The following is a 61,262-nucleotide window of genomic DNA, read 5'->3' as shown; positions in this document are numbered from 1 at the left end:
ACATCAGAGTCCATTTACCTCAAGTCTTACACAACAGAGAAGAGCGTGCTTTGTCCGTGTCGGGTCAGCAGAAAAAGATGCGTCATCCACCCACTCAGCGCTGTGAGCTGATTTCCCACGGACTGGAACAGAATCCGCCCCGTATGAAAGGGTCCCAATACTTAAAGCCCAATTTAGGTCTTTTAATTTATAAGCATCAGTTCAGGATACACAAAATGAACTGCTTTCTTAATGTCTTGCCTGACGTCAGTACAAGAACGCCCCACTGCCACCAAAACCGCTGGTCTCCCACCACTAACCTGCAATTAAGGACAGCTACACTCTTTTGGAACAGTACGGCTTAGCCTCCCTGCCGATTGCAGAACTATTGTTCCCAGTGTGTAAGGCCACTGAAGCAACACTCAGCAGTCCTTAGCTTCAGGATAGAGGTGGGGGAGACAGATTGAATTAGTGGCTGTGGGGCATTCTTACCCAGATTTGACAGGTAAAATACGGTTTGATCTTCAGTTGCCATGGTGCTCTGAATGTGATCAGCTATGAAATCAGCAATTTGAAGGCTTGACAGTTCCATAGAGACCATAACCATACTAGTAACAGTTCTCATTCAAGACATGCCTTGAAAGTAACAATTTTAGGAAACTGTTAAACCACAATAGCAAAAGGCAGTCTTAAATATTTTCTCAGTACATGTTTTCTTACATAAGACATTTTAACTTTCAATTAGAAGCATGTGAGATAAAAAAATAAAAAAAGCCAGAAATCTTTACATTAGAAAACAATTTTATTTACATGAACAGTAAAATATGAGTAACAGTGCCACTATTGTACAATATACAGTTCACTCTCTGGCCAGTCACAGACACATTTGAGCAATACATGGACCATCAGCTTTTAGATTTTGCAATTGCATTCAAGCCTCTATAGCCTTGCAACTGATCAGTGTATCAAATGCAATGCTCAGGCTCCTGCAAGAGATCTCATCAGGATTAGGCCCATACATACGTACAGAACTGGCTGGTGGAAAAGCCAGGCAATTACAGCGTTGGGGGGGGGGGGTGATCACCAGCATGTTAGTTTTGATGAGATTTAGTATGGTTTACAAACTTTGGATTACAGTGTGCTTCTGCAGGGAGAAACAGTCCACTATTCAGAAAAAGTTGTGGGGCGGGGGTCAGGGTGGTATGTGGCCAGGGTTCATGTTACACCCCAAATATGGGAACAACATTAACAGTCTAAAATGTGGACTAAGCCCTTTACAGTTGGAAAACAGATGATGAAATCACAGCAATCTAGTCACTGAGCTCAGTAAAAAAAAAAAAAAAAAAAAGTCCACATTCATACAACAAAAAGATCTTAAATTGTATTATGTTTATTTTACACTGGCCACTACATTACATAGGTGGCCTCCTTAATTAAAAACCCACTACAACCACATTCGTCAGTTTATAGCACATTAGAAAAGCAAGAGAACCTAAAAAGTTTAGTAAACACAAACTTTGAGGACAAAGTTTATTGGAGCACACAGCAGACATCTGGAGTATCAACCATGCTCATAGGAGAATATGCACTAAGGGCCCATTCACAATTTCCACCTGAGTGGGATCAGTTGTGTGTTTGTTGAAGTTGCATCGGCCTATAGCTTCTTGTGGGTCCTTCCCATTATTTGCAACACAGCACATGTGTTTTAATGTTTGTGCGGTGGGATGCATTTAAAGGATAAGTTCACCTCTGGGAACATGTAACATGTTTCCATAGCTGCAGCGGTGCCCGCCACCCCCCTTCCTCTGACAGATAGTACGGGGAGACGTTTCCCTGTACGATCTTCAGATTTGAAAACAGTGCAGCCTGCGGGACTGAATGAACTGCAAGTCCTGACAGCCTTAGCAGCTGTTGGCTTGTAGTTTTCAATGAACTACCATGGCACTGTGGAGCACCGTTGTAGCTCATTGAAGCTTCCTGTCAGAATATCTGCTTGATTGTATATCCCATAAGGCAAACAGATATTCTGACAGGTTGCAGAAGACCTGTCAGAATATCTGCTCGACCATACATCCCATACGGCAAGCAGATCTTTTGACAGGTCTGCAGGAGACCTGCATGGCATCAACGAACTACTGATCGCTGGTGCAATGCTTTCCAGGCTCCTTTAGACAAATATAATAAATGCACATTTTTTTACCGGCAAAAAAAAGGTGCATTTTTTTATTTTTGTCCAAAAGGTAAACTTATCCTTTAAGCAGTGGTTCTCAAATGTCTTCAAGTACTCTCAAACAGGTTATATTTTCAGGACTCCTTCACCTTGCAGAGGTCCTTTAAAATAAGGTTAATGGCATGACGTGACAGTTAATTTATTTAAGGAAAATGCAAAAGATATGGCCTGTTGGGGGTATTTTAGAAACAAGGTGAAACCACTGCATTAAAAGGTGTTTCACGTACTGAGTAGCTGTGTGAGGAAGACCCTTTACTAATGAATGTGCTCCCAAACAGTGCAATGGTTCAACACGTCAGTGAGCATTAGCAGATGAACGTGTACACAAAGCTGTGTAGCCGCCCTAGAGATTATGAAAACAAAAACGCCCAGACGGGTCACAGTCTCTGCCAGAAGATTAATGAGCATCTAACAATGGCTCCTTCTGGACCGGCTACCCATAGTGTCTTTCTTCTATGGTTCCTTGGAAGTGTCACAATGGACCTCCAGATTGAAAGATTCCCCGTTACCAGATACACCTTTGCAGGTTGTATGCTGGCTGCCTACTGTTGTGATGAGTGGCTTACACTCCCTCTAGGCAGTTGTTCCTGAGGTCTACAGCACCAACTTTCTCTCTCTCATGCTTCTGGTAAATTAGCTGCCTTTATACATAGAGAGCATGTGCATAATCAGTATTTCCTTACCAGCACAACACAAGCAGGTCCCTTACCTGTGTTAAGGGCAGCTCTAATTGTTCAACATCATGCTACCTACAAAATCTGGTTTGCCTTCAAATGCCCCTTTGCTTCATGGCCAGCCTAGAAGACCTGCGCCCTTGAAGAAGCTAACAACTACACACGTGTAGTTTATTTGGTTCACCTGTGGCAAACCCACATGGGCCTTGTGGTAGTCATTGTTTGTTACAAACCAATGAAACTAACCACTGTGAAGGCTTTTCTGTGTAGACATCGGCAATGGATTGCTTGACAACTAGCCTGATTTTCAAAGGCAAAAGGATATGTCCTAAAAAGGTCTTACAATGGTTTAGTTATTTAGCTCCAGAGCTAGCTCAAAATTCAAGCTCAATCAGAAGGCTGGCAGTATAGACCACAGTTTGCTATTTAAGTACAGCAGTCTGTCTATAGCAGTCCAACATGCCCCTTGCAGAAATCCTAAATTTTAGACTGGTGTGTAACAAAAAAACCAAGCAGAATTAAGACATTTCAAATGTATGGTTTTTTTGCATCATCAGCTTGACTAATTTCATGAATATTAAGCTACAATTGGGCCTTAATGCTGAACTTCAGGCCAATATAATAAAGGCGTATGTGTTGACCAGGAACTTGTTGAATAGTGACCAGAACAAACAAGGTGAGGACTTATCACTGTACTGCCGCTACTTCACCGTTCAATCAGCAGACTGGGGGGGGGGGGGGTGTATTCTTGATTAAGTTTTGCTGTTGCAATGGATGTCAACCATCTAGCTAAGCTTTGTGGCAGGGGTGACCTTATCCCAAAAAACAAAAAGACCTGGCAAGAGAGTCGCATTGCAACTGTGCATAACATAATAAAAAAAAAAAAACACTGTCTTGAAAGCATATTAAATTAGGCCCCTTATGCTTTTTCTTGAAATCTTTCAAGATTTTCAAAAATGTCAAATAGTGACTATTTACCTACACTTCGGGTGATTATAACAGCAGGATATTTTGCAACTGACTTTATCTGGCAATGAAATACTACCAACTGACAAAAACAAGAGACTGTATGAAGATTAAATGTGTTTGTATGTATACACTGTACAATGCTGATGATGGGCTTGAGCACCAAAACAGCCAATCTTTAAGATTGGGCCACAAGCAAAGGCAAAAATTCACTTGCCCAACTTTTGACTTCGTGATCAGGTCTACAGGCAGATGAACATCTTAGATTGCACCCATTTTGTACGCTGCTGGATCATACCTGAACAACATCACTGAAAGAGTTAAAAGGAAAAGTGATCTGTGCAGTTATTAGTAACTAATAACTTCCTCTGTCATTTCATTTATGCTTCAAAAACATAGAAAGAAGGAGGGTGGTTGCTATGAACACAGTCAGTTATTTTATAAGAATACCCACTGGAACTTCAAAAAGGAAGACAATTTATTCCAACAATTGTAATTTCAACATAGATTCACCAAGTTGGATTAACCTTGCTATAACATTTCTCCAGCCATTAAGCCTCCAAAAAAGGAAGCAGCAATTTTATTGGCCTTATTGATGCAAGCAGTATTGGTGAAGTGTTTCTGATCAACATCAATGGTTCATTTCCCCAAACTAAAAGGCTTCCACCTTGTGTGGGCAAATTATGGTGGCTTCCATACCTTCTGCCCCAATGGAATGTACCAACATGATCAACAGGTCACATTTACCGTATGTGACAATATAGTACAAAAAAAAAAGTCACCAAAACAGAGGCTCAATGACGATGATGAGGGCTCCTGGATCTCGAACGGGACCTCCTGTTATAGAAAACAGTTTTTCATTTTTAGGGGAAAAAAAAAAAAAATCTACGCATTTAACATACATACACTTTTTCAGCAAGGAACAATACTAAAGTAACTTGCTCCTTAAGAGCCTGTACACAATCACTGCATCCTTGCCCTAACTGGGCTGTTTCTAAAAGCCTTGGTCACAGGCTGTTGGGTGCCAAATAGATCTGCTCCCTGTTGGCAATTTCCATCCCATTAGTTTTGTTTTAAAGATCTGTAAACCTTTATTCTTTACTTTCAAGAAATGGCTACTTATTGCATACACATTCTAAAGAGTTTGCATTATATGAAAGACTCCTGTTATAAAAAGGGTACAGTTGATTACCTGCAGATCCATTAAGTTAACATATTTACAGTATGGCCCCTAGCTGTGAAGAAAGGAGTGGCAAGGGGCTGATGTGAAGGATAATTTACTAGGTTATAAAATTGGATGTAAGGAGAGCCTGTCATTTTCCCTAATGGGCAAGGGTTCTCTGCAGGTATTACATTAAAAAAAGAAAAATAATCACAACCTAATAAAAGTTTTTAAATCTCAAGACTGCCAAGCACTTTCTCTCACCTTTTTGAAGAGCTGTGCTCCCGACCTACAAAAAGAAAGAGGACAACTGTGACATGGTAACTAAACAATGTAGGACAAAATTTATCAAAAAACACACCATAAGAGTAGGATATTGTTTAAAAGAAAAGGCCCTAAAAATAACAAACATAATTCATTTTCTTGTAGATGGGAACTAACTGGCATACAAACCTAGAAACTGACACCTTTGAAGTGGAAGCTCCACTCCACTCCACCATTGCCTCATCTCAACTTAAGTAATGTGGCATCTGACTGTGACCTTGCTTGGCTGGCATGTTCTCGATAGCCTCTTCAACATTTGGAATCTTTGACCATATAATTCAGATACAGTAGCATAGAAATCTGCTTTAGACAGATATGCGTCATTATGTGTGCCTGAGAGGGATAAGTCATCAATGCAGGGAATGATGTGATAAGACATCGCTCTTAGACAAGGAAAAAGCCATCACCCTGAGCGGTGTTTTGCGTTTCGTGTAGGCCGTCAGCAGAACGTGTGTTATACAGTCATTTCATTCCAGCTCCATTTCCTCTGTGATCTGGCATTGATCAGTGAGGGGCTTGCCAGTGGGGTACTCACAGAATGGATGTGGAGGAACGGGTTTTGTGTGTTCGGAATACAAGAGCCTCTATAAACCCAGGCACAGACCTAGCTCCTTGGCTGTGTCTTTGTAGCGGAAGGAAGTGCAGCATGTGTAAATACTTATAGCACGAAAGGTAGATTCCAGTGTCCAAAGCAAAAATTACAGGCCAGCCCAACTACAATGAAATCACCAAAGGTTACCATTCCAGAAACTGCTAGACAGCCCAGAGCAATAAGCAGTAAAATAACAAAAGGAATTGTTTATAATAGAAAAAAAAAAAAAAAAAAAAACCCTTCTCCAAAAAAGAAGAGGTCTATCATTTACGGAGACTAGGAATTTTTTAAGAATGCGGTCTCACGGAGTGGGTGGAGTTATACAAGCACGCAAAAGGGCAGCCCTATCAAATGCTTTGCCAGTTTCCAATGAGCATAGCCTGCATATAATCTATGGCCTAGGACCACAGCCCTGTTTCCTGTACAGTACGATTAGAGTGGTTGTAAAAGCTCAAGGTTATTTTTTTTACCTTCATGAATTCTTTGCATGAAGGTTAAAAAAAACACAAAACACACACACACACACACACACACACACACACACACACACACACACACACACACACACACACACACACACACACACACACACACACACACACACACACACACACACACACCTTGTGTGCAGCAATCCCCCTCAGCCCTCCCTAATAGTTACCTAAGCCCCCTCTCGATCTAGCGACATGCACTGGAGTCTCAGCTAGCCTGGGACTCCCTCTCCTCATTGGCTGAGACAGAAGCGGGAGCCATTGGCTCCCACTGCTATCAATCACAGCCTGGGAACCAATAAGAGGGGCGGGGCTGAGCCAAGGCTCCATGTGTGAATGGACACATGGAGCAGAGGGTGCCCCCATAAAAAGTTTCTTGCTCTGGGGGCTCCAAACAGGAAGGAGAGGCTGGGAGAGCCTGCGGGGGACACGAGAAGAAAATCGGGGCTGCTCTGTGCAAAACCACTGCACAGAGCAGGCAAGTATAGAAATGTGTTTTTTTATTTTTTTTTAGAAAAATTAACAAGGCCTTTAGAATCCATTTTTTTATTTTCTTTGTACTTAACAGAGTATTTAATGTGAACAAAGGCTTACCTTATTCATTAAAATCATCTACTCCATTCATAAATGAAACCTAAGGTCCCTCTATGACCATCTTCTCCTTGAGTAATACTAATGGCTTTAGCGCACTGAAAGTTTTTTTTCCAGTATGGGGCCTAAAACTTTTTTTCCCCTCCTTTCACTTCCAATCAGCTCTAAGATACTTAAAAGGAGCTAAATCAAACACAGATATAATTCAGATCTCACTCCACTTCATAGCAAAGTCTAAGGATTGGTATGCCTCTCTTATGCACTTGGAAACACATGCAATAGTTGCTTAGTATCTTGCCAAGGTTTGCCCGTTTGAGGTGAAGGTTGAGAAGGAAGAAGTGTCGTGATTTTTATTCTATAAATACATTCCACTGGAAAACTACTGCTTTCAATAGCTATTCCCACAGTACACTTACTGTGTCTTGGTGAAGGCGATCTGCTTCTGGTATAGTGTCTCTCCCACTCGTCACGCTCCCTCTCGCGGCGCTCGCGCTCTCTGTAGAGACGCAATGAATGCAGACCACTTACTATGTTTCTAAAGTTGCAACATACATTTAATTAAAAAAAAAAAAAAGAAAAAGAAGAGATCCTGAATCTATATTCAATATGCAGGGAGTGATGAAGTGATGAAGGGAAATACAGAATCAGGCTCTTACAAGAGTATCCATTTCCTGATCCTCCCTATGCCCTGTTGGAAAATAGGGGCCGGCGAGGTTGACACATGAATAATTGACACTACCTGAAGTATAGAATTCTAAAGTGTCTTTAAATGGCGGCATCTCTTCAATGTAAAAAATACTAGGGTGTGTGCAGCAGGAGGAGGGGCGAGTATTTTGCAGGGAAGTTTTTATTTTGGCAACAAAGATGCTTGGTAAAAAAAAACCCTAGTAATTTTTTAAATGCCGCTTTGGCTTCAACAAGCAGCCATTTTGTCAACTGTACAAGGGTATTCTTATTGTTCAAAACAGTTTATCCAAAAGCAAAAATATGCAAAAAAATATTTTAAGCAACAGACAGCATGGATTCATGAAAGACATAAGTGATCAAACAAATATGATTTCTTTATATGAGGAGGTGAGCAAAACCTTAGACAGAGGGGGTGGCGGTGGACGTGGTATACTTGGATTTTGCAAAAGCGTTTGACACAGTTTCCCACACACGGCTAATGTGTAAGGTAAAGTCTACGGGCTTGGAAAAATCTGTATGTAAATGGATAGAAAACTGGCTAAAAGAATGTATTTAAAGAGTAGCGATTAATGATGCATACTCTGAATGTTCTTAGTGGTGTACCCCAAGGTTCCGTGTTGGACCCTTACTTTTGGAGAAGGATCTGGGAGTTCTGGTAGATCACAAGCTTAATAATGGCATGCAATGCCAAAGCTGCGGCTTCTAAAGCGCGCAAAGTCCTCTCTTGTATTAAGAGGTATAGACTCCAGAGAGAGATATCATTTTATCTTACAAATCATTAGTAAGATCTCATCTGGAATATGCAGTTCAGTTTTTGGGCACCAATTCACAAAAAGAACATTTGGGAACTGGAGAAAGTACAGAGAAGGGCAACCAAACTGATAAGAGGCATGGAGGAGCTCAGCTATGAGGAAACATTCGAGGAATTGAATGTATTCCCTTTTGAGAAGAGGAGATTAAGGGGGGATATGATAAACATGTATAAATACATCAGTGGTTCATACAGGGAACTCTGTGTAGAGTTATTCACCCTGAGGTCATCACAGAGGACAAGGGGGCACCCTTTACTTCTGGAGGAAAAGAAATGTAAATCTCCAAACACGGAAAAGGCTTTTTCACAGTGAGAGCTGTGAAAAACGTGGAGTAGACTCCCTCAAGAGTTGGTTCTGGCCAGCTCTGGATTGCTTTAAAAAAGGCCTGGATTCTTTCTTAGATACACAGAATATAACTGGATACTAACATTTATAGGTAAAGTTGATCCAGGGAAAATTGTCTTTTTTCCGCCAGACTATGTAAAAATGAAGTTGTAGGTTAAAGTGTTTTTGTAAAAAATTGTTATGGTCTCTTTAATGCAACATAATGTGCTTTGTAAGGCTGCAAGGTTATTTCTTGTTTCTGGGTAGCTCTATACCTGGTTGATCCTGCCAGTGCTTCCGTTCCTGTGTGTAACCTGATCATGCTAATCATGGCTGCTGATCCATGATAGCGTGGTCAGTTTATGCCTTTCCACATTTAGCTCTGTATATAGCAGGTCTGTGCATTTTCTGAGTTCTGTAGTAAAGCTGTGCGCTTAATTTCCCCCCCCCCCCCCCCTCCTGCTATGATTGACAATCAAGATCAGAGGTAAGTCTTCACTGAGGTATGCAAGATACATCAGGAGAGGAATAACAGCCCCCCACCCCCACCCAGGACTCCCTGTGCTCGGAAATGAAAGAAAAGAAAACCACATGACTGCACACAAGCACTACTGTATAATAAAAAAAAAAAAAAAAAAAAAAGATATTTAGCAATGTAAAAATGGGGGAAAAAAACAAAAATAAAAACCCACACTGCAATTACTGAGGCACTAAATGAGTGAGGATAACGGTTTATTGTGGAGACTACAACTACACTGAAAAACAGCAGTGATTATTATTGGATAAAAGCCTTGTGATCTTGAGAATTGACTAACACTCTCATACCATCTGACGCAAAAAGTACAGAGAACAAGAATACCGAAAAAATTTAAGTGGTCAGTAAAAGAGACCACATAGGTTGTGTTTTCAGTGCATGGGACACCAAGGTAGTAAATTGTAGGAATGAGATGTTAAAAGGTCTGTAGTTGGTTTGTATGGGGGAAGGCTGTAGGTCTACAAAAAAGGACATAAAAACAGGTTATTTTTCATTGCAATGAAAATAAGAATTATGGGTATTTGGATACTAGTTTGTACACGAGATGAAAACAGAGGGCTGTTATTCTCAGAATATAGTAGTAATAGCTGAAATGAGTGAAATGGTAGTACTAAGCTAAGGTGGTTCCTAGGACAGTATGCGATTAATGTAAGGATACAGTGGTGGATAAAGGATCTGTATGTGGCATGCTTAAGTTTAGCTGTTCTGTAGAAAGAATTTCATCTGGCGTTCCAATTTACAGGTGGGAGAAATGAACTGGCATATCCCCCCTATTACTGTTCGCACATTTGCATATAACACACTTCACTCACTTCATGCGGATCTTGCGGGCCATGGCTCGTAGCTCATCTTCCCGCTCCTGTGAGAAAGGGATATATGTTGCTGGAATCTCTTAAATTTATTCTGTATTGAGCTCATAAAATAGGTTACCCCAACATTTAATTTTCCTGATATGCATCTGTTGTATCATGTAGTTGTGGTAAAAATATCCGTTTTTTTTGTATTCCTTCCTTTGTGTGAAATACCTGGTGATCCTGCCAAACCCCTGCTCTTCTATTTCAAATTGACAACACAAGGCATAGGAGCACATCAATTTTAGTGTGGTCAGTTTTAAATGGCAGAACATCTTGCCTGTCCTCCAGTGGGAAAACTTGTGCTGATGTCGTCCGTCCCCCCCCAGCACAGCCATTTGCTGGAAAGAACAGTGTGCTGCCGTTTCTCCACCCCCACCTCATTGAGTTCCTTTTGCAACTCAAAAAAAAAAAAAAAAAAAAAGATTTAAACTAAAAAACGGGTTGTTTTACAAGGTAAGGGTTCACATATACTGTAAAAGGTCAGTCCATCCACAGATGTAAGAAATTGTTACTGTATAATACCTGTTTACTACCCATTTTGTTTTCTGTAACAATTGAAGTTAAAAATTCTGAAACCAAAAGTTCCCTGAACTGTTAACCTGCCATAGCAACAAAAACCGGAGTTAGAGACTTACCGGTAATGGTTTCCAGGAATCTTCCATGGTAGCCCATGAGATATAGGCACCTCCAATAGGAACAGGAAACCACCAGGTGCACTTTAAAAAGGAAGTCCCTCTGCTGAACTGGTCAGTTTTAATCAAAAACCGAAAGGACGAAAACCTAAACAAAAACACCACAAGGGCTGGAATCCGGCTGTCCTGGAAGACTCCTGGAAACAGTTACTGGTAAGTCTAACTCGGGTTTTCCCAAATCGTCTTCCAGGACAGTCTGAGATGATGAGCAAGAGAAAAACCAAGGTAGGGGATGTAGCTGCAGGGAAAACAGTCATATCAGGAAAGCTCAGTTATGCAGGGGTGTGGAAATTTTTGAAAAAACTACTTGTCCAGGGACTAAATCAGTGTCCTAATCTACTTGTCCCTCATGACAATCTACTTGTCCTGATAAAAAAAATAATCAAATTTTAACCAAAACAGTTTTAAATATGAGGTGCTGTTAGGAATATCTGAGACTTTTAAAAACAAAAAAGGGGCTCTATGGTGATTAAAAAGGCTTTTTTTTTTTTTTTTTTTTTTTAACATTGCACAGTTTATCTCCTCCTCCCCTCCCTGCCTATCTGCAACACCGCACCCAGGGACTAGTAGGGAGGAGAGACCTTGCAGTGTAATTAGCATTGATTGGGTGCTCGTCAGGAAAGGGGAGTGTCTGGATTATCCTTTATCCCTTTTGCTTCCAGAGCAGTTTTTGCATTTTTTTTGCCCACGTTTAAAAAAAATCATTTTAGGTTTGAAGATTACACAAAACCCCCAAATATTATATATTTAAATCAGAGACCCTAGAGAATAAAATAGCAGTAGTTCCAATTTTTTCGGTCGCATGATATTAGCGCAAAGGTTTTCAGTTAAAAAATATACAAAACCAATTGTAGGGCACAGAAGAAAAAAAAAAAAAAAGCAATCAATCAATGACCATATTTTTTGGTAAAATGGAAAAGATGAGGTTCCACAGAGCAAATAGATATCCAACATGTCAATCCTTAAAATTTGCATGCACTCACGAAATGGCGACAAACTTCAGTACCCAAGATTTTTTTTTTTATAAGCGACCCTTTTAAAAGGCCCTTATAGGTCATCAGTTTAGCGTTACGGAGGAGGTCTGGTGCTAGAATTATTGTTCTCATTCTGGCGTGCGCAACGATATGCAACGTGTATCGCAATAGTTGTTTTCATGCGTAGGCGCTCCAGCGTGTGCTTTTACTTTTGCACGTGCGTATATGTGGGGGGCCCCCATTTTTTCTTTTTTGAGGGGATGTTATGTGCTTGGGTGCAACTTTGATTTTTTTTACTTAAAAAAAAAAAAAAGACGTTCTACTTGGATGTTTTTTGGTGACAGGTTCTCTTTAATGAGACATTCAGGGTCTAAAAGACCCTGCATGTCTCCCTTGTGCTCCCCTGAATGTAGTGCACGGGGGAGGTTCACACGGCACACTTCCACCACAGCAGAGCTAAAAGTTGAATAAAGCTACCTGCCCGACGCCCAGAACAACATGTCTCGGGCGTCACAAATTCAACATCCCTGCACTGAACGGATTCCAAAAAATCAATATCCAAAAGGAAAAAGCCAGTTCTAGTGAAGCCCTGGTCAACTAAGGACTAATGAATGCCCCAAAGTCGGTGTGGTCAAAGAAACAGGGTAACTGAGGAACACTGTAGGTAAAGACTTGACAGTAAAGTGGAAAAAAAAAAAAAAAAAAAAAAAAAAAAAAAAAAAAAAAAAAAGGACTGGCCCCAACAGACCCCTACATGGAATGACTAGGTCTGAACTACGGTGGACATATAGAAACACCACCCTGTATAGAACATAAGGATCTGCTACAAAAACAAATGTTAACAACTTTCCAAACACCTACCTCCTTATATATGAATGTGAGAAAGCCCAGTGCCTTCAGATATACATTATTCAGATATCCATGTTAATCTCCCCTGTCCAAGAACAGTAAGCTGTGCACCTCCTGTCACCTGAAAAGACTAAGCAGTAGGACGTTGGCCTAAAATGCCAACATAACTACAGTAATTCAGGAAGGTTGACACCAAACGTCCACTGGAAAAAAGCCTCCAAATGCAACATCTCTCTGTTGTCATCAAAGTAACTGACAACCATAAACTAATAGTAGAAGAATATTTAAACTAGCAGTTACCGTAGGTAAAAAACTGAGAATGAAGTCTGAAATGACACAAAGTACAGAATTGCAACATATCCAAAGCATGCACAAGGATTACCATATAAAACTGGACAACCTGCAACATGTTATATCCCTGTACCAAACATCTGTTGTAGCACAAGGAGACACTACAGAAGTGCAGCAATATCAACTATCACACCATATACACATGAAGAGATATAACACTGGGGTGCAGGATAGACACCCCCCCCCCCCCAAAATGCATAAGTACATTGTATGGCATGCAAAATGGATTTAGGGTTGTAAATGGATATTTGTTTCAACACTCCACACGAAGTTAAGCAATGCAAAAGACAAGACATTCCAAAAAATGCTTTAAAACTTTGGAGAAACTGAATTTCTACCCATGTGTAAGGGAAGCTATGAAGGAGGGAACCACTGTGGTGCAAGATAGATACCACCAGTGCTCAGAAGTAAAGCATATGTAAAGTTTTACAGCATTACCCCAGTTCTGTAGAGCAAGCCCAAAAACATTTTCTATTTGTTCTATGTTGTAAATAGATGACACATTCACTACAAGAAAGTCATGAAGGCCATGGTATACCAGCAAACAAGAGCAATCTGAAAGGCTAAGATGATTTAGAATTCAGCCCATCCAGCTCTGTAGTGGAAATAGAAGGCTCTGTGAAACAGGCGGATGTGAAATTTCTGCCAGCTAAGTTAACAGCCTACTGTGTGTAGGAAGGCAAGCCAAAACACCCGTGAGGCAGCAACACCCAGGTAACAACTAATAGAAACGATTAGGATTAATTAGTATGATTTGTGAACAAGCAGAGGACTGCAAATACTTTCTCCACTCTTAAAGGATAAGTTCATCTTTGGGAACATGTTCCATCCGGTTTTAGGGTAGAATATGTAACATGTTCCCATAGCCACAGCCACGCACACCCACCCCCCCTCCCTCTCTCTGACCGATAGATAATACGGGGAGAGGTTTCCCTTTACTGTCAGATTTGAAAACAGTGCACCACCAGTGCTCCGCTCGCAAGGCCATATTACTCATTCACAAAGTTTTGGAATGAGTGCCTACAAGTCCCAGCAGCCTTAGCGGCTGTCAGGATGTAGTTTTCAATGAACTACCACGGTGCTGTGGAGCACCGTGGTAGCTAATTGAAGCTTCCTGTCAGAATATCTGCTTAGCCGTACATCCCTGTACAGCAAGCAGATATTCTGACAGGTCTGCAGGAGACCTGCATGGCATTAGTGATCTACTGATTGCTGTGCAATGCTTTCCAGGCTCCTGCAGAAAAAAAAAAATGTGCATTTATTATTTTTGCCAAAAAGGTGAACTTATCCTTTAACGCCTTGGCGCCGGTGCCTCTCGGCCCTTTAATGGTTTCAGAAGCCAGGAGGCGGTGCAGGGTTTTGGGTCATGTGACCGCCGTGACACGTCGTCACATGATCGGGAAAGGTCCCGATCGAAAGAGGAGATTGGGACCTTTCTGTGAGTACCGGACAAGTGTGCTGGGAGTGTGCAGGGCGTGCGCGCTCAGCACGGTTTTTTCTTTAATAGAACGCAAATGTGCGGCCGCTTGGCGTCTAGTCCCAGACGCCAGGAGGCCGCACATTTGCGGTCGACCGGCGCCAAGAGGTTAAGCTAAAATACATGCTTGTATGGAAAAAACAAAACACTTTTCCCTTTAATATCAAGTGCCTACCATATCCTCTAAGGACATTTAACCCCTGAAAATTATATGTACTGCGTTCCCCTACCACTGGGGAATTGTCAGGATACTCACCGCACAAAATAACATTCCTCTCCCTTTCAGGTAGAGGAATTTTCATTTTTGCAGGACATAATAGATGAATCCAGCTAGGAAGGAAAAGTGGAGCCAATAAATCCCCAACCAGAATCACCTTCTGAAGAACCCCTACAGCTGAAGTAGGGGGATCTTGGCAGTGGTCAGGTTGGGCAGGGAACGACTATCTACCAAAAAACACTTGAAGAAGGTGGAGGACAACTCCCTTTTCATAATAAAGGAGACTGCTACAAGCACTGGCAGATTCCTCCTCTCTCAGGAGCCACTACCTACAGTCAATCAACCAAGAGAGGAATTCAGTCAGCACCCTCAAACTCACTCTAAGAAATCCTAGATAGGGAGAGCCCAAACAGTGCCCTGCTACAATAAGCCCAAATTCAAGGGGCCCCAGGTGACAGATTACAGGCTAGGTTAAAACCTAGGGAAAAACAAAAGTAAAAGCAAGTAGGTACAGCAACCTCCAGCATACCTGTGTCCTGCTGGTTCAAAGAGTGCCTGAGCTGCAGTCTGCATTCAAGGATCCAACATGCAGCACTAGCTCTATAACATCCTGACAGCCCATGCTTGAAGGAAACGCTATTAAAAAGGCAGTCAGCCCTTCCCCTAGGCCAAAAATGAGTCTTGGAAAGAGAGCCTCCGGCGTCTGGAAATAAAACTATCCCTACCAGAATCAATGCCCCTGCATCATCCGGTCAAACAGGAACACAGACAGGCCACAAACCAAAAAACGCAGCTACCACATGAGCCCCTGCTGAAAAGTGCCCTACAGTGCATGTACCCAGACAGGGAACCCACGCTGCCTGTGCGGATCCCTCTCAAGGGGGTATGACACTTCCAGACATGGCCTTCGCTCGGCACAGAAGGTGAAAGGGAACCAAGCGAACCTCTTTTCATACTGAAGAGTGGTTTTGAAGGTCAATTTAGCAGAAAACCCTACCAGCTGCCAGGTAGGTAAAGTTGCAGGTGGAAGAAAAGTTTAGCCAGAAAAACATAGGCTTCTCTCTCTCATCCAGGTTCCAGATGATAAATTTGCTCCACCCGGAGGAAACACAAAAACTGACCAGCTCAGCAGAGGGACTTCCTTGTAAAGTGTACTTGGCGATGTGTTTCCTGTTCCTGTTGAAGGAGGTACCTATATCTCATGGACTGTCCTGCAAGACGACTTGGGGAAAAAGGAGTTCCACTGTCCCTGCTGGATTTTCTATTTTGTGTTATACAACAGAAGGAACTCTAATAACACCATTCTTAGCAGGGATGATACTCCAAGGGAAACAAAAATAGAGCCAGGAAATCTAATGGAATATCATCTATCACTAGTTTAACAATTATAATAAAGTTATAACTGAAGTAGTGCTTCAAAAGGGCAGATATAGTATTTGGCAGATCAAGTTGGCTGCTATATAAAAAAAAAAAAAAAAAAAAAAAGTTGTAGTGTCGACATACTTGGCGGTCATGCTCCTGTTGAATGATCTTCTCTTGAGCTGCCTTTTTATCCGCTTTGTCTGATCAAAAAAAAATATAATCTAAAATTATTAACTATACACAATTATTTAGTTTTACTAACACAGAGTTGGACTGAAAGTGGTACTTCTGACACACTGCAGCCTTGTAAGGTCACATCTAAAATGTATGGTATGGCTAAATGGAAAAAGAGGCGCATGAAGAGGGTCTGTCATATTATAATAATTTGGGCAGTGAGGAAGGTTTCTATATTTCTGATGCTGAAATGCGGTGTGATTCCTGTCCAAATCACATGCGGTTTCCCTGTGGGTGCGGTGCAATTTGCAATGCGATTTGAGCCATTTTGTATGGCTCAAATCGCACCAAACCTGAAAGGAAACCATGTCATTCAGAAAGGAATCGCAACACTTTCCTGTTCAAATCACGTGATTCTTTGCAGTGCGATTTGAACCCATTCATTTTGCACCACAAAAAGGTATCGATATCGGCAATTGCTTGAGCACACGTTTCGGTAGTCGTACGCACCAATAAAAAAAACAAAAACAAAAACAAAAACACACACACACACACAATATACCCTACTTTAAACCATCCTCACCATATATTTTGTTTACATGCAAGTACTTACACTGTTTATTAAGTGCTTTCTGCATACGGAGTTTTAGCTTCTCCTGTGGTGTTAACTTGGCCTATTAATAAAAAAGTAAAGGCATGAATAAAAAAAGACCAACTCTTACAACAGAGAGTATTGTGGAAATTTAGTCCAAGGAAATGAAGATTGGCTGCAGAGAAAACATTTGTTAGATATATAGGGGAACTAGGGATTGGAGTTAATATTTAAAAAAAAAAAAAAAAAAAAAAAAAAAAAACTTAGAATAGTATTGTTTTATTAAGAAAGCAAATTTAATACATAATGATTGTGCATATTAAATAATGCGAATAAGTTTCACATTACAATAATTTTCAGATCCCACAGATTTAAATGGTACAGTTAGACAGTACATTTTGCATTTGCATGCGTGCCTGTCAAATGAATTTCTAGGGATCTGTCAAAACTAGATTTACAGAGACACATATTTTAAAAAAAAAAAAAAAAAAAAAAAAAAAAGAAAGAAAGGGGGGGGGGGGGGGGAATGGCAAGTTAAACACCCATAAAGGTAATGGTAAAAGGCACTCTTGAGACGCCCCACATGTGAATAGGCTCCAGTCTACCATTTTCAATGTCAATAAACACCTCAACTAGACATTATTTTCACCAAACACCACTGCTGTGAGTTATAATGCAAAGTATGCATAGACTGCATTGCTCTAAGTTCTCAGTACATTCTTCAAAAATCTCAACAAGCCACTCTGCAAAGGGGTGCAGCATAACGTAGCCTGTGCAATACATGCTCTGCGTGCTATACACAAAACTGCATCCTGCGTCAATTAACAAGGTGGTAAAATTCTTACTGACTTTGGCTGTTCCGCTCTCTTTGCTAACAGCAAGCTCAGGTCTGGGAAAACAGAGACAATGACATTTTAGTTTACTGCATAGTACAAACCATTCCAATCCAAGTTGCAAGATAAAGTGTTTTTCGTGCTATGATTCAAAAAAGGAAACTCACCTTTTCAAGCGCTCCACCACAGCTGGGGATACCTTCTTTCCAGACACTTTTTCTCGATTTGGAGAAGGACTCCTAGAGATACTACTTTGGTTACTTCCATGTTGGCGCCCACTGCTCCTTCCACCACGCCCATGACGGTCAGTTGACCGAGAGCGACTTCTAAAACCCAATATGAGTTCCAGTCAGACATTACAGTACACACAAACCAAAGATTAACAGTGTATCTAATCCAAAAGAACAAAATTTTCATTTTTTTTAAATGTATCAGTCTTTTGATGTGGTGTCTGCATTCATTTCTTTTTTGGGTCTCCCCCTCTCACCCATTATTTTTACTTGGTGATGCAGCAAGGAACACACTTACTGTTCTAGGGTAACAATACTTACTTTATGGAGGAGCAGTGGTGTCACTCTAGGCCAGGATGTGTATAAGCAAAAGAGAACACCTACCCCTCCCCATTACGTTGGGGGTGGTTCTGTAGTTCATAGGGAGAATGGATAACACTGCTCATTACTAACAGACAGCACAGGCAGAAAGCAAGGAAACTTATAAGTTCAACAGATGTCTGGGAGGATAAATAGTTTTTTCTTAATTTAACCGATACAAAATATACAGAAATATTTAACAGACCAAAAAGGGAGCCAATAAGAATAGGCTTACATTTACTTAACTGTTTTATGTATAAAACACAATGGACAAGGCTACAAACAAAATAACTGCATAATTATAACTAATCTGCCATTCACCGGGAGCGACGCCTTCCTCCATAATGTCTATCGCGGTCAGGTGACCTTGATCTGGAATATCTTCTGCTGTCTCTTGCCCCTCCTCCGCTGGAGTATCGTCTTACAGGACTGCGAGAATACCGCCTTGAGCGGGAACGTGAATTTGACCTACGCCTCCGATTGTCTCTTCTAGATTTAGAGCTGGACCGAGACCTGGAAGATGTTCTGGATCTTGAGGAGGAAGAAGAAGATGATGAAGATGAAGAAGGCCTCCGTCTGAAAATGGAAGAAAATGGGAAAAAAACAAAAATGTGTTAAAAACACAGAACAGCAAAACAAAGCCCAGAACAGAAGCAATACCAGTCTAGGTCAAGAGCTTCCAGACTCAGGCACAGAGACTACACATAATTACATTATGATTACTTAAAAAGTAACCCTTTTCTTTGCCAGCGATTATAGCAAGAACTGCCAAATATGAACTATTCAGCTTCTACACAACTCACCAGCATAACCTATGAACAAAATGCTGCTCCAGCTTGTGCTCCGAGACCCAGTTATTCCTCCATTGGGCACTACCATCCAGCCTCTCAAAGAATAGAGAAGGTAAATCCAGGCTGTCAATCACAGCCTGCACTATGCTGCCCTGTCAAACTCACTGTTTATGTATATCAAAAACCTGGCTTACAGGAGACTAAAATGATAAACTTCTGAGAAAAGGCAAGAGCCTAACTTTACAAATCAGTAATGATGTTTAATTAGACTGCACAAATTTAGGTAAGGGAGAGTAAGTTTTTTTTTTAACAGCTTAAAGAGCAGTTTATGAGGTTACCATGATAATTACATAACAGAATAGAAATGTTCACTTTAGGAAATAAAATTACATATATGCTATGTCACATTTATTACCCATGATGTAAAATGCCTAATAAATGTAATACCTGCTGAAAAACATACTGTATGTCACAACTATAACAGTTTAGAACTTTTAAAATTATAGAAACACCACATGTCATCTATACTTAAGGCAACAGGTGTCTAGCATGCAGTCACACAACGGAAGATTTTTCTATATCGTTAAAAAACAGGTGGAGGTGGTCGGGGTCTATAAAGTGAGCAGAATCTCACTGGGACACAAACAAGTAAAAAAATAAAACTATTTCTTGTCCCACTATCAAACAGAAAGGGAGAAAGTTTAGCTAAAGTTGAGCTTTAAAAAAAAAACATTCCAGATGTCTATACATGGCATAGAGTGGCCCAATCTGCATAATTTGGACATCCATAGGTAATCATATTGCATTAAATTATATCACGCAGGACACAAAAGTTATGAGTGCCGCAATGGAGCATTTAAAATAGCCATCGATCTTTCATACCCACCTTCACATAATCATATTTAGAACCCTTGAAAGACATCAATAGAATGTATCACACATTACAATATCAATATGTGACCCACCTATAGGCATCATTACAGTGAGCCTGACATAGGGCCTACTACTGGAGTCATCAGCTTAAAAGGACACTGGAGCATGAAGCTTTTTAACCACTTGCCCTCCTGAGGATTTACCCCCCTTCCTGACCAGGCCATTTTTGCAATACCGCGCTGTGTTACTTTAACTGAGAATTGCATGGTCATGCAATGCTGCACCCAAATGTACAACCTTTTTTCCCCCCACAAATAGAGCTTTCTTTTGGTGGTATTTGATCGCCTGTGCGGTTATTTTTTGCACTATAAAACAAAAAAAGACTGACAGGTTTGAGAGAAAAAAATAAAAATAAAATATATATAAATATTTGTTTTTTTACTTTTTGCCATTAAACATGTCAAAAAAAAAAAAAATAAATCAAATTTTGTCATTAATTTAGGCCAAAATGTATTCTACTACATGTATTTGATAATAATAATAAAAAAAAAAAAAATCCCAATATATGTATATTAATTGGCTTACGTGAAAGTTATAGTGTTTACAAATGGCGGTATATACACACACACTGGAATTATTTTTTTCTTACTAGTAATGGTGCAGATCAGCAACTTATAGCGAGACAGCGGTGAGCATTATGACACGGGGGGGAACTGACTTGGTGTCGCTGACATCCCCAGTGCTAATAAAAAAGCACTGACACTGTACTAATGGCACTGGGCAGGAAAGGGTCAACATGTGGGTCGATCAAAGGGTTAACTGTGTGCTGTTTCACAGTATACTGTGTGCGTGCTTTCTACTGTAAGCACACTACCTGGAAATGCAATACATATATATATATATATATACATACATACACACACACACACACGTGATTTTGCACAATCCTGTATTTATGCTATAGGGTGGAGGGAAAGCGGTTAAGGGAAGGAGATCGGGTAATAAAATTTATTTTTCTAAACAAAAAAAAAAAAAAAAAAAAAAGGATTCCTGAATAGCAAAAATTTAGTTTTAGTGATAATTACAGCTTAGGTAAAAAATGTACTAAGAAAAATAGACTTCAGGGAAGAAAAATAAAGGGACAATAAGATATCTCTGTACCTATATCAATAGTATAAAATACTGTAGACAGCAGAATGTTATTGCTGCTAAGCACTTCTAACAATCACTACAGAAGCAAAAGTTTAGCCAACGATGACACATTCCATGATCATTCCCTGACACTTACTGGCTGTGCACCTCACACATACATCATCCCACAATGCCTGCTGTGTCTGAACCATAACATCTAGGTTATGAAGTTCATTTGTGCCAAAATGTATGTTATTATTTAAATATGATTTTACTTACCATTTTCGCAAATACAAAATTAAACAAAAAAAATTTCACAAATTCCACAATCATTTTTGGAATTTAGTACATACATTACACAATATTACAACGGTAACAGTACTGAATGAAATAAAAAAATAAGAAGGGCCAGATCAAAGGTCACTAACAGAAAAGCTTTTATATCAACAACCTCTCCTGTGGACGGTGTCCTCTGGCATTTGACACTTTTGGTTTTATATGATTACTGTGCCCCTTTCCGAATGTTGCCTCTCCTTTCGCTGGCTCCCAGTGTCATTACAGGACAGCAATGACGTACGGTTTGAAGCATGAAGTTCAAAACGCACAGCAGGAGACACAGGCATCCAAAACTCTCTAAAGTGTCACATGCCAAGGAGTCTTACAGAGGGCTACAACTCTGGAACAAACAGAAGGTAGCAGACACAGGCCACCAGAGAGAATATAAAAGTTCTGTAGGAGCCTTTGATTTGGCTTTTTTTCTTTTTAAACCTGACAGGGATGCTCTCAGTAGTAGTTCTTCGATGAGTTAATCGAATTTTGAAGGACATAGCATTATCCAGCTATGTTTTAAATTGTGTCGCAAGAATTTATATTGATAAATACTTTTCAAAAAACTTTGGCAAGACTGAGAATGATTGAAACAACAGGGCCGCATACAAGAAGTACTGCCCCATTCCAATTACCGGTTGGGGAGTTCCGGCCCTTCTAAGGCAGAAGATTCTGGGCCTCCCGCCCTCCCCCGTAAAGTCCGACCCACACGACATACGGCTGGGGAGAATCTAAAGTTACCGACCGGGAGGCCTCTTTACGACCTGAAGAAGTCCCAGAGGCCTGTGAATGTGGGGCCCTTTTGCTGCCAGTTCCTGCAGAACTTTGGTTTGCATGACCAGATGCCGACTCATCTTCACTGCCTCCAAAGCTGGTTATGAAAGTGATGGCTTCCTCTCGTCCGGGGCTTGGTGTATGAGAACGTGAACCAGAGGAAGACTCTGACTGGGACCTGAGGAAATAAAGGGGAATGTTCAAACACACAATCACCAAATCCAAATGTGCAAAATAATGTGTATGCCATAATGTAGTTCACTCAGTTTACCTTCTATAAGGATCATATGTTGGACTGTCTCGCCGGGCGTAACTAGTGTAGGCAATAGAAAGATATAGAAATAGTTGTTTTAAACACATTAAGCTGAAAATATGTTGACTGTTTTAATACCTAGGAGGAATGCTATCAAAGAACAAAATAAACTCTCCCCAAAACAAAATTGTTAGAATGCATTCTGGGTGTCAACACTCTCACTAAAAATTTTGCTGATCTGGGAAGATCTTTCATCATTTCCTTCGCAAGGCCTCAGTTCGCCAGGGTTTTGTAGGATTCAACAATAAATATAAAATGAGAGGTACACAAGCATGTGCATGTGGAGAGGAGCAACATCACAATGTAAGGCTGTGAAGAAACCATCCTGGAACAAGGAGGTGGTCAACATCACCCATTCAAAATGAAGATTTGTGTAAAAAGGTACATGTATTTATCTTACATAATGAATTCTTAATACGTAAACACTACAAACCTGCTCAAGTTTTCAATTTGTATTTTATCTAGGTACTGCTGTAGTGAGTTCCACTCCCTTTTGCCAGTGTTCTGTTGCTCTGGAAACCATTTTTGATTTACACCTTTGCAATGTATTAGAAGCGTTTACAAACATTTCAACTGTAGACTTTTTGGATATCAAATTGCCAGTACTATGTCACATGTCAGCTGAGCTGCCACCACCTTGCCTAGAAAGGGTTGATTGATTGCCAATGCATGAAGCATATAAAAAGTTAATTGCGATGCCTCCTGTCAGCCACGTTACAGATACCACCTATTCTAAAACAGCCCTTAAAAAGGATAAATGTACTGTCAGACAGTTATCGAATTGGCCTACTTTCGGAGTTAGAGGAACCTTCCCTTACATAGTTCTAAATGTATGCATGAAGAAGACAACAGGCCTGCAGGAATTCTCAGAACCTCCAGAAAAAGGAGAAGTAGTGACATCATCAATCTCCTGAAACTAGCAGTTAGAAATGCATGAGATCTTACGCTGTAAATATTCAGCCACGAAGTACACTGCTATTTTTCAGAAGGCAATCCAGACAAAGATTAGATATTCAGGGTAATGCTTAGTCATAAGCAGCACCTCTAGATTTTCCCTATAACATATCAAATCTTCACGTTTGGGAGTGCAGGACCACTACTTTTTGCTACAGCACAGTTTTCTAATTTTTACTGAATCAGTAGAAACTGTCACGGTAGCTTGACACATCACCCAATGAATTACAAGTTATGTCTTTGGTGAGTTCATGTTGATCATCCATACCTTGGTGGACTAATCTTTCTTCCTTTTAGTCGTTTTTCTCTGAACTCTCTCCTCTGGCGACGGGAACGGCGTCCCTGTAAGTATATATATATATATATAAAACTTTACGGCTGTATGAGAACAAGGAGTTTAATCCTAATAAAAACAAAAGATCTGTAGACAGTAAACAATCTGATGGGGAAACCCCAAGGCAGGGATAAGCAAGTTACTAGCTGAGGATATCAGTCTGCTGTAATGAACCATGTCACGTCGAGCTGCTGTATGGTGCAATCCTTACAGAATACATGGCCTTCTCTTCTTCCAGTGCCTTAGCATGTTTTATTGCTTCAGATTCCTCTTTGTCTTTACGTAGCATTCTACAAAAAAAAAAAAAAAAAAAAACACAGATTTCAATTACACCTTCTTAACAGACCTTACCATCCTGTTTGGAACTAGAGAGGTCTAGAAAGCCCTTGAAAATCAGCAATATTCAAGAGAAATATGGAAGCAGGCTATAGGGATAACATCCTAATGTTTGCTTCACTGCATGAAATCAACTTGGACTGGTCAGATATTGTAATTTAACTACATTATTTTTTCAGGCCATTGACTCACTATACAGTAAAACAGAGATGACCAACCCCAAGCCTACACTTTTAAAAAAAAGTTACGGCTGTATTGTTTACTCCCCTCCCCGTCAGTTTGGGCACACTGATCAGGATGAATGAGCACAGCCACCCCAATCTGTGTGCTTACAGTGACGCACACCCCCCCGCCCCCTAGTAAACCACTCCCATCACACAGTTAACCCTTTGTTTGCCTCCAAATGTTAACCCCTTCCTCCCCAGTGCCATTAGTACAGTGTCAGTGCTTTTTCTTTTAGCACTGATCTCTGTATTGGTGTCACCGGGGATGTCAGTTCCCCCCAAGTGTCAGAATGTCTGCTGCAGTCCCGCCATAAGTCGCTGACCACCGCCATTATTCGTATTGAAAAAAAAAAAAAATACAGTATCTATACCATTTGTAAATGCTATAGCTTTCACGTAAACCAATTAATTTACACGTATTGGTATTTTTTTTTAGCAAAGTCATGTCGCAGAATACATTTTGGCCTGAATTTATGACAAAATTATTATTTTTACATTTTTTTACTTGACATGTTTTATAGCAAAAAGTCAAAAATCTTGTTTTCTCAAAATTGTTGGCAGTTTTTATTTTTATAGCGCAAAAAAAAAACAAAAAAAAAAAAAAAACGCACAGGTGACCAAATACCACCGAAAGAAAGCTGTATTTGTGGGGGAAAAAAAAAAAATAGGAAGTAAATTTAATTTATGTGCAGCGTATCAATGTATGCATTGACTGCGGATCAAAGCAATAAATATGCACAACAATTTATCACCACCAACCCAAATTCAAACTTTGCCAGACCATTCGCATGGAAACCCATTACGGTTTCCAAATTTAAATTTTTTGGGGCCTAACCCCCAACATTGGCATAAATAAATAGAAAAAAAAAAAATTGCAGTTGTATTGGTCCACAGACCCGATTCATCATATGCCCGTGTTCTCTGCTGCCATGGCCAGGCATAGATATGAGAGAATGTGTTTTATGCATTTCAACGACAATACACTGTCGTCCTCGGGGTGACCCTGAATTTGAACGGCTACACAAAATTCAGCCCCTCGTAAATCAACTTAACCAAAAAAGTTTACACATGTCTATACTCCCCAGCAAAAAATCTGCCTTGATGAATCCCTCGTTAATTTTTCTGGCCACCTTGCAGTCACACAATTTCTCCCCAGCAAGCGTGCCAGATATGGGGTCAAGATGTATAAGACCTATGATAGGGCAACAGGCTATACATATAAGTTTCGGATTTACAGGGGAAAAGATAGTTACGTGGAGCCCCCCGGATGCCAAGACTACTAGAACGTTCACACAAAGCAGTCAATATACACTTATTGGGGATTTTTTTTAACATAAAACATGTAGCAGAATACATTTTGGCCTAAATTTATGACTAACTTTGGAGTTTACTATATATTTTTTTTTTTTAGAGTCGAAAGTAAAAAATATTATTTTTCTTCAAAATTTTCTGGCTTTTTTTTGTTTATAGCGCCAAAAATGAAAAGCACACAGGTGATCAAATACCATCGAAAGAAAGCTCTATTTGTGTTAAAGAAAAAAAAAAAGAAAAAAAAAACCCCACCTATGTGCAAACTGTTTACCTAACAAGGGATTTTTTTTTATACTGTGTTCAGTGAGTTTTGTGATTCAGGCACACTTTAAAAAAAAAAAAAAAATTTGCATTGTTACTTACCGGACAAAATCCCCTTCAGCCATTCCATAAGTTGTTGCTTGCCTGTTCAGATCAGCAACCTGTTCTTCGGTGACCTCATCCACATCCACCTCCACATCTGAAAAATATTCATAAAGTTAATCCTGCAACATAGGTCAAGAGAAAGCCTTAATTTCACTAAGAGCAAATATGAACAGATAGGAAACCACAAGACAGCAATATGGAATTGCAGCCAAAGCCTTTACTCAGAGAATGGACAGGGGGAAATTACAATCTCTGTCACATTTACTGCCACTTGTGGTTCTGTTGGGAACACAAACAGTAATACACATTTTTCTTCAATTTGCATGGGAGAAGAAAAAAAACAAAAAAACCAAAAAAAACAAACACATTTTCTTTATTGCCATGTGTCCCTGCTGGGCATTCTCCATCACGGTCTGTACCAGTGACAATATAAAAACAGAAATCTTTCCTGCAGGCCACAAACAGCAATAATTACTTGACCAAGGGTATAACCTGCCCTCGATCTAGACAGCTAGCTGCATTCTTCAATAAGTTTGTGTTTAGCAAGTAGCCTGTTAAAAATCAACAGAAAATAAAATGAATTTGGTGTATTTTTCTCATAAGGCTGCAATAAACAAACCTATGTCAGGGATTACTTCATCTTCATCAGATTTACTCTCATCATCAGAATCCTCCTCATCCCCTTTATCCGGAGATCCCCCTAATTCAGCAACAGTGCTGTCTTCATAAGTATAACCGATTGTGGCCTTCTTTTCTGATAGCCTGCAAACAAATTAATAAAGAGGTTTACTATGACACTAAAACAACATCCCAGGTTGTCCCTAGTCACTGTGAATACTGACAAAACTGAAAAAATTATATTACTAACATCACAAGAATGCAAAGTAAATAGGGAAAGCAAGTGAATACTTCATGCTACAGAAAATCGTTTAAGACTAAAATGTATTATCTTCATTTTGATATAATTCGTACCATCGTTTTAGCCACAGTAGTAAACTGAAGGTATCAAACAAGAACTTACTTTTTCTTTTCATCTTCTCCAGGTCTCTGTAGACCACCATAAAGCTCATCAATATAGATCTGGTATAAACACTGCTCTTCAGAAACTACAAAATAACAAAAGAATTATTAGTACGGATACAGCTTTTTAAATGCTTTGCAGTATATCTGTGACCATAACTATGCTGCACATATTCTGCAGCAAGGCTTTTGTATACTACACGCAACCTATCTAGACAACAATTACGGTTACATGTTTTACCTATACCTGCTAATGTTGACACCAACTGATTGCCGCCTGGCCAAAGTACAATTACTGCAGCAGGGCAGCACGGGCAGGCTGAATCATGTACATCATCCAGCATGTACTGGATTAGGGACACACATCGCGCCGCTCCTGTGATTACAATTACTGGGTGTCATGTGATCACTAGGACTGGCCCACAGCAATCACATGGTACCTGGTTACCTGTACCATGGAATCAGCAACTCGCCATGCCTTGTTTACGAAATACCTTCGACTATCTAATTTCCAAAAACAGGTAATTTTAGGTGTTTTTGTACCCTTCTGGCATTTTAGGGCCTCAAGAAATAAGACAGGCCATCAGGTTATCAGAACTGATGAATTTTCATTTTATATATACATACATTTTGTGTGTGTGGTTTGTAGACTATAATTTACCCACATACTAAACAACATACACTGCTTTAAAGTTATTTTTACCAAAGAAATGTAGCCGACTACATTTTGACCTACATTTATGGTGAAAGATTATCTAATGGGCAAAATGTTACAATGGTAACGAAGAAAAATATTTTAAAATATGAAATATGTTACGCTGAATATATACCCAACATATCATGCTTTAGTTTGGCGCCATTCCATGAGTGCAATTTTACAGTACTTAAAAATCTCCATGGGCGACGCTTTAACAATTTCTACAGGTTACCAGTTTAACCGTTTCAATACCGTGCAATTTTACACCTTCCTGCCCAGGCCAGTTTTCAGCGCTCTCACACTTTGAATGACAATTGCGCGGTCATACAACATTGTACCCAAACTAAAATTTGATCATTTTCTTCACACAACTAGAGCTTTCTTTTGGTGGTATTTAATCACCGCTGGGGTTTTTATTTTTTGCTAAATTAACAAAAAAAGACCAAAAATTTTGAAAAAAAAACCCCACATTTTTCTTTGTTTCGGTTTTAAAAGTTTACAAATAAATAATTGTTCTTCATAAATTTAGGCCGAGATGTATTCTGCTACATGTCTTTGGTGAAAATAACCCAAATTAGGATGTATTTTTTAGTTTGTAGGAAAGTTATAGAGTTCACAAACTATGGTATAGATCTGAATATTGATCAATCCTGAAGTACTGACAGGCAATCTAATATCTTGAGGTCCAAGAATGTCAGAACAGTACAGATATCTCCCAAATGACCCCTTTTTGCAGAGTAGACAGTCCGACGTACTTCATAAGAGGCATGGCGAGTTTTTTGAAGTTGTATTTTTTTGTCATAATTTTTCGGAAAATGAAAAAATTAAAAAAATTTTCACTATTTATTTTTTTTACATACTGTCACCAGTGCAGTACAGCGTCATCATATAACTGGCATGGCGGTGAACAGCGACACTGACTGGTGACAGTATGAAAAAAAAAATATATTTTTTTTTTTTTATTTTTTTTTATTTTTTTTATTATATTTAATTTTTTATTACATTTTTTATTTTTTTTAAGATTTTTTTTCATATTTTACTATGACCAAAATAGTACAATGTTACCATAGTAACACTGTACTACTTTGGGGAAGTGATCAGTATTTTTTTTTTTTTTTTACACAATTTGCTTATAGCAAAGAATTACTTTGCTATAAGCAAGCATTTACCTGAATGAAATCGATTCATTCAGTTTTTTTTTTTTTTTTTGTGCTTCGCTGTGATTTGGTCACAGCTAATCACATGACATGTGCATGTGATTAGCTGTGACCATTCACAGCTAGGCACTAGTATACAATGGATGGCATCATGAATGAAGCCATCCATTGTATACAACTGTCATGTGACCTGCTGTGATTGGTCACAGCAGGTCACATGGTACCGGCAACGGGAGCCGGTACTCTGATCTGTCATCGGCCGTGTCCGAGGTGCACGGGCGGTGACAGATCGCACTGCTGCGTCGCTCTGCAACCGCGCATGTGCGGGAGCACGCCAAATGGCGTGCACCCGGAAAGCTGCAGCGCTTTTCAAGCCGCCAAACGGCCATTGGCCGGGCGGCTAATGGTTAAAGAGGAGATCTAGTGCTAGAATCATTGCTCTTGTTCTGACGTTCACGACACCTCATGTGTGGTTTGAACACAGTTTACATATGTGGGCGTGGCCTATGCATGCAGAACAAATTTTTTTGATCACATTTATTCCTATCACAAAGAATGTAAACACCCCTTGTGATAGAACTAGGCAGTGAGAAGTTCTCTTTATGGCAAGATCTGGGGGGGGGGGGGGAAAGCATTGAGCTAGTGCTTTAAACCACCTGACCAGGCCATTTTCTGCGTTATGGCGTTGCTTTAACTGACAATTGCGCGGTCATGCAACGCTGCACCCAAATTAAAATTTACATCCTCTTTTTTCCCCCCCACAAAGCTTTCTTTCGGTGGTATTTGATCGCTTGTGCAGTTTTTTTATTTTTTGCGCTAAACACAAAAAAAGACCGACAATTTTGAAAAGAAAAAAAAAAAAAATTGTCAAATTTAGGGCAAAATGTATTCTGCTACAGTATTTTGCTAAAAAAAAAAAATCCCAATAGATGTAAATTAATTGGTTTATGTGAATGTTATAGCATTTACAAATGGCGGTATATATACTGGAATTTATTTTTTTTACTAGTAATGGCAGCGATCAGCAACTTATAGCGGGACTGCGGCAGGCATTCTCACACTGGGGGGGGAACTGACTGTGTCACTGACATCTCCAGTGACACCAATACAGTGATCAGTGATAACAAAAAGCACCGACACGGTACTAATGGCACTGGGCAGGAAGGGGCTAACAGGTGGGGCGATCAGAGGGTTAACCGTGTGCTGCTATGCAGAGCCATACAAAGCAGTGTGCAGGAGCTGACAGGAGATATGTATTGTTTGCATACAGGTCTCTCCCCCTTCAGAAATACTCGGAGATCGCCAGGTGCCAGCAGGGAATCACCAGCCAGGACCCAGTGATTGACAGCGGAGGCTGCAAATGGCGGTGCAGGTAGGAACGGGGGGGGGGGTCTGGAGTTTGGGATGAATGTCCCCTACTGCCGCTTCTAAAAGTGATCTAGCGGCAAATCCACAGCTCAGACCACTTTTAGTAGAAAATCACCAGCTAAACAAACAATACCGGAGTTATGGCACTTTGCTGCAGCCATGACCACAGTATCCATTTACCAACTGAGGAAGTATATATACTATTGTCGGTTGGAAAGTAGTTAAATACCACCAAAAGAAAGCTCTATTTGTGTGAAAAAAATAAATATGAATTTCATTTGGGTACAGTGCTGTATGACCGAGCAATTGCCAGTTAAAGCAGCACAGTGCTAAATAGCAAAAAAATGCCCTGGTCATCAAAGGGGGTAAAACCTTCTGCAAGTTCAGTGGTTAAAGTGTATATCTCGGGAAGAAAAAACATTTGCAGTTTATCGCTGCAATACATGCACAATTCCTTATGTTTTGTCTCTGTAAAAAATGCTGCAAGTACAGAAAGATAACTGGTTCTCTCACCAGAATCCATGTGAGAGTTAACATTCCTGTACTTCTCATCAACTCCAAGAACAGTGCCACTGTGGCACGGACATTCCAAGAATGTCGGTATACCTACTTGGGTTCCCCTCTGTTTAGCAACATAAATATAATGCCCAAGTGGAAACGGCTGCAGTGGGCTCACAGTGTGGATAGTGCATCACAGCACCCCGATCTGAATTTTTATAAGTTCAAATTCAAAATCAATGGGTCAAGCTAGGTGCAGAAGAGGAGTACCAGAATAAAAAAAAAAAATGTTATCACTTTATATACACACAGTCTATGTAGCTTTGAGTTAATTTAAAGGTACACTGGTCAGAGATGGATATTTTCCAGTGAATTAATGATACATTCTTGTATTTAGTGTCACTTTGCATTAAAAAATCTTGACTTTGTTCTTGTCCACGTGAAGCTAAAATCCAGAAAGAATACTCACTTCCAGCAAAGTCATTCTGAACCAAGCCTCGATATCGCTCATAATTACACTTTCTGTCATCAGCATCTTGCTCAGGTGAACTGATGAAAGAAATACAAGGGAAATATTTAATACACTGGAGTAAAGCAAGTAGAAGTCCCATCTCCTTGCTAAAAGTTAAAGCAATAAACATGTGCTGCACAAGTTACAAGACTGGGAACTCACATGGTTGTAAGAAGAGGGGGTTTATATTCTGGAATGTAGTCAAGGTGGGCTCGGACATCAAAGCGGTCAATCATGTTGTTAGGATCGCCTTGCCATGGCATCCTTAAAAGCAAGTAAAAATATTTAAATTGAAAAGGCTGTAATTCTGTCTGAAGTTTGTTTTGAAAACTAGGCCCTTTGCTGTAAAAATGCTCACATGTTAACGGGGCTCTCTGCTGCCAAAGCCACAGCAGAATCCAGATGGATCTTACATGATCTCCCATGTACTTGAAGGAACTGAGCAGGATCCTTTTTCTGTGGAAGAGAACAACATAAACTAGAACATTAATTTTTGTTCGCTATTATATAACAGACTTGTAAGAAGGATGTTTTTTTTTTTTTTTTTTTAAATGTGCATACTGTATTAAAACCTCTAAATTTAAATAAAAGAGGATGTGGTTTTTAAATGAGGATTCAATAAAAAACAGAACTATAACCAATTAGCACTTTAAACACCTTTCTTTGCTGTGGGAGAGCAGCTATTACCAACTCTTGCAACATAAAGTGAACCAAATAAGAATATGATATCTTCACTGCTGACTTTTTAAGGTAAACCTTTCTGAAAAGAAAAAGTAAGTAATGGCAGTTTCCATATTTAACAAAAACTAGTCATTAGGCTATTACTCTTCAATACTTTGAGCCAAAGACCAGATACATGTATGCAGCACAGAAAATTCATGTAAAGTTCTTATTCTTGGATCGATGCTCAGAGTATCAACACAGACTGCATATTGGCTCCTGGCAGGATCAATATAACAGGGCCACAGTCTGCACCTTTTTCAAATTAATGGCAGCTCATATACTTCTAATCTCACAGATTCCATTCACACCTGAGAACTGTAACTATGCACATTACCTTCTCTACATCATCTTAAAAATGATGACTCTGCATACACAGTTGAATAGATGAATGTCCTTCATTGTGGACAACTAAGCTATTTTATTGGTTCAGGCATGAAACCAACATAAAAAAAAAATCCAAGTTTCAAATCACAAAAACACCATTAAAAGGTATGTTTATTTTCAGAGTCAAAAATTAGTAAGGTCTCTCATTACACTGTTCAACAGGTAAAAAGTTTTGGGCATAAAATTAGCTAATCTTACATAATTTTGGGGTGCTGAAAACGAAAATGACCCTAAAAAAATGTTGATTGGCTCTAGTTTCCATGATATATTCACCCATCTAATGACGTAAGCCATTCAAAATTATGATGCAACTTCAGCTGCATATTGCGCAATTGATACTGGTGACCAATAGAAAATTGCATGTATACTGAGATGATGCAATATTAGCCTTTAATTGCATCACTTCACTGCATAAAAGCTGCAGTATCTGTAGCTGATTGTAGTTCGACAGCGTCTTTACATTTCGTTTTATGCTTATATAGGCTACTCAGTAATGCCTCGAACTTGTGTGAATAAAGCAGATAATTTCTGCTATATCTGCGGTGAAATAACTTTTATCTCACAAAAAAGGAGGATAACAGGAATGATTAAGAAAGCCTACAACTTGTATTTTGGCTGCAAGATAGGAGACCAGGACAAGAGCTGGGCACCACATATATGCTGCAATTCTTGTGGGACGGCACTGGAGCAATGGTTGAATGGAAAAAAGGCATCTATGCCTTTCGCTGTGCCAATGATTTGGAGAGAGCCAACAGATCATGTTAGTAATTGTTACTTTTGTATGGTGCCTCCAATTGTAAAAGGGCTAAATAAGAAGAAAAAGTTATCTGTGCACTATCCAAATATTCCATCGGCAATACGTCCAGTTCCTCATGGAGAGGGGCTACCAATTCCTAAAGCACCAGAATCCTTCGTGGTTGAGTCAAGTGAGGAAGAACCTGAAGCGTGTAGTCACGTGCAGTTGTAAGAGATAGCCCTTTCCTCGAATACAAGAGAAAAGCCAAGAGAAGCAAAACCGACACAAACTGAAGACAAAACTAGTGAGAATCCTAAGTATTAAAATGATTCAACTTAGCTTATGGCTATAATTTTTCTTGGTAATCCTATGCAATATATTATGCCATTTAGGCTTTGTTATGTAGTCAATATCACTTGCTTTATATTTGTGGAAAGACATCTATCTATATAATTATTGTGCATTATGTAGTCATTACGCCTATAGTAGAAAACTTTCCGTTTACAGAAAAACTAGAGCCAATTGACAAATTTCATTGTTATATTTGAACTCAGAATGTGAAATTCATTAAGAAATGGATCCTTTTGTTTCCAAAACTGGCAAAAAATAAAAATTTGTTGAACAGTGTTATTATTCAATAACTGTAAAAGACAGCCATGGAGTTGGCAGTTAATGGAAACTTGAATCAGGACATATACAGAAGCTGCCATTGCTGACCTCTTTCTTATAATACTTACTATCTGGTCACCCCCAACTTCAATTCCTTTTTGTCATAGATGTGTAGAGAGGATGCTAGAACCTAGGGTAATTCACCACAGGTTATATAGAGTTAGTGATGTGCAGTGTTTCAATGTTGGAAAGGGATCTCTTACATACAGAAGGGCTTCCAGAGCCACTTCAGGGTGGAGGCAAAAACAGAAGAAGAACAGGAGCACCACTCTAAGAGGTTAGAGTCCAAACGTACCAGATACATTTGCCAGTAACTGTATTTCTTGGAAACCTTCCAGGACGGCAAACCTGAGAGATGACTAGCTGCACCTGACAGGAAACAATTGACAGTTTAAATTCCCCACCCTTCCCTCCACTCCTCAGTTATATAGGAGTATTCCAGCACCCTGGTGCACGAAAGGCAATCTGTCTTCAAATAATCAACACCAGACACAGGTGAGGAATAGACCTGTCGTCCTGGAAGATTTCCCAGAAATACTGTTACCGGTAAGTGTAACTGGTACTTTTCTCTAGTCATCTTCCAGGACGGCACACCTGAGACAATAAGCAAGGAACCCAGGCCTACCTTAGGGCGGGACTACTGCCTGTAATACTTTTCTGCAAGCGCCAGGTCCTGAGGTGACAACTCTACCCTGTTGTGTCTCACAAAGGTGTCCTGACTTGTCCAGGTGGATGCTCAGTAGATATGCTCAATAGATGCTCTGGCCCTCTCCGCTCAAGAGGTCGCTAGTGCTCTAGTGGAGTGAGCCTTCAGGTGAGAGGGTACTGAAACTCCTGATTGCTCATAAGCTAAGGAGATGGCTTGTCTGATCCATCTAGCTATTGTTAGCTTAGATGCCTGCTGTCCCTTCCTTGGACCATTAAACAAAATTAGAAGATGACTTCCTGAAGTCACATACTCTATTCAAATAGGTCAGTAAACACCGCCTGACATCAAAAAAATGAAAACTCTTTTCCCCTTCATTCTAAGGGTTTTGACAGAAAGACGGTAGGACAATCTCCTGTGTCATATGAAACCTTGAGGCCACTTTGGGTAAATAAAGAGGGTCCTGTCTTAAGTACTACCCTGTCTTCTAATACCATCAGGAAGGGTTCCTTGGCGGACAGGCTCTGCAGGTCGCCTATCCTTGCCGTTGTGATGGCTAACAGGAAGGCTAACTTGACAAAATTTTAACCAAAATCTGTGTCACTGGCTCAAACGGCGGCTTGGTCAAAGCCTCTAACACAAAGGTCAGATCCCAAGCCGGAAAATTATGCAACTTAGCCAGGTGTCACTCTCTCCCTAGCCCCCAGAAATCTCTTAACCAGGGGCTCCAATGTGAGCCTTTGATCCAAAAAGACAGACAAGGCCACCACCTGCATCTTTAGGGTACTTAGTGCTATACCTTTATCCACCCCTGCTTGGAGAAAGTCTAGGATCACCGGAAACGTGGGAAGGAAAACCCCTTTTTCCTGATACCAAGTGGAAAACACCCTCCACATGTATATTTTTCTGGTGACTGGTTTCCTACTGAAGAGAAGAGTGTCTATCACTCTCTTTGAAAACCCCCGTTTTCTAAGGATCTCCCTTTCAAAATCCAAGCCGTTAGCCGAAAAAACTCCGGATTGGTGTGCCGAGTTGGCCCCAGTAAGAGAAGATTGCACCTGACTGGGAGACACTGTGGGAGAGCCACAGTCCACCTATTCAAGGTGCTGAACCAGGCTCTTCTTGGCCACCACAGGGCCAGCAAGATAAGTCAGAAGCCTGATCAGGTCAGTTTCTGGAGTACCTGTGGGATCAGTGGCAGAGGGGGAAAGACATACAGGTGAAACTCGAAAATTTAGAATATCGTGCAAAAGTTCATTTATTTCAGTAATGCAACTTAAAAGGTGAAACTAATATATGCGACTCATTACATGCAAAGCAAGATAGTTCAAGCCGTGATTTGTCATAATTGTGATGATTATGGCTTACAGCTCATGAAAACCCTAAATCCACAATCTCAGAAAATTTGAATATTGTGAAAAGGTGTAATATTCTAGACTCAAAGTGTCCCAGTCTAATCAGATAATTAAGCCATAACAGCTGCAAAGGGTTCCTGAGCCTTTAAATGGTCTCTCAGTCTGGTTCAGTAGGAATCACAATCATGGGAAAGACTGCTGATCTGACAGTTGTGCAGAAAACCATCATTGACACCCTCCATAAGGAGGGAAAGCCTCAAAAAAGGTAATTTCAAAAGAAGTTGGATGTTCCCAAAGTGCTGTATCAAAGCACTAAATTTAAACTTCTCCCTGATGAAGCCATGTGACTCGGTGGTAGAATGCGTAGGGGCTTTGATGTTACAACACTCGATGGTTCCATACTGACACCAGCTGGTTACACACAGGATTTCAATAAATTCAGGAGGAAATACTTTTTTCAAAGCGCTTTCTGTTCATGTGAATGTACGATTTATCAATAAAATGGTTGTTTAAGGATAAAGCACTATGATCTGGTTACTCTTAACATGTCCACCGTGGGAGGAGAGCCAATTGATGAACAAAAGGGATCCCACTCAGCAGGACACCATCCTATTCATATTTGGTCCAATTAAAGGGACACAGGCTTTATATGACCTCACTTAACGGTTTGGTCATATACTTGAGGCGAGAGCACAACCCATGGGGGTGCACACATTTTAAAGTGTATTCACACAGAAGGTGTATTAAGAAGCACAGAATTTATATATTTAAGTGAACACAACACTTTTTAAATAATTATATATGGACTTTCCTTAACCTATGTTGGTCTTGATTAAAGGGGGGGGCATGGGAAAAAAAAAAAAACTTTCCCCTTATTCTTTTTGGCCTTGGTAGGGAGCTTCTTCCCCTTTTTGGCAGACCCAGATAACACCTGGTCCAGCCCTGGGCCAAATAAAAAGGAACTCTCAAATGGTAAACCAGAGACGGGCTCTTGATTGCCCTCCCAGGTTTCAGTCCACACTGCCCTCCAGGCTGTTAAGGAGGGCTGCGGTCTTAGTCGATGTTCTGACCCTCTCCACCACAGCGTTTGCCACGCATGCCACTGCCTTACCAACCACCTACAGGGAATCCAAGACCTCTTCTGACTGGGTTTCCCCTTTGTATCCCTCGAGGCGTGGTCAATTACTCTGTATCAAAGCATCAGCATTTCTAGCGATGCAGGTGGATGCCAGGGCTGGGCCACAGTAGCGGCATTGGCATCCCAGGCTCTCACAGCAACATCTCCAACCTACGGTCCATCTGGTCTCTGATGTTATCCCAAGTCCTCAAAGGGCAGGTCAGACTTTTTGGACACTTGGGATAACGCTGCATCCAATATGGGGGCTTTGAGGAATTTCTCCTCTTCTTCCCCAAAGGGGTACTGCCTCTTCCAGGTCTTCAATTTTAGGACATCTCAGGCTCCTTCCACTCTCTTAAGACAAGATCTTTGAGAGTCTGGTGTACGGGTAGCGCCCTAGCTTGCGGCCTCACCAACCCCCTATATATCTGGTCTTGGGCTGAGACCTGCATTGGTGGTTCTGGAATGTCCTCAGGAGGCATAGATAGCCCTTAGGAGCCATTCCATGTTTTCCACAGCAAAAGATGTCAACCCGGTCTAGATTCTTCACCAGCCAAACTAGCACCTTCCAAATTGTTTCCCTTCTTCCAGGGAGCTTTGGCCAGAAACCTCTGCCTTCTGCCCAAGTCTTCTTACTCCAGGATATTAGAAGATGAGGTTACTAAACCCCCCCCCCCCACTGCTTCCCTGTCCAAGCTCCAACCTGGGAAGACAATCCTTCCCTAGATGATCGTGCATCCACCTCCCTAGCAGTCAGGGCTGTCTTGTAGGATTGTAAGGTGGCTAACATTTCAGTTTGCACCGACATAAAATCCTTCATAACTGCCAAGGTTCCTTTCCCTGACAACTTGTAGATACGCTTATAACAGAAGGGTCCCCAAGCACACCCTACAGGTCTCTACCTCCCTCCTCTCCCCCCATCAGCCGAGTTAGACTCACCATCCGTGGTCTTCTCACTGGTTGCAGCCACTGCTTCGTCTTCCATCTTGCAGGGCCCTTCAGAACTGCGCTGCCTTCGCTGGGCTCCTGGGTCCCCACTTCCAGGGAGTAACTCCTGGAGGCTCCTCACCAGCTTCATATGGAGAAAATTCCAACCGGTGCTGCCACCTTTAACCAGAAGTCCCTCCCTCGCTGTAAGTCATATTGGGAGCAAGGCTTGGACCGCAGCCTTTCCGCTCCTATTTCCGGTCTTGCGCCCTGGGCTGTCACTGGAGAAACCAGTGAGACTTCACCGTGACCGCCCCGCTCACCCTACAGGAGCATGCCACGTGATGCTGGTTGGCAACAGCATACCTGCGAGAAGCGTCTCACGGCCCCGTCCTCACCAGACATGCCTCCCTGCTGTCTAGGAAGAGGGAGGAAGGTGCCCGTCTGGAACGCCGGGACACCCTGTGCCCAAAAAATCTCCGCACCAATGGGATCCCTGGAGTAAGTAAAAGCCTGCCCTCCCTGGCTTGGCTACTACCCCCCCCCCCCCCCAGGGGGGAACCTCCAGCCCCCAGCCTTAGGTCCATACACACACACAAAAAAAAAAACAAAAAAAACAAAAAAACAAACAACAAACGTTTCGCTGCCAGGGAAACGCAATCAAAACAGAGGAGTGGAGGGAAAGGCGTGGAATTTAAACCCTGTCAATTGTTGATTGTGTTTCCTGTCAGGTGGAGCTAGTCATCTCTCAGGCGTGCCGTCCTGGAAGAGGACAATATATTGCTTATTCCAAAAGCATGTAAACAGAATTTGTAGAGGCAGCCATTTCTTTTCAGAGGCTCAATACTGTTTTGTTTGTAGAATGACAGATAGGTGGACTTAACAGTCGGTGTATGTAATGTTAGATGTACCGTACCTAAAAAAAAAAAGCACGGGCTGCAGCCACAGATCCTGTTTAAACCTATTAATGGAATAAACAACTTTTGGACTCATTAATCTCTTGGTTGACTCTCCAGTTATTCATTTTTTTTCAATTCATGTTTTGTCATCGACTCAAAACAAGCACTGAGATTAGTCAGCATTCTGACCTGAATACCTATTCTAAAAAGAATTGTAGCTTTTGAACCATTAAGACACACAGCTTTCATTCTTTGAAGGAACAGCCAGCAATGGCGCTTACATATTTGTTCTAGTACAGGCTGCCTTTAAAAGCGAATTTACTAGATACCCAAGCTGACAGGTTGCTTTTCAGTAACGTACTCCACACTGTTAGATTTTCTGGATGGAGATGCTTTTTACCAATGTCTCTTTCACATGGGCATTCAGCCCCAGTGCAGCAGCAAGAGCTATTTTTTTTTTGCTTCTTCTACCGCTGAGCTGTGTGCAGGCAGTCCATAGAAAGTGACTAGGTATGCATCAGCTGTATGGACTCATCCAGTCGAGTTTGATAGGTACGCAGAGATGGGTGCACAGACCTGAACAGAGCCTGTGGGTGCACCTGTCAAACTCTGCTGTGTGGGCAAGTCCATACAGTTGATATGTAGCTTATTATATTCTATGGGCTGTCTGCCCGCAGTTCAGTGGTAGTGAAAATGAAACAGATGGCTCTGGTTGCTGCATGGGGCTGAGCAATAAAGTTGAGTGCCAAGTGCCCATGTAAATGAGCCCCTTCATGCACACTTCATAAATATACAAAACTCAATACATCACATTCAGCATACTTGAAGAGTATGTATCAGTGCCTTCAATTGTGGCCATAACAGCAAAGCAATCACACCACTTACAATTTTCTCATAGTATTCCCGCCGACGTTCTGCCCGCTTCTTATAATCCACCATCATCCCCCGAAGCTTCCGCTCGTGTTTACGAGCTTCATGCCACATCCTTGAACCAGTCTTCATCCGCCAACTGACTGAGATATGGGAGAGAAAAGAACAGACCATGAGATACACAATACAAATACGGATATGAGCCAAATTTCTTATGTGGATGTACTGTATTTCAGAGACACGCCAACTTTCTTGATTTCAGACATAAATCTGCTTTCTTCTCAGGGGTCTCTGTCCGTTCTACCATGCATGCCGATCCAAGGTCCACAGATGGAACAGCAGGGCCTGGGACACATGGTGGGGGCGAACTGGTAGCATTAGCTGGCTGTGGAAGTGATTGTGCAGCTGTACAGCAGCCTGAATGACTAACTAATCCCTCCTTTACAGCCAAGGAAGCTGCCTTCTTTGTCTCTGATTTGCAGTTGCCATGGTGCTGCAAATGTGATCAATTATGGGGGTAGCCAGTTGATGGCTTGACAGTTTGGTTGATATCATTACTTATGACAGTTATTCACAGCAAGCCTTGAATTTAACCATTTTGAGAAGCAGTTGAATTGAATGGGTTTAGTTCTGCTTTAACTACCTCAATACTGGGGACCTTCACCCCTTTCCTGCCCTGGCCAATTTTCAGCATTCTCACACTTTGAATGACAATTACTCAGTCATGCAACACTGTACCCAATAGAAATTGTTATCATTTGTTTCACACAAATAGAACTTTCTTTTGGTGGTATTTAATCACCATTTTTTTATTGCTAAACAAAAAAAAAAAAAAAGACCAAAATGTATTAGCTTTGTGTTATAAAATATTGCAGTTTTCTTCATAAATTTTGACCAAAAATTATTACTAATTGTTTTTAAAAAAATAACCCAAATCAATATTATCTGGTTTGAATGGAAGTTCTAGAGTCTACAAGCTATGGTACATATCACTGAAAATTGATCTGCCTATCTCAGAGCATGCGTGCTCCATCACTACCTGAATGTGTCCCATGCCTACTGCTGCCTAGGACAGCGCATTGGAGACCTGTCTGTAGTGGGACTGGACTGGAATAGCACAGCGGTTGACAAGTGCTCATTTTACTACTTCCGTGAATTGCCAATTTTGTGAAAATAAATTATTTGTTGTTATTGCTGCACTTAGATGGCGATGATTCTTCTTTTTATGGTTCACACAGAATCTCTTCTGAAGTCAAGCATTCTTGGATTATCCCTTACCCACCTTTGGACTCTAAGCACTTATGTGGTTTATTTCCTAGCCATCAAATAATACATCTAGACTTATTCCTCTTAGTGCGCCAAATATTGATCGTGTGGTTGGTGAGTTTTTTTAAGTTTTAATTTTTTACCCACAATTCTTTGGAAATAAAAAAATTAAATAAAATGTGTTTTTTTCCACAAAATTGTTATTTTAAAAACAACCCATTTCTCACACACGGCATAGCCATACTTGCAATTACACCCCAAATTACATTCTGCTACTTCTCCCAAGTAAGGGCATACCACGTGAGAGATTTTTTTCACAGCCTAGCCACATAGAGAGGTCCAAAATCCAAGAAGCACCTTTGGACTTTCAAGGAGCATAAATTACGCATCTAATTTCCTGAATATCCATCACATTTTTGAAGGCCCTGGAGCAGGAGGACAATGAAAAACCCCACAAAATAACGACATTTTGGAAAGCAAACACCCTCATCTATTTCCTATGAGGCAGAATGAGTCTTTTGAACATGTCATTTTTTGCCACACATTTTTGGAAAACATGGAGAGAAATGTATTTTTTTTTTTTAAAAACACAGTTGTTGGTCCACTAGAGAAACCAACAGACATTGACGGTCCACTAGGGACACCGGCATGTTGATATGGGACACTATTGCAGATGATGATGGAACACTGGTACACTGTGACAGATGTTGATGGTACACTACGGACACATGTTGACAATCCACTACAGACACTGACAGATGTTGACAGGACACTGGTACACTGACAGATGTTTTGTGTACTGGTACAATGTGACAGATTTTGATGGGACATTGGCACACTGACAGTTGTTTTTGGGCACTGGTACACGTTGATGGGACACTGGTTCATTGACAGAAGTTTTTGGGCACTGGTACTCAACAGATGTTGAAATGGGACACTACTGCAGATGTGCACTGAACAGAAAACAGGGGGGTAGGTAAAACTTGCCTGGGAAAGTGTGTGTGTGTGTGTGGTGTGTGTGGTGTGTGTGGTGTGTGTGGTGTGTGTGGTGTGTGTGGTGTGTGTTCAGCGGTCCTACCAGTAGTCCTCAGCAACCTCTACTGGAGGTATATCATGTGGAAACTAAGATACAATCAATGTTCGTCTGAGCATTATAGTCTATCCATGGGCCCCTAACCTTAAGGTATATGTACGGAATCCCTGGTTTTTCACCAGAACTCGTATCCCCACTGGAAGATTTCTCCTCTATTACTGTTCTAGGGACAACTCAAAATGTTGGGATTTTTTCCTTACTTTTACTTTCTGTAATGACAGTAAACAGAACAAAGTAAAGAGAGTGAAAGTAGAACTGTAGGCAATCTTTTTTTCATTTTGCATAGAGTAAGGGAGTATTATAACCAATGCCAGCTTATTTGCCATCTGTGTCCCAATGGGGAGATTTCTGTTTGCTTCCTGTCCCATACCCAAAACAGGAAGTGAGAGGAAATTGCTGAAAATTAAGGGAATTCCTTGGGGACTCCCGGGTCTCTAGTGTTCTAACTGGATAATGTTCCCTCTGTTACTTTTCTGAGGGCAACTCAAAATTTAGGATTTAGTTTACATTCACTTTTGATGATAATGGTAAACAAGACAACTAGAGTGGGTTAATCTCCATAATGGGGACACAGACAACAATAAAAACTGACAGGTTTTCTAATTCATCTCCACTGTTCAAAAAAAAAAAAAAAAAAAAAAAGTTTACCTTTAGTTATAGTTTAAGCTTCTTAACAGGGTTCCAATTCCTCTCCAGTCCATCCAAAATTTAAAATGGTTTTGCCTTTAGTTATATTTTAAACTTTCAAAGAAGAAAATCCAACTGGTTGCCGTGTACAACCGCTCCAGATTCTGGTTTCTCCAGTTCTGATAAACCCCCAATAGTGTTTAAAATCCCTGTCCACCAGCAGCTTTTTTTCTATTTCCCTTTATTTTCACCTGGTAATCCTGTGAATAGCACACCTCCTGTTCCTTCATGCCCAGACAAAGAGCTTGTTTGTTTTTGGCTCAGACACACTTTAAAGTAAAGAACTGTTTCTTTTTAGCTTTGGATAGATTACAAAAGGATTAGAAACCCAGTCCAGATTTTATTGCTGACTGTGCCCCTGCTGGGGAAAGTCATCCGATTTACCCTGGAACTGTCACAGGAAAGGAAAGTGAGGGAAAATCCAAAATCCTGAGCTGTCACCAGAACAGGGACAGAGGAAATCATGCGCTGGCAACACCTGCTCTGCTGATAGAGGTCTATGGCTTCTTTCACACAGATGGTAGGTTCTGAAAAGCAAACCGCAGTGAATCGCTTTTCAGATCACAATTTATAGTTGGTTTGATGCCAAAGTTCATTTTACGACATACAATGTTGCAACCTCCATAGCTGCATTTGATACATGGTTGCAACATGGTCTGACTTTAATGGATGCGTCTGGCAGGTGTAACACCTGCTCAACTGAAACTATCATGTCGTAAAGCTACAAAAACACGTTAGTCTTAACTACCCCATTTGGCAGGAAGGTAAACAACAGATATGGGCAATGCTCCCAAGACTGATTTTTACTGTGCCAATATGCCCATGTGAACTTGATCTACGGCTGCACTCACACCTAAGCATTCTGGGAATGTGGGCAGAAACGCATGTGAATGGGCTACCCTATGCTGTCGCATTGCACAGCTGCAAATGCAGCCAAAAGGGTTACCATACATATTACAATTTGACCATATAACCAACTTTAGATTTACCAAAACTATGTACTATGAACACCTACCTGATTTATCAAATTTGTATCCAATCAGGCACGCTCTTACACTACACACTGGTTGGTAGATCTAACCCTAGGTTCACAACTAAGCTTTTCTGCAGCATTTTGCAGAAACGCAGTACAGTCCATTTAACATGATTTCCTATGGGAAATGTTCACATGTCTGCGTTTTCACCCAGCGCATTATTTGGAAAGGGTCAGGGACTTTTTTTTTTAATGCAAAACGTTGCATTTTTGTTTTTATAGACTTCAATGGGAACGCTGCAGAAAAGCATGTCTAGCAAAAAAAAAAAAAAAAGCAAAAACGCATCATGCAATACAGAAACACCTCAAACGCAACCTGCATAGGTGTGAACCTAGCCTAAAGGAGATTGTACAATCAGATTGTATAGGCAAAAAGTTTGGATAGAGGTGAGAAAAATTAGAACACCTGTCAGGTTCTTTAAGTGGCCTGTGCCACTCCCATTAGGGGATAGTCTCCTGATTTGTTCTGTTTACCATGATCACCTAGTTAAAAAAAAAAAAAAAAAAAAAAGGGCTAAATTCTGAGTTTCCTCTAGAATAGTAATGGAGGAAAATCATCTAATGGAGGCACTAGTTCTGGTGAACATCAATAATTTCCTTACTTTTGAGGGATTTCCTCTCACTTCCTGTTTTGGACAGAAGAGATGGGAGATCTTCCCAAAGTCACACAGATGGCAAAAAACTGATAGGGGTAATAACCCTCCCTTACCCTATCCAACATGAAAAAAATAGCCTTTGTTTTACAAAACAGGAAGTACATTGAAATCTCCTTAACCGCCTCCTGCCCGACATATAAGATAATGACCGGAGGGCGGGGGTTATCTTGTTCTGGGAGGACGTCATGTGACAACCTCCCACTCTCAGCAGTGCACTGTGTCCCTGGGACACAGCACATCACTGTTCACTGTAAAGAGCAGATTATGTCAGCTCTGTCATGTGATCAGCTGTGTCCAATCACAGCTGATCACAAGTAAATATGAAATGCCGGTTATTGGCAGACCTCTTCTCCCACTGACAACTCATGAGGAGAGCCGGTAATCGGCATACCTCAGAGCAGACATCTACACTGATCATCAGTCCCAATCAGTGCCATATTGGAGTGCTGCCTTTCAGTGCCCATCAGTGCAGCCTCATTAGCACACATCAGTGAAGAAGAAAAATTACTTATTTACAAAATTTTATAACAAATAAAAATGTTTTTGTTTTTTTTCCCAAAATTTTCAGTCCTTTTTAGTTTGTTTAGCAAAAAATAAAAACCCTAGTGGTGATTACCACCAAAAGAAAGCTTTGTCTCAAAAAAATTATCCAAATTTTGTTTAGGTACAATGTTGCATAACCGTGCAATTGTCAAAGTGCAACACCACTGAAAGCTGAACATTGGCCTGGGCAGGAAGGGGGAAAAAGTGCCCAGTAGGCAAGAGGTTAATGGATTAACCACTGGCCTCCGGAAAGTTTTACCCCCTTGATGACCAGGCCATTATTTTGCTATTCAGCACTGCGCAATTTTAACTGGCAATTGCTTGGTCGTGCAACACTGTACCCAAATGAAATTTATATACTTTTTCACACAAATAGAGCTCTCTTTTAGTGGTATTTGATCACCACTGGGTTTTTTATTTTTTGCTATATAAACAAAAAAAGACCGAAAAAAAGGGATATTTTCTACATTGTAATAAAAACCTATCCAATAAAATTCTAAATTTCTTCATATATGTAGCCCAAAATGTATTCTACTATATGTATTTTGTGAAAAAAAAAATTAAATTAGTTTGTATGAAAGTCATAGCATCTACAAACTATGGTACATAAATTTGAAAAATTATCAACCCTGATGTACTGATGGGCTCTCTCAATTTTTGAGGCTCTTAAAATGCCAGAACAGTACAAATACCCCCCAAACAACCCCTTTTTGAAAAGTAGACGGTCTGAGGTATTTAGTAAGAGGCATGGCAAGTTTTTTGAAGTCGTAATTTTTGTTCACATTTTTGGGAAAACGAATCGAATAAAAGTTTCACTTTTTTTTTACATGCTGTCACCGGTGCAGTACGTAGTCATCATATGACGGGTGTGGCGGTAGCCAGGGATACTGTAAATCATTTATTTTCTTTCACTTTTACCTTTTTTTGACACTTTGCTGTTACCGTGAGCATCGTTGTAACCGCAATGTTTAGAACTCTGATGAATGGGTTGCATTCATTCATCAGCTGTGATTACTATTGTATGCTGTGATTGGCTACAGAAATCACATGGCACAGGGTGCAGTGATCGGCCAAGGTACTCTGTGATAGCTGTGGACCAATCACAGCTGTTACGAATTGAAGGGTGCACATTCATAACAGTTGTGTTTGCATAGCAATCATGTGATCCTGCAGCCGCTCAAAGCTGTTAGACAAAGATCGAGCTTGGATGAGCATTTAGGGGGGCCTACTATTGAAAGTTTTTTTCACCCTAATGCAGAGAATGCATTAAACAGCTGTGATTACTATTGTATGCTGTGATTGGCCACAGAAATCACATGGCACAGGGTGCAGTGATCGGCCAAGGTACTCTGTGATAGCTGTGGGCCAATCACAGCTGTTATGAATTGAAGGGTACACATTCATAACAGTTGTGTTTACATTGTGATCGCATAGCAATCATGTGATACTGCAGTCACTCAAAGCGGTTAGACCAAGATCGAGCTTGGTTGAGTATTTAGGGGGGCTGGGGGAGCTACTATTAAAAGGTTTTTTCACCCTAATGCAGAGAATGCATTAAAGGGGATGTAAAGGTAAAAGGTGTTGTACCTTAATGCATTCACTTCATTTGGGTGAAAAACCTTTTGAGAGCAGCTCCCCCCGTAGTCCCCCAAATACTCACGTGAGCATGATCTCGGTCCAGCACTATGCATGTCTGCAGCACCTCCTCTCCCCACTCCTGACATTCAGAGGCTTGGCTGAAAGCAGGAGCCATTGGCTCTTGCTGCTGTCAATCCAAACCAGTAAGCAGAGGGCGGGGCTGAGTCGGGCTGTGTGTCTGACTAGACCAGGAGTAGGAAACCTGTGGCTCTCTAGTTGTTGTGGAACTACATTTCCCATGAGGCATGGCAAAGATTACAAAACTGACAGTTACAGCTATGACTTGCAGAGGCATGAAGGAACTTGTAGTCCTGCGGCTCTCAGGTTGCCTACCCCTGGAATAGACGCGAGCAGCGAGTCTGCACTAGTACCTCCGGAGCGACTTCCTATGGGGGCACTCAGTGGGTGGAGGAGGAGCCTAGGTCGCCAGCAGGGGACCCGAGGTGAGGAGGATTGAGGCTGCTCTGTACAAAACATTTGCAAAGAGCAGGTAAGTATAAAAAACCGGTTTGTTATTTTAATAAAAATAATCTGAAACTTTATATTAAACCTTTTACCTTTACACCCGTTGTAAGGCTAGGTTCATGTGTGTGCTTCTCATGCATTCTTGTTGTAGGGCTGTTCATGCGGTTTAATGCATTTTTTTTTTATTTTTGTGTGCAGTCTGGTCGTTAAACACAAAACCCCACCAAAAACACACGTACATGCATTTCTATTGAAGTCTATGGACTGTAGGAAACTGCCTAGATGTGAGCGGGATACATAGAAATCATGTTAAATCAACATGTATGCATTCCTGCAGACATGCTAAAAACACACACACAGATGTGAACCCGTCCTTAGAAGGCCAACACACTGTCAGGGTGTCTCTGTGCAAAGTAAATGTAAAACCCAACCCATAGATCTACATGTAAGAAACTCCTGGACTTAATAGAACTGTTGCATTCTCCATATGTATATTCCAAGTCATGATTTCCTGCACTGCTGGGCTCTGAGCTCCCTGTACATGTCCATGTTGTATAGAGCCAGAAGCTGACTGATTATAGTCACAGTCTTCCACAGAACCCCCTCATGTCCCACTACGACGTATGACCATTACAACCTACAAGACACACTCTTACCAGCTGCCTGCAAGTTAACACCGGAAATGACGAAACGTAAAGCAGCTACCCCCGCACTGAGGATGCGCACTTAATTGGCAGCAGGGTGACGTCAGGCGGCCCTCTGAGTAGCACGGCTCGGTAAGGTGTACATTGACTTCCGTCAACGCCGCGTACTGCGACTAGCAGGAACCGTCCGGCTCCAGCGGCCTCTGCTAACATTCCCCGCACATCCAGCGTGCAGTTATAGAGAAGCATACGCCTTCTTGAATAAGCTGTCTGCTGATTGCGCTAGAAAGATCATGTGACCGGTATCAGAATTTTCTCCCGTCTATTACAAGAGAAAAGGAATGACAAGTATGTACTGCATCTCATGTCTCCATTTATGGACGGAAGCCATTTTACCGGAGATCAAGTTCCATGGAGGTAGACATCCGTAGTAGGCTGATTTAATGAAGTGTATATAAACTTCAACAACTATGTCTTAATTGCTCCCTTTGGGTCTGTTAAATAGTTCTTTGAAAGAGTTTTATTATATCTGTTCAACAAGTTTCGGGGAAATAAATAGTTGTTCATCCTGAGCTGATGGTTATCAACATTGTTCCTGCTGTCTCTGTGGACTACAAACCTCACCCCGTTATGGAAAAGAGAGAGCTGTTATGTAGCGCTAACACATTTCCTGTCTAAGGTGACAACGCTTCTCAGTCCAGTTGTCACCCTAGGACAGGAAGTGTTACATATTTCTGGCTGAAATAAAGACAAAACTCCAGTTCAACCATTAAATAAAAAAATAAAAAAAAAGTTCTAATCCTATACTCACAGTTGATCCAGAGGAAGGCAAAAAAAAACAAAAACAAAAGCATGATCCAATTTGCTCCTGCAGGGGAAAACATTCCTTCCTGATCCCCCGAGAGGCAATCAGATATTCCCTGGATCCACTTTACCTATAAATATTAGTATCCAGTTATATTCTGGGTATCTAGGAAAGAATCGAGGCCTTTTTTAAAGCAATCCACTGAGCTGGCCAGAATCAACTCTTGAGGGAGTCTATTCCACATTTTCACAGCTCTTACTGTGAAGAAACCTTTCTGTGTTTGGAGATTAAATCTCTTTTCCTCCAGATATAAAGAGTGCCCCCTTGTCCTCTGTGATGTCCTCAGGGTGAATAACTCTACACCGAGTTCACTATATGAACCACTGATGTATTTATACATGTTGATCATGTATAACCACTTATCCTCCTGAGGATTTACCCCCCTTCATGACCAGGCGTTACGGCTCTGCGTTATTTTAACAATTGCACAGTCATGCAACGTTGCACCCAAATTAAATTTACGTCCTTTTCCCCCACGAATTGAGCTTTCTTTCGGTGGCATTTGATCGCCTGTGCGGTTTTTATTTTTTGCGCTATAAAAAAAAAGACTGACAATTTTGAGATAAAAACAATATTTTGAACTTTTTGCTATTAAACATGTCCAGTAAAAAAAATTTTAAAAAATCAAATTTCGTCATAAATTTACTCCAAAATGTATTCTTGGAAATGTCTTTGGTACAAAAAAATCCCAATACGTGTAAATTAATTGGTTAACGTGAAAGTTATAGCGTTTACAAATGGCGGTATAGATACTGTGATTTTGTTTTTATTTTTTTCTACTAGCAATGGCGGCGATCAGCGACTTTTAGTGGGACTGTGGCGGACATTCTGACACTGGGGGAAGTGATTTGGTGTCACTGACATCCCCAGTGACACCAATACAGTGATCAGTGCTAAAAAAAAAAAAAGTACTGACACTGTACTAATGACACTGGGCTGGAAGGGGTTAATATGAGGGGTGATCAAAGGGTTAACTATGTGTAGGGAGTGTTTTACTAGGGGGCGTGTGCTTCACTGTACTCACACTGCTCTGGATGGCTGTGCTGTGCACGCCACAGCACCCCCCCCACCAAAAAAAAAACAAAAACCCAAACACACTAAAAAAAAAAACAGGCAGACTCAATGGACTACTCGGTCTTTTTCTGCTGTCACTTTTCTATGTTTCTATTCTATTTTAATTCAAATTTATTCTATTTGAATTTCAGAAGATGGTTATATTCATTCTATTCTATTCTTTTTGCTATTCTATCCCTTTCATTTCTATTGTAATCTATTCCATTCAAATTTATTCTATTCAAATTTTGAAAAATGGTTATATTCTATTTTATTCTATTCTATTGTTTTTGCTATTCTATTTTTTTATATTCTAGTCTTTTATTTTCTATTCTAGTCTATTCAAATTCATTCTATTTGAAATTCAGAAGATGGTTAGTCATTCTATTCTTTTGTTTTTGCTATTCTATTCTTTTCTATGCTATGCTGTTCTAATCCTATTCAAATTATTCTATTCTAAATTTGAATTTTGTAAGAATCTATTGTTTTTGCTATTCTATTCTAGTCTTTTTTCTATTCTATACTAATCCATTCTATTGTTATCTGTTCCTTTATTTTATATTCTATTTTATTTTCTATTCTATTGTTTTACTCTATTCTATTCAGTTTTACACTATTCTTTTCTATTTCATTCTATTCCTTTATTTTCTTTTCTGTTTTACTGTATTATTGTCTATAATATTCAGTTCTTTTCTATTCTAATCCTTTATTATCTATTTTATGCTATTCTATTCTTACTTTCGAATTCAATTTGGTTTTCAAATTCGATTTGAACTGCAAATGTAATTTTGTTTCATTATTCCGGATTCGTTTTAAATTAGTTTCTTTTATCATTTGGAAACATCCGAACCTCCAAAGAATGAAAAATTCATCCAAATTTCAAAACAAACTGCACAATGTGTAAATGCAACACACTTCCAAATGGACAGTTGAGGTCCCACATTGTATACTCTCAATAAATCCGTACTGCAGAAGTCCGGGTTTCTTGGGAACCCAGTTCTCCAGTCCACATAACCCTATACTTTACTCTTTACCAGGAGTCTCTTTAACCCCTTTTACAACAGCTATACACATACATGCAGTGGCAAGGCAGGTGGGCCTTAATGCTTATCCACCACATATACACTGTATTGCCAAAAGTATTGGGACGTCTGCCTTTACACACACATGAACTTTAATGGCATCCTTAGTCCATAGGGTTAAATACTGAGTTGGCCCACCCTTTGCAGCTATAACAGCTTCACCTCTTCTGGGAAGGCTGTCCACAAGGTTTAGGGGTGTGTCTATGGGAATGTTTGACCATTCTTCCAGAAGTGCATTTAAAAGGTCAGGAACTGATGTCAGATGAGAAGGCCTGGCTCACTGTCTCCACTCTAATTCATCAAAGGCGTTCTATTGGGTTGATGCTTAAGAGTTCCCTTTACTGGAACTAAGGGGCCAAGCCCAACCATTGAAAAACAACCCCACACCATAATCCCTCCTCCACCAAACTTTACACTTGGCACAATGCAGTCAGGCAAGTACCGTTCTCCTGGCAACCGCGAAACCCAGACACGTCCATCGGATTGCCAGACAGAGAAGCGTGATTCATCACTCCAGAGAACACATTTCCACTGCTCTAGAGTCCAGTGGCGGCGTGCTTTACACAACTGCATCCGATGCTTTGCATTGCACTTGGTGATGTAAGGCTTGGATGCAGCAGCTATCCATGGAAACCCATTCCATGAAACTCTCTATGCACTGTTGTACTAATCTGAAGGCCACATGAAGTTTGGAGGTCTTTAGCTATTGACTCTACAGACAGTTGGCGTGTGCACTGTGCGCTTCAGCATGCGCTGACCCCACTCTGTCATTTTACGTGGCCTGCTGCTTTGTGGCTGATTTGCTGTTTTTCCCAGATGCTTCCACTTTGTTATAATACCACTAAGGGTTGACTGTGGAATATTTAAGAGCAAGGAAATTTCATGGATGGACTCCTGAGAGTGACCCATTCTTTCACAAATGTTTGTAGAAGCAGTCTGCATGCCTAGGTGCTTGATTTTATACACCTGTGGCCATGGAGGTGATTGGAACACCTGAATTCAATGATTTGGAGGGGTGTCCCAATATTTTTGGCATTATAGTGTATGTGTCATTGTCTTGTTCTGGGGCACACTGCAATGTCATCCTCCAGAACTGTGACCAAGCTGTCACAGACAGCTCACAATGAAGCACTAATGGTCAGGAGCTGGAAGGATGGGCTTTTGATGACATCAGCATTGTGTAGTCAATTATAGTGCCACATGATCATCAGCCTTCTTAGCGGCTTGGGGCATCACAGTCCATTTAAAGCGCCAGCTCCTGCCAGTATAGAGAGTTTAAAGTGAATCTACAAGTTAAAGAATACGTTCGCCTTCTTAAAAAATAATAAATGCACTTCTTTTTGCAGGTAATTGAATAAGTGCATTTATTTTTTTTACTAGGAGTCTAGAAAGCATGCAGGGCTCCTGCAGACCTGTCAGTATATCTGTCTGTTCATATGTCGTATGGGCAGGCAGTTACTCACTGACAGGAAGAATCAATGAACTACCACAGTGCTCAACAGAGCCGTGATAGTTTATTGAGAACTACAAGCCGACAGCTGCAAAGGATGTCAGTACTTGTAGTTTTCCTTTCACAGAATTCTGTGCAGAGGTCACGGTTGTTATATATATATATATATATATAGTGACAGCTAGTGGAAGAGAAAATCCCCTACTAGCTGTCACTAGATGCAGCGGAGTGGGGAGATGTTGCAGGAGTGGGAACATGTTACATTTTTTTCCCCACCGTTTTTAGGGTGGAACATGTAACATGTTCCGAAACGTGAACTTATATGTAAAAAAACAAAAACAAAACAACAAACATGTTACTTTCTTGCTCTAGTTAAATGTATAGTTTCCCATAGAGCAGCCCTGAACTTCTTTTTAGGTCCCCCTGCCAAGTGCCCCCAATAACAAGCGTCTTGCTATAGGGGCACTCAAGCCACGCTCCTGTGAATGGACATTGTCCATTCACACACAGAGCGTGACTTGGTCCTGACTCCCCCCCCCCCCCTGCTCTCTCCTCATTGGCTCACTGGCTGTGATTGATATCAGCAGTAGCCTGTGGCTCCCAATGCTGTGTGAGCCAATCATGAGGGAGAGTTCCGGGAGAGCCACGGCTCTCATGTACATCGCTGAATCGAGATGTGGCTCAAGTAAGTATAAGAGGGACTGAGGGGGTAGCTGCACCCAGATTTTTTTTACCTACGTGCATGAAAGAACCTTTTGCCCTTAGAACCACTTTAATCAGGCCCATTGAAATTAAATATAAACACACAAAAAAGGATTTTTGTACTCACCAGAAAATCATTTTCTTGGACTCCTTTGAGACACACAGGAAGTCCTAAACCTTCAGGTTATAGCCTCATTCATTAGGGCATATCGCTCCATACATCCATGTGAAGGGCTGTCTTTACCTGCACGGGATGCACAGGTGTTTCATGCTGGCGGTCTGTTTAAATCAATTATAGGCAGCTGATTGGACATATCATCAAGCACATGCCAGTTTACATCCATGCAGGTCAGTTTCATGGATCAGAATGCAGTCTATCTGCATTCTGATCTGTACATTGGACTCGCACAGATGTACAGAAAAGATAAAATTCAAACTCCACGGAGGTATAGGAGATTGAGCTAGGGGAGCCACATGAGACCCTTTGCACAAAGGTCTTGATCTGTGAGTGGGAAGCCAATGGTCTATGGAAGGAAATGACAGCAACCTGACCCTTGATGATATTAAGAGCCAAACAGTGGTCCAGACCCAACTGCAGGAAAGAAAGGATGAGTCCCATGGAGAAACTCTTGAGGTGACAGCCCCAGGACTCACATCAGCAAAGTACGCCTGTGATGTTTGGTATATACAGTTGAGCTCAAATGTTTGCATACCCTTGGAGATATACAGCATGTACCATTTTAAAGAAAACATGAGTGAGTGGAAGAACTGTTTTGAGAAATACAAAGCAGCATGTTTCCGAAGTAAAACACACACAGTTAACCCTTTGATCGACCCAGATGTTAACCTCTTCCTGCCCAGTGTCAGTGCTTTTTATTAGCACTGTTCACTGTATTAGTGTCATTGAGATGTCAGCGGCAGTTAGTCTCCACCAAGTGTCAGAATGCCCGCTGCAGTCCCGCAATAAATCGCTGATCGCCGTCATTAGTATAAAAAAATTAAAATTACATTTCCAGTATATATACTGCCATTTGTAGGCGCTATAACTTTCACATTAAACAATTAATTTACATGTATTGGGATTTTTTTTTAGCAAAGACATGTAGCTGAATACATTTTGGCCTAAATTTATGACAAACTTTGATTTGTAAAAAATGTTTTACTGGACATGTTTTATAGCAAAAAGTCAAATATATATATTTTTTTCAGAACCGTCGGTCTTTTTTTGTTTATAGTGCAAAAAAATAAAAACCACACAGGTGATCAAATACCACCTAAAGAAAGCTATATTTGTGGGAAAAGGGCATAAATTTAATCTATGCACAGTGTTGCACGACTACGCAATTGTCAGTTAAAGTAATGCAGCGCCGTATCTCAAAACATGGCCTGGTCAGGAAGGGGGGGGGGGGGGGAGTAAATCCTCTGAAGGGCAAGTGGTTAAACTGTCCCAGGATGTTAATCTTGGTTCGTGTGGGCAAATAAAGTTTGTCCTGTCCACAATCCCATGTTTGTGATTTCTGAGTTTCTCGTGAAAACAGAAATATAGTTTATTTAATGATTGTCCTGTTTATATGAAAGGAAACGGTGTCTATTTTGATTGAAACTCTTTCAGCTTATTTTAGTGTTCCCTGTCATCCAGTTGTATTTACTGGTAATCAGTTGTGTGTCTTTATCTCAACAAACAGTCCTTCTAAGGCATTGTATCATTAACTAAGAGAGGAGTCCACGTAAACCCAGTCTTTCAAATTTCCATAGTAAAAAATTAGAGAGCTATGATAAAATATAAATTTTTCTCTTCATAGAAATTCTAACAAGACTAATTGCAATTTAAAGAGCTACATATGCGGGAAATTACCCTTTAAAGTGTTACTAAACCCAGTTCCTGCATTCGCTATATTTGGTCTCCCACAGTACACAAAACATGGAAATGCAATTATTTTAGTAAATATATACAGTGCTAAATATTCTCTCACCAGCAGTTAGAGCAGTCTTGTGACTTCAGCAGAGCAGTGGTTAAAGCTTGTAGTTTTCTTTCTGCTCTAGGAGGATGTGAAACCCCTGACCCTCTGTCTGGACAGTGCTGATTGACCCTGTGCTGATCACATGCACTTTCCCAAGAAAAAAAAAATACCTCTTTAGCAATACACATTAAACTGAGCATGTGCATGAGACTAGGAATTCAGTCTGTATCAGGTGGACATTTCAACAAGAGGAGGGGCACAGAAGAAAGGATCAAGCAGCCTTTTTACACAATGCAGAGGATTAACTCCTTAGGTTCCACAGTGAGTACAACAAGCATGCTTTACTGCATATACAGACCAGGGGCGGACTGACCATTTGGAAACTCGGGCACTGCCTTAGGGCCCGGGATCAGTAGGGGGCCCCATGAGATGTCCCTGGTACCCTTTTCATAGGCTTTTTTTTGAGTTTGGGCAAGGACACAAGGGCCCCATGATCCCCTATTGCCCGGGGGCCCCATGAGTTGTCAGTCCGCCCCTGATACAGACTGATTTTACTGTTGTGGGTTTAGTAACACTTTAATTGCCACTTTAACCAGTGTGTGTCACCTTGTGTGTCTGTACCAAGGCCAAACATTCCAGGGTATGTAAACTGTATGCAATTTTTTTGATCATGGCCATTTGGGTGATTTCTGTTATCATTATATTTAAAAAGGAGCCAAACAACTATGTGATAATAAATGGCTTCCTATGATCACCATCTATGAAGACAGTTTTTGGCATGACAAGTCATACCTTCAATATCAATGCCAAAACTGCACAATTTCTACCAGGGTGTGCAAACTTTTGAAAAAAATGTAAGAACTACGAGCAGAATTGGATTAAAAGTGATGGCAGGTTAATGGGGCCCTGCATTTAGGGACACAGTGGGTACCCGTGGACTTCAAGGCCATCTTGGGTACCACGAACCAAAGGATTTATGTCATCTGGATCATAAAAAACATGAAGCTGTCTAGTCTTTATATGCATAGTTAAATTGTGGTTTGATATATAATGAGAAATGTTCTTTTGAGCAGTCTGTATTTTTTCATGCAAGAGGCTGTGTATCCCTTTTGGTAGGGCATATTGGAACATGTTCTACTACATCAGATAAACAGGTATATGTTGCCTGCTCCTTAGTCGTAAGTGTGTGTGTTTTATGCGGATTAAAAAAAAAAGCAAAAAAAACATCATCTGTATAATAAATTCAAATTTATTAACAAAAACGAGAATTTAGAAAGACATAAACCAGTGCAAAACTATCCAAACATAAATCACAGCTTAATTAAGAGTAATAGTCTGATGTTATGCAGTGCTCAGAACAATTCAAAAACACATTCTCTAAAGTCATTTTTTAAAGCTGAACTCCAGAAAAACTGTTAAATATACAACTGAAATAAATATATAGGATCTGTTTTATCTACCAAAGTATTTGCATTTTCATACATCCAGTCCTAAGATTTACACAGGCCTGCTGAGAAGCACAATCAAGATGGTCTTCCAATTTTCTCAACTCTAGTACAGGAATAGGGGTGGGTCACCTCCCTGCCCCAAAGTCTAAAAATGAAAAGTGAAGGAGCAGCAACATGATTCATAGAAAAATGTGATTCTAGAAGCAGTGCCCAAAAGAAGAGGGCAAATATATAGTAACCAGTATTGGGCTTTCTGCAGCTAATCTCTTCCCGATTACGGACTTAACATGCCTTGTTCTGCACTGTATTTTTGTGTAGAGGTGTCAGTCTTGGTGAAAGCAGGGTTTTGCTTCCTGTTACGTTCAGCAAAACGTAGTACAGTAGTGACATTGCTCCAAATCTCCAGACAAGTTGTCAGAGGCAGAAGTACCTTATTTCTCACACAAGCAGATATACTGCACAGCTATGTCTGTAAGCACAGGTGTGACTAGGCACCCCCACCTACCAGGAAATGGACTGTTACTTTTCATAAGAAATTTAAGACAAAAGGAAATTTCTTTCAAGCAGTTGCTAAATTAAATTAACTACATTTGTAAATATTCCCATAATATAGGAAATGTTGTGATCAAGTCCACTCTAACTGCTGCTGCTTCATTGTTCTCTCCTCCTGTCAGCAGGTTGCTTATTAGCACAGTCTGACTGGCTCTTGGTGTTTCCCCTCCCTCTCCCAGTTTGAGAGCTGCTGTACAGAAGATTAAAAAGGGGTGAAACCAAGTCAAATTCAAACTGTTAGATGCATGTGCTTTTTATAGAATTGCTCTGATGTTTTTTTAAAGATCTGTATGGAGTTTAGCTTTATGGTAGAACCCAACAGTTTAATTACAGGTAAATCAGGCAAGTTGCCCTAGTATGTACCGTATGAAACAGTTTACATTGGAATAACTGTATGTTGCTTTTACATGCATTGTACAACTTGGCAGTGACTTAAAAGGCCATATGGGGCTTCACAAAGCTGTGATTGGGTAACAAAATAAATATCACACAAATCCCCAAGGTCCGGATTTTTGTAGGAAGGTATTGAATTACAAACCTTAAAATGTACAGGCTACACACTGATTTTGACCTTGGATCAGAAGAGATACCGTTATAAAAAAACAACAAAAAAAAACACTGCTATATATAGCACCTACATTCCTCTTTCAAATAAATTGATTGTTGCTTTCAGGTGAATAGTACAATGTGGCAGTATTTTAAGGTGATTTATTCCACAAATTGTGGTAGAGTAATAAAATAACAGTAACTACAGCATACCTCCCAAGTGACCTAATCTTGGCAAGTGTAAAAAAAAAACAAAAAACAGTGCAAATGGTATAACTAGAGACACCAGTCTGAATCTGCCTGAGCTATCCCACCAGGAAACTGTCAAAGCGGACAGTCAGACAGCAGAGGCATGCTCAGCACAAACACAAAGGGCATGTATATGTGCAGCTGTGGGGTGGGGAATGCCTCTGTCGCCTTCCTGGCAGGATAGCTCAGTCAGATTTGGACCTATGTCCAAACACATCTGAGCTTATCCATGCTACAGACCAATTCGTAGTTTAGATCAGACAACATACCATCACTAAAAACCAGTTTACAATGCAGTAAATATAACCCAAAATCCAATTGTCACAGGCTTTTACAGGCATCATACAGCTTGAATAAGGATCAAACAGGAAGGTTCGCTAGAACTTCAATTTTGAGATACCCGTTTATTCCACAAAAATTTATTTTGCACCTCAAAGATTCTGTCAGTCTGTCTCAAAAAAAAAAAAATTGTACTCTCAATACCCCGCAAGAGAAGAGCAAATATATTTGCTTCTTTGGTGACCTGTGTCTCCAGTTTCTTCTTCATTCCAGCACAGCAGCCTCCAGCAGTGTCCTAGGTATTCATCATTTATGACAGTGTTAGATATCTGTGTTTTTTTCTGCCAGCTCTGTGGCTCTTTCAGCTGAACTCTACATCAGCACAGGACTCAGTAGCGACATAGGGGTTAGTGGAAGGAGCCAGAGCACATGATGGGACATACAGGCAATTGAAACTCCCAGAAAGATCGACTGCCAAAGACACTGACAGATGCTGCAGCATTAAAATGGTGGCATGGTAGGAGACACGGGCCACCACAGAGCTGAACATAATTGCTCTTCTTTTGTAGGGTACTTATTTTACGTTTTAAAAACTGACAAGAGTCTCTTTAAAATTAAACCTTACCTTTAAAAGTAGCTCACTGCCCATAGTGCAGGCACCTCAAGGCGTTTACTCACGTTTATTTTATCTTCTAAACGCCCTAGTATTGTATAAACCCTGAGCATGTTATTTAAATTATACCCACAAATTTCAGGGTGTTTGATATTTGTCTCAACTCACTATTTCCTCTCAACTGGCCTGTGAATGTGCTCATCACATTTGCAGGCATTAAGAAGGCAAGGGGATAAGAGAGGGTGAAATATAGATCACGGAAATTTGCGAAGAAAAAAAAAGGTGGTTTTTGATTTTGGGCAAATCAAGACACCTTGAATCCAAGCTAGCAGACACATGAGGGCACCTGCTCTTAGTAGGTAAGCGGAGTCCATGGGTTTTATTTTAGAGTAGGTATGACATAATACACTAAATTTTGGAGAGTAGTTTGAACTAGAAGCAGGGTGAATATGAACTAAATTTTACACTGTAAAAGGTTGGGAGGTAATATCAGAAACCTAACTTACCCCCATTTCTTCATAAAAAAATGCATAGCCTGGACTCATCCCACATATATATATTTGGTAAACAGTGTGAAAAAAAGTTATATTGTATAGCTGGATTTTTGGTATATTTAAAATCCATTGCATATGTAAAATTGCTGGTTTAGATTTTTGCATGTTTTTCTATGTTTCACTCCTTTGTGTAAAAGAAAACAGACTTCATCCACAGGTAGCACACTAGGTCCGGTTAATAATAATCTGGAATTTACCTAAAACAGAAAACAAACAATTAGCATTGCTAATCTACTTAGGCTGGCTTATTTAACCCTAAAACCTTACTTCCCATGCCCATTTTGAAACAGTGGTAAACAATTCTTATTTTCAGATTTCCTTTCTTAAACAGAATTGGGTCCCCCTTATATCATGGAGATTGGCTCTAGTGACAGCCCAATCAGCCTTTAAATGATAAAGCGCTTTGTTATATGTGGAATCCAGCATACAGCACCTACCTAAGCCATAGGGGTTTATAGGGTGGATGAGCAGAATTTTCAGGGCAATTAAGGATTGTACAAGCACTCTGTGGTGTCTATTGAGCTTTTGTGGGAGTTCAATATACTAAACAATGGCGATATGTTCACTTTTATATAGTGGGTTGGGCTCAAGCTAGCTCTTCATTTAGGGCTAGGGTTCGCATTACCTAGCAAGAAAGAAGGGAGTGTGTACAGCTTCTAAATTATTCAGCCATGTGTGTATTGTGAAAAGACCTGAATAGAAGTCTAACCACTTTCCACTTCCTATTCACAACATAGCATCAAAATACTGGTCAGAAAGCTTGCAGTTGTAGGTTAAAATGGCAGCTGCAAGTGGCGAACAATAAACATTCATATACAATATTACATATTCCCTGACTAAAAAGAAATACTTATTTTTTAGTTCTGAACATAATAAAGACCGGAAATATGTACAAAAACCTTACACAATCCCTTAAAACAAGATCTCTAGTGCTTTTAGGATGTAATGAGACAAAAAGTAACTGCAACTTGCAACACCCAAACTAATTTTACCTTTTTAATAGTCTGACTACAGAAATTTAAATCTAATTAGTTTCTATGAGTCAATGCACTAAGCACACCATTCCTGCTGTTTGCAAAAATGCCATCAGATTTTTTTTTTTCTATTACAAAGGGGAAAACAAAAATTATAGATATAATTTTTATTAACATTTACATAAATATTAATATAGTTTGTATAAAAATGTATTTATATGATAGCAGCTGTCATTCTCATTTCTATTAGACATTTTTGAACATGGGAGTTCAGCATTCACGGTAGGCTTGATGCACTGACATTGTCTACATACTAAGGAAAGTTGTAAGTCACCAATACCCATACAGGAATCAGACTTTACCATTCTGTATACGCACACCTTGGAATTAGGCAGTTTGGGTTTCACACAAATAAAAAAAAAATAAAAAACAAATAAACACAAGGCAGACCACGTGTACACTTTGGTGTAAAAAAAAAAAAGAAAAAAAGAATAACTCACAGGTAGGCATTATAGGAACTTCTGCAGATACTGTACAGTTGATCCCTAAGTTGGAGAGACCTCCTTTTATGAGTCCACATGTGTAAGCCAGAAACTGAAAGACAATAGGAGGAACAAAAGTTTATCATTATTTTCAAATAAACTAAATAATGAAATAAAGATATCTCACTTAATTTCTTTCCAGTGTTCTCTCCCCCAGGGGACAAAGTACATGATTTACCTTTGGCGCTTCCTCTAGGTATTGCTTAGTGCAGGAAAGCTGTGTCAGGAGCAGAAAACGGTTGTCTTGTAAAACATAGGTACCCTACAGAAAACAAAAAAAAAAAGAAGAAGGGGGACATTATGCTCTCAATATTTTATAAAAAATAAACTAAACAGATGTTAAGATTTACAAGGCATAACATAAAAAAATGCCTTTTTTGGATAGAGCAGGGAAATTTCAGAACCCCCATCAAATGTTTTTTGCTATCTGTGTCCCTTCTAGGTAGATTCACCCTCTCTTTTTGTCCATGTAACTATTGTCACTGAGAAAATGATTCCTCCATTCACCTCAAATGTGTGGAAGGGGTAATCTGATCTTTTTTTTTTACATTCAACGTTGGTTAAACAAAAAAACAAAAAACGATGAATGCATAGGCTGCCTAAAAGTGTATGTACTCTCTAGTGCAATGTAAGCTGATAACTTCCTGTGTTCTCTGCCTCTGAACTGCTACCAGTTAGCATTGTTCTTTGCAATCTCTGTGGACTACAAACCCCCCCTTCTCTT

At 40.4% G+C, this 61,262-nt stretch overlaps 2 protein-coding genes across 4 annotated transcripts in view; both read right to left on the bottom strand.

The window, feature by feature from the left end:
* Positions 1–762: 762 nt before the first annotated feature.
* CLASRP (CLK4 associating serine/arginine rich protein) lies at positions 763–47,937 on the bottom strand. Of its 3 annotated transcripts, none has more exons than XM_089651970.1 (21): positions 47,681–47,936; positions 39,659–39,786; positions 31,676–31,773; positions 31,480–31,581; positions 31,276–31,355; positions 27,088–27,172; positions 26,686–26,828; positions 26,064–26,160; positions 24,041–24,119; positions 23,764–23,837; positions 22,500–22,541; positions 22,200–22,406; positions 18,654–18,908; positions 17,910–18,068; positions 17,759–17,798; positions 16,931–16,991; positions 16,285–16,343; positions 10,180–10,226; positions 7,426–7,505; positions 5,276–5,300; positions 763–4,686 (listed from the first exon to the last, which is right to left on the bottom strand). In XM_089651970.1, the coding sequence occupies exons 2-21, from the start codon at positions 39,773–39,775 to the stop codon at positions 4,644–4,646; spliced, it is 1,893 nt and encodes a 630-aa protein (XP_089508096.1). In that variant the 5' UTR covers positions 39,776–39,786; positions 47,681–47,936; the 3' UTR covers positions 763–4,643. The 3 variants fall into 3 exon arrangements, 2 of the variants coding, with proteins under 2 accessions (XP_089508096.1, XP_089508097.1); XM_089651971.1 differs by lacking the exon at positions 47,681–47,936 and adding an exon at positions 42,651–42,750; XR_016305818.1 differs by lacking the exons at positions 763–4,686; positions 5,276–5,300 and having other exon boundaries at positions 7,472–7,505; positions 17,755–17,798; positions 47,681–47,937.
* Positions 47,938–56,012: 8,075 nt separating this feature from the next.
* TRAPPC6A (trafficking protein particle complex subunit 6A) overlaps positions 56,013–61,262 on the bottom strand; it is a 15,423-nt gene continuing 10,173 nt past the window's right edge. The window contains exons 4-6 of the mRNA XM_089651982.1: positions 60,717–60,800; positions 60,497–60,590; positions 56,013–59,219 (exon numbers count right to left, since the gene is read on the bottom strand). Of these exons, the coding sequence (XP_089508108.1) occupies positions 59,188–59,219; positions 60,497–60,590; positions 60,717–60,800 (210 nt within the window). The 3' untranslated portion in view covers positions 56,013–59,187. The remainder of the gene's footprint in view (positions 59,220–60,496; positions 60,591–60,716; positions 60,801–61,262) is intronic.

The sequence above is a fragment of the Staurois parvus genome, unplaced genomic scaffold (assembly GCF_062004578.1).
Source record: "Staurois parvus isolate SC_StPar_1 unplaced genomic scaffold, SC_StPar_1.0 ptg000668l, whole genome shotgun sequence".
Classification (NCBI taxonomy): Eukaryota; Metazoa; Chordata; class Amphibia; order Anura; family Ranidae; genus Staurois; species Staurois parvus.
This window is presented reverse-complemented; position numbering and strand designations above follow the sequence as displayed.

Excerpts from the sequence above, each read along its gene's own strand:
- CLASRP (XM_089651970.1), bottom strand. The coding sequence starts at position 39,775 with ATGAAGACTGGTTCAAGGATGTGGCATGAAGCTCGTAAACACGAGCGG. Across the intron at positions 26,161-26,685 it reads TGAAGTAATCCCTGACATAG|ATGTGGAGGTGGATGTGGAT; the intron begins GTTTGTTTATTG and ends AATATTTTTCAG. Across the intron at positions 22,407-22,499 it reads ACATATGATCCTTATAGAAG|GTCCCAGTCAGAGTCTTCCT; the intron begins GTAAACTGAGTG and ends TTATTTCCTCAG.